The sequence below is a fragment of the Spinacia oleracea genome, chromosome 2, assembly GCF_020520425.1.
Source record: "Spinacia oleracea cultivar Varoflay chromosome 2, BTI_SOV_V1, whole genome shotgun sequence".
Taxonomy (NCBI): Eukaryota; Viridiplantae; Streptophyta; class Magnoliopsida; order Caryophyllales; family Amaranthaceae; genus Spinacia; species Spinacia oleracea.
This window is the reverse complement of record NC_079488.1, coordinates 21,345,169-21,417,257: the sequence shown is the minus strand read 5'-3', so window position 1 is coordinate 21,417,257 and position 72,089 is coordinate 21,345,169. Positions and strand designations below refer to the sequence as shown.

The 72,089-nt window shown below is 37.7% G+C and overlaps 3 protein-coding genes, 1 long non-coding RNA gene and 1 other non-coding gene across 15 annotated transcripts; 3 read left to right on the top strand and 2 right to left on the bottom strand.

Moving 5' to 3' along the window:
- The first annotated feature begins 5,054 nt into the window (after window positions 1–5,054).
- LOC110800438 (protein FAR1-RELATED SEQUENCE 5-like) lies at window positions 5,055–10,518 on the top strand. The gene is made up of 7 exons (XM_056835735.1): window positions 5,055–5,082; window positions 6,121–6,141; window positions 6,247–6,393; window positions 7,045–7,963; window positions 8,835–9,130; window positions 9,238–9,947; window positions 10,405–10,518. Exons 1-7 carry the CDS (start codon window positions 5,055–5,057, stop codon window positions 10,516–10,518), a joined length of 2,235 nt encoding a protein of 744 aa, XP_056691713.1.
- Window positions 10,519–16,852: 6,334 nt separating this feature from the next.
- On the bottom strand, window positions 16,853–19,004 carry LOC110778756 (uncharacterized). Of its 2 annotated transcripts, XR_008927528.1 has the most exons (3): window positions 17,869–19,004; window positions 17,716–17,736; window positions 16,853–17,168 (listed from the first exon to the last, which is right to left on the bottom strand). It is a non-coding gene; the product is annotated as an uncharacterized lncRNA (long non-coding RNA). The 2 variants fall into 2 exon arrangements; XR_008927529.1 differs by lacking the exon at window positions 17,869–19,004 and having other exon boundaries at window positions 17,716–17,862.
- An 8,848-nt stretch (window positions 19,005–27,852) lies between these two features.
- Window positions 27,853–38,643, top strand: LOC110779827 (F-box protein SKIP23). 10 transcript variants are annotated; one of them, XM_056836552.1, is made up of 8 exons: window positions 27,853–28,255; window positions 29,689–30,839; window positions 31,805–32,332; window positions 32,493–32,591; window positions 36,156–36,259; window positions 36,355–36,419; window positions 36,513–37,285; window positions 37,488–38,643. In XM_056836552.1, the coding sequence occupies exons 1-3, from the start codon at window positions 28,101–28,103 to the stop codon at window positions 31,939–31,941; spliced, it is 1,443 nt and encodes a 480-aa protein (XP_056692530.1). In that variant the 5' UTR covers window positions 27,853–28,100; the 3' UTR covers window positions 31,942–32,332; window positions 32,493–32,591; window positions 36,156–36,259; window positions 36,355–36,419; window positions 36,513–37,285; window positions 37,488–38,643. The 10 variants fall into 10 exon arrangements, 9 of the variants coding, with proteins under 9 accessions (XP_056692530.1, XP_056692531.1, XP_056692529.1 ...); XM_056836553.1 differs by lacking the exon at window positions 36,156–36,259; XM_056836551.1 differs by having other exon boundaries at window positions 36,156–36,419.
- A 24,793-nt stretch (window positions 38,644–63,436) lies between these two features.
- On the top strand, window positions 63,437–64,039 carry LOC130467267 (uncharacterized). Its single transcript, XM_056835734.1, has one exon. The coding sequence runs from the start codon at window positions 63,437–63,439 to the stop codon at window positions 64,037–64,039; it is 603 nt and encodes a 200-aa protein (XP_056691712.1).
- Window positions 64,040–71,315: 7,276 nt separating this feature from the next.
- On the bottom strand, window positions 71,316–71,422 carry LOC130468245 (small nucleolar RNA R71). The gene has a single exon (XR_008928664.1). It is a non-coding gene; the product is annotated as a small nucleolar RNA R71 (small nucleolar RNA).
- Window positions 71,423–72,089: the final 667 nt, after the last annotated feature.

Sequence of the window (72,089 nt, the reverse complement as noted above, 5' to 3'; positions counted from 1 at the left end):
AAGAGAAACAGATGTTTTATATTCGGTGTACAATATGTTCTATATAAATATTCTGCAATATGTTCTAAACAATGTATTCAATGTTCTGAACTGTGTTAGCATATGTTCTGAGTTACTTATATTTTGTTATGTAGTAATTTAAACTATGTTCTGTATTTTTTTTGTTAGTGGAGGTGCAGTCGCCGTGTCATCTGCTACTGCTGGTGGTGTAGGTGCTGCTGTCGCTGAGGCTCCAAAGGAGGAGAATAAGGTTGAAGAGAAAGAAGATTTGGATGACGTAAGACAACTCTTCCATGCATCCTATAAATTGTGTTTGAGTTCTAAACTAGTGATGCATGTATTCTAAATTAGTGTTTTTATGTTCTAAGCTATTGTGTGTTCAAAATTTGGAAGCTGGAAATTTGAAACTGGTATTTCCTTAATAGTACAATTTAGTGATAATAACACTCAACTAGTGTCAATGCATAATGATGATGACAAACCTTATGAATAGGTTATATTCTGAATAATTATCCTTATTAGGAGGTTTTGCTTAAGTCTAACTTCTTGTTAGATTGCAATCTTGCATAATAATATCTTGAATTTCTGCTAATTTGATTGGTTTGATGAATGAATGATGTTACAATATCTCGTTTCCTGTTGTTTGATTAGTGAGAGAATGAATGATGATACATTGATATCTCGTTCGATCTGGTGGTGATTTTACCTTTGTAGTAACTGTGATTGATCGTGTACCATCATGTGTAGGTTCAGCTCATGGAGCAATTTCTTTTCTTGTTAATATTATTGGTTCCGAAGTAATTGTTGTTAGTCTAGTACCATCACGTGCCTTCATGTGCAACAATAATGGTTCGATTTTTGCTTGTGTATGTATATATTTCGGCAGAGTGATTATACATGAAAGGGGTACATTAACCGTGTGCACCAATTAGTGTTGATACCGTACTACTCTGTATATTTTTTTTCTTGATGAGTTAGGCTAATATTTCTTAGTGGCATCAGATCAAAACTCACATTGTCTTGCCCTTTTCTTATGTTCTAAACTAGCGTTGCATATGTTCTGAATTAATGGTGCTTATGTTCTAAAGGTTTATATGTGTTTTTGGCTTTCATTTCTGTTTCGTTACATAATTAGTTGTCAACAATGAACACTTGTTTGAATATATTTTTTAAACCTATTAGCTCAAGTGGTAGAGCAATGCGCAATGACATTGCACATGGATGTAGGTTCAAATCCTACATAGGTTGTTGGGAGCACATAACTTAGCTCCGATGTATTTATAGGGATAAGTCCTACAAGAGAGTTACCCTCCTTCGCCATGAAATATTCAACCAGTGCCCCCCCAGTCTGTCAGCCAAGAAAAACTAGTCAATTTTTTTTGTTTTTTCCACAGAAGGTTCACTTAATTATATTATTAAATGGGGCATACATGACCAAAATTAAATAGCAGATGCTCAAATTCACCTGTTACAACTCTAGCAAGAAAAGGGGGTTCCTGTTTCTGATTATTGTTTTGATTATCTAGTTCACAACTATCAATATCATCGTCCTCATCATCAAACTCATCAAATCCCATATTGTGTTTTTCTTGCATAGGCATTGGAGATTCTGTCTCCTGAAACCTCGGGGTTCTGCTGCATGAATTAAACCAGGCCTAGAAGATGAACCCCAAAATGATAACTTAAGTTTCACGCCTCCTTCAGTTCAAGTGTTAGATTTCATGTTCTAAAAATCAAGGCTAGTGTTCTAAACATGTATACATATGTTCTTAAGTAAATAGAACATATTAAAAAGTAAATAGAAGTGATTCAAAAGTAAAGAATCATCAAATATGAGAATTTATTAATATCATAAACCAAATACAAAGAGTTGCCTATGTAGGATTCGAACCTACATCATTGTGCAATCGCAAAAAGCTCTACCGATTGAGCTAATAGGCATTGTCCCAAACATCAAGCATTGACAACCAATACTTACAACAACACCACACACACAAAACTGCTAGGAACATCCAAACAGAGAAAAACATCCGCCCAGCAAAAAACTGCTAAAATAGTTCGAAAAATTGAATAAATATGCAAAAACACACAGCAAATGTTCTAAAAACCCATAATAAATGTTCTAAAAATCCATAGCATATGTTCTAAAAATCCATAGCATATGTTCTAAAAAGCCTATTTTAAGGCAATATATCCTTCTCTAGGAAATACCTCAAACCCTAGTGAAGTCATCATAAAAGTCATGAAGAGAGTTATTGAGATATGAACGCAAGTCATTGTGTAAAACATGACAAAAAAAACATATTTCCAGAGGTGTTTTGGAAAATTACCAGAAGTTTGGGTATGATCAGGTACCCGAAATCGTGTTTTGGAATATCGAGGGCTTTAATTGCGGTCCACCCACAACCAAGGGGACTTTCTATAATAGGTTGTTGACAATCAATGGTTTCTCCAGATGCTTGTTTTCCTTCTGATAACTTTAAAACATCATGTTATATAATTTAGAACATGAAGTTATATAATTTAGAACATGAAGTTATATAATTTAGAACATCTAGTTATATAACTTAGAACATCAAGTTATATAATTTAGAACATGAAGCTATATAATTTAGAACATCATGTTATATAATTTAGAACATCAAGTTATATAATTTAAATTTGGTCTAGTCAGCAGAAGAGAATTTTCTGGAACAGTAATACCAGTTTGAGGGAGAAACATCTTCATCAGGAACAAAAAAAAGCCTTTTCAGTGGGAATTAGGAACATTATTAAGAATTGTTAGATCTTCTTTCTGAAAAAAAGAAGTATAATGAGTTGAAGATTGTGAAAATGGAAAGTACTTTAATTGATGTTATATCTCTGGTAACAAAAGTCCTTAGATTTTGAAGATCATCAACTTCTTAACCTATGAAAATCCACCTGATAGCTCTAAGGCTGAACTTGTCTCTACATGTATCTGTGTTATAAGCAAGACATTCACAAACAAAACGCCTAAGTTGTCCATAAGAAGAAGATTTGTGAAGTAAATTTTAGGAGTAGTTTTCTAGTCTCTCTTAAGTAATAGCCAGGATACGATCCCCCCATAACTTTCTAGGAAGATTAGCATAAATCTTGAAAGCTCTAACTACCTTAAGAAGATACCTATTTTTTCAGAACATTGTACACATATATTCAGAACATGGACAATTATGGTTTAGAACATGTACATAATTTCTAGTCAAAGATCAATTTGCAGGATCTCAATCTCTACTTCCCACCCCAACTACCGCCTGCTCTCTTTCTTTAGCACTTTGTTGGTGGAGTTTAGCCTATGGTAGCAAATATTCGATATTGGAATCTATTATATATATAATCATTTAATTTCAAGAATCTATTCACCAAATAGAATTTTTAGGCTTTTGGATGTTTCTTGACTGAAGATCAGAAGCAATGTATGATGATAGAAAATATATGCATTTCCCACATAACTCTAACTTTAGCTAAGCCCAACAAATACACCAAACATATAACATCAACAAAGCATACCAGAAAGCAGAACAAAATCATAAGAAACTTGTCACTGCTGAACAAAATAAGCATAATCTTAGCAGATGCAAACAGAAAGACCTGATCAATATTAGCATACACAACTATATTGATGAAAGGATAGCAATTTGAGACCTTGATAAACTCAAGCATTGAAAATAGAATCAAAATTTGAATTCGTACCTTGAATAAGCTATATGTTCTAACAAGATAAGATTTATGTTCTAACAATTGAAGTAATATGTTCTAACAAGTGAAGCTATACGTTCTGTACATTATTGCTATATGTTCTAATCAGTTAATTGCTACATGTTCTAAGTAGTTAAGCTATATGTTCTAACAATTGAATTTATATGTTCTAAGCAGTTAAGCTATATGTTCTAACAATTGAATTTATATGTTCTAAACCTTAGTTAATAGAAGATCAGATATGCTTAGCTGAACAACTTGAATCTAGACTTTAGTATTTTCAATAAAAGATCATTACATTCACAACATATTACTAGGAGAGGCAGAAATATGTTCACAAGAGAGCCTACAAGCAGTCTTACATAAGGTCAATATGCCATGCTTCAAATAAGGGCAAAAAATTCTAAAAAGTAACTTCCATGTTCTAAACATTAAACAATTTTGATGTTCTAAAAAGTAACTTCCATGTTCTAAACATTAAACAATTTTGTTCTAAACAGTGAACCTTCATGGTCTAAATGTTGAACCTTCATGTTCTAAAGAATTGAGATTATAAAATATTACCCAATATTTTCAAGGATGTCCTTCAGAAGTGCTTGTTCGACAGTAGGGCTATTAGTGCATTGTGGCTCTGATGGTTTGACTCGTTTAATCTCATTTTTGTCATATGAATTTTCTCTGTTTAAACATTCAGAACATACAACTATAGGTTATAGAACATCATGAATTAATTCATAAAATAAATAAATCAGGAAATATAAAAAATTCACAAATTAATTCAAAAAATCAGAAATTAATGACCTAAAAGTTCAGAAATTCAGAAGCTAATCACAAAATTTAGAAATATGAACAATTAATTGCAAAAACTAAGAAAAAATTGATTATGAATTTAGAAAATAATAACAAAACTTTCATAAAATAATCACAAAAAAATTCAGAAAAATTATATCATGGAATAGAACATATTCTTCTCGATCTCCTGAATCTGAATTTTGTTTTTCGTCGATTTTCTTTTATGAAATTTCATCTCCACTTTTCATATTTTTCCTTAAAATCAAAAGTAAACACAAATTAACTTAAATTAAATTCTAAAACAAGCAAATAGTTAGAAATTTCCGTATTGTTGTTTACCTTCTCCGTTCCTAGGTTTTCGACCTGATTTTTGTGAATTTTCTGCTTCTTCATCTTCAATTGTATCCGAACTCAAAAAAAATAGGTTAAAACTGACGAAAATTGTAGAAGAAATGAAGAAATATACAAGAATTCGACGATAAACTACTTGAAATCAACGAATAATCGAGTGAATAGAAGCTTCATCGGCGTTTTTTTAAGCTTTAATGGCAATTTTTGAGGAGAGAGAAAATGGTGAGAGAGAGAGGAAGAAGGTTGAATTTTAGAGAGAGGGAAAGAGTGAACGCTTGATATTAGTTTTAGAGAGAGAAACGTCTTCCTTTTATTACTTGGTAGGTGGTAAGTTAATCTTAGCCCTTGAATTTCATCTAATCCTACGGATTAGATTCATTCTCATATATACTAGTATACTCACATAGGGACCTATTTTCACCGGATCCCTCCCCTATATATATATATATATATGAGACTATTTTATACAATTTCTAAACTATTTAGGCATTGTCCTCCATATTTATAAGGTAGTAACGATGTCCCTACCTTATTTGCTTGATTATTCAACTCCTCAAACTCCAAACAATAGCTATGGTTCTATGAGTCTTCATCACCTAATACAATGGGATTAGCTCATTGAAGATAACATCAACAAAGAAAAAGAAACATCTTATTTTTCTTGTTTTTATACTTCAGGACGTTTGAGTATACTGATACTTTTACATGATTACTTCAGGACATTTTGTGTTGGTGTTTCGTTTGTGTAAATTCTCTTCCTATTCTTTGATAATAAAATTTTCTTAAATTGCCAAAATAAAAAAGACCAAACTCCATCGGCCTAGTAATGATATAAGTAGGGTAATAAAATAGCGCAAATTCGATTATACAGGCGTGTGTATGGTGCAATTGGTGCACCTATCCCAAAACGACACGCGTTAAAATATAAAACGTGGTTACGCGGGTTTCTGGAGAAGGAAAAGAACAAACGTTGTTTTTTGTTAATGAAAAGAACAAACGTTGTTTTTTTGTTAAAGAAAAGAACAATGAGTGCTCTGTTTTATTTTGATTTTTTTTTCGTTTTTTTTTCGCTCCATTTTTCTGGTATATATATCTTCCTTTTTATAATTTCGAATCAGAAACTATGAAGAGGATAGAGAAACTATAAAGAGGAGAGAGAAACTGTGAAGAGGAGAGAGAAAGTAATGTAAAATTTAGTTGATCTTTGTACTTCAATTTCAAATTATATTGATTCTTCTTCTTCAAATTTGAATTCCTCAGCTGATAATCTGATTTGTGAAGGTAATTTTTCAATTTTTTAAAAACGAATTACTTGTTTGTGATGATTTTGATTTCGATTTTCGTTATTTGATCATTTGAATTCATTTTGATTTTGTTGATCATTAGATTTCTGCATATCTGAAATTACTCTGATTAATGTATTTGATTATAGATTTTCTTATACATTTTCAGAAATTTTGAATAATGCATTGGATCAATCGAAAGAAAATGATGTTGATGATGATCCAGAATCTTATGTGGTTGTTGGTCAAGGTATTAGTCCTGTTCTTTTTTCGATTTTATATGTTCTTTTAGTCTAACGTTTTGTTCTTTTATATATTGGTTCTGTAATAAGTGATTGTAAGTGATGTAATAATAATAATTGATTGTAATAATTCAGAAAATAATCATTGAACATGTTGTTCTTTTTTGCTTTAGCTTGTTGTTCTTTTGATATTACACACATCAGTTCAAGTTGTTCTTTTATCATTTTTGTTGTTCTTTTATTTTTTCTTGTTCTTTTCACATTGTTAATAGGTGTTCTACATGATATGTTCTTTTCTGTTGTTTATAATGTTCTTTTTCTTTATTTTATTATGTTCTTTTATTTTTTATCTTGTTGTTCTTTTTTGCTTTAGCTTGTTGTTCTTTTGATATTACACACATCAGATCAAATTTTTCTTTTGTCATTTTTGTTGTTCTTTTATTTTTTTTCTTGTTCTTTTCACATTGTTAATATAAGTGTTCTATATGATATGTTCATTTTCTATTATTTATAATGTTCTTTTCATTTACTTTATTATGTTCGTTTATTTATAATGTTCTTTTCTGTTATTTATAATGTTCTTTCTCTGTACTTTATTATTTTCTTTTATGCTCTATTGTTGTTCTTTTTGTGTTGGTAATGTTCTATTATTTTTGCAGATTTTGAAGAACCAGTTTCACTTGAGGGTAGTGTAGTTAAGGATGATGATGAAGCGTATGAGTTATACAATAGTCATGCTTTTAGGAATGGTTTTGGTACTAGGAAGGGTAAAAAGGAGTATAGGAATGGTACCAAAATAGTTCGGCAGAGGTTCTTTGTTTGTGCATATGAGGGTTTTAAAAAAGCTGATGGTGTTGTGCCTAAATGTTACAAAAAAATTGATAGGAGAACTGGATGCAAGGCATCAGTTCAGTTTGATGTTGATAAGAAAACTGGAGTGTATGTTCTTTCTAAACACTCTCGTGTTCATAACCATTCAATGGTTCCTGCCAATAAGAGATATCTTATTAGGTCACATAGGAACATATCAAAAGAACGGTTGGCCTTCCTTACTACGTTTAGTTGTAGTGGTACTAAGCTTGCTGATGTTCTTCGAGCAATGAGGAAAGAAGTAGGTGGTGAAGCTAATTTAGGATTTACTATTCCTGATGCATATGATGCTGTCAATGCGGAGAAAAAGAATAAGTTGGATGGTTGTGATTCAAATCAATTGATTAGGTGGTTTGCAATGAGACAAGCTAATGAACACGACTTTTATTATGATTTTCAACTTAATGAATTTAATCAATTGACCAACGTTTTTTGGAGAGACGGGAGAATGCGGTCTGATTATGAAGCATTTGGGGATTTATTGATTCATGATACAACATATCGTACTAATAAATACGATATGATTTGTGGTCCTTTTGTTGGAATGAATCTCCACACTCAAAATATCATGTTTGGAGTTGGGTTTCTTTTGAATGAGAAGGCAGGTTCTTTTGAGTGGCTTTTTAATTCTTTTTTGGTATCTATGGGTGGGAAGCAACCGGTTACCATCATGACGGATCAGTGTTCTGCCATGGACAAGGCTATAAGGTATTGTTCGTTTATGATCCTATTATGTTCTTTATTGTACATTCATTATGTTCTTTTTATTACTTTTAATGTTCTTTTTATTAATATGTTCTTTTTATTACTTTTAATGTTCTTTTTATTAATATATATATATATATATATATATATTGCTTTTTTGATGTGTTTTAGGGAAGTGTTTCCTAAATCAAGGCATCGGTTATGTACGTGGCATATAGGAGAAAATGCTATTGTAAACATCAAAGGTGTTATGGCTAAGGATGGTTTCAAACGTAGATTTGATTATGTTTTGAAATATACTGACACAATTGCCGAGTTTCAACATTATTGGAATAGGTAATATATATTTTCCTAAATACACTTTATAATTCTGATAATGTGTTTTTTGTTCTTTTGTTTTCTTTATGTGTTCTTTTATTTTTCTTCTGATGTTCTTTTTATTTTCGTTGTTCTTTTCTATATATTGTTATTTTTATTTTCGTTGTTCTTTTTTTTATATATTGTTCTTTTTTATATGTTACGCGTTTTTTGTGTGTACTTTTTGTGTGACTTATTGTTCTTTTTTTTTCCTAAATACACTTTATAATTCTGATAGTGTTTTTTGTTCTTTTGTTTTCTTTATGTGTTCTTTTATTTTTCTTCTGATTTTCTTTTTATTTTCGTTGTTCTTTTCTATATATTGTACTTTTTATTTTCGTTGTTCTTTGCTATATATTGTTCTTTTTATTTTCGTTGTTCTTTTCTATATAATGTTCTTTTTATTTTCGTTGTTCTTTTTTTTTATATATTGTTCTTTTCTATATTTTACGCGTTTTTTGTGTGTACTTTTTGTGTGACTTATTGTTCTTTTTTTTTGTTATTTGTTCTTTTGTAGTCTTATGACTGATTACAATTGCAAGACACACAAATGGATAGAGAGATTATATGATTTGAAAGAGAAATGGTGTCCTGCATATAACAAAGAGTGGTTTTTTTGGGGTATTTTATCTTCTCAAAGGAGTGAGACGACAAATCATTCTATTTCTAGGAGGTTGCATAAAACGAACGGTTTATGTGATTTTTATAAGTGTTTTTTGGATGTAATTGATGAATGGAGAAGTAAGGAGAACAAGGGAGATTATAATTCTTCTACTGGAAATAGATATTACGCATGTGCGGATAACATGTTATGTTTGCATGCGCGGGATGTGTATACCATTGCAATATATTTGATATTTGAGCAACGATTCATCAAAGCAATTGGTTTGAGTGTCAACGCATTTCCTATGAGTTTCCAGTCTCTAAGTACATTGTTGGGCATCCTACAAAGGATTTCATTAGACATGTTGTGAAGTTTAATGAGCAAGAGATGGTTGTTGATTGTACTTGCAAGTCATATGGAGAAATAGGAATTCTTTGTTCTCATATTCTTCGAGTTTTCATTGTCCATAATGTTGAAGATATTCCCAAACAATACATTATGAAGAGATGGACCAAAGAGGCTATGAACACGATTGTTGAAGAAGGAGAAGATAGAGATAATAAAGTAAGTGTTGCTTCTGCTTCAGTTTGGAGGATGCAAAGCATAAGAAATTGCATTAAAGTTATAAATGAAGCTCAACATTGTCCGGCTGCAAGGAAGCTTATTGATTTGGGTGTGTTGGATATGTCATGCAAAGTAAAGGAGTATATTGGTGGTGTTGAAGGGGATGGTAATGTATCAAACAAGTATGTGCGTGATGAAACTTTACTTGATGTCGTTGAGCCTTCAACAGACACAGTTTTGCCGGATGTTGTGAAACCGATTGCTGAAAAATTCATTCCAACAATGATTCAAAATCCACCAAAGCGAAAGAGGGAGATTAAGAACGGGACTGAAAAGGCTAATGAGAGGAATGTGAGACCTAAAGGAATTGTTGAGAAGAAACGCAATAAACTGAAAGGTTGGAACAAGAGAAGAGAAAGACATGTTGATAATTTGAGGGAGGAAACTCAGTCTACTGATCAGGTAAACTGTTCTTTTTAAACATTTATTTGTTCTTTTATTACTTTAGAATGTTCTTTTTGTTTATCATTGTTCTTTTTTCCATTTATATGTTCTATTTATTCTTTTTGTTAATGATCTTTTAGTTTACTTTATTATGTTCTGTTGGCAAATTGTTCTTTTTAATAATCTATTTGTTCTTTTATTCCTTTAGTTTGTTCCTTTTGTTTATCATTGTTCGTTTTTCTTCCTATATGTTCTTTTTGTCTTTTTGTTTATGTTCTTTTGCTAAACAGTTCATTTTTTAAAAGAACATCTATTTGTTCTTTTAATGTTTATTATGTTCTTTTTTTGAACTGTTCTTTTTTAATATCTATTTTGTTCTTTTATTCCTTTATTATGTTCTTTTTTGTTTTTCATTGTTCTTTTTTCTTCCTAATCATGTTCTTTTTTTCCTTACTGTTTCTTTGTTCTTTTTCAGTGTATCATAAATTTACCTGTTGGTGGGGTTTTGGTTCATCCAACATCTTCAAATTCCCAATTGGAAACATATGTTCCAGATGATTATTTTGGAGTACACATACATCCTTTGTAGATTCTTTTCGCGGTTGGTAATTTGTTCATTTTTTAAAAGAACATATTAGTTGATTGCAAGCTACTGTTGTTTGTGGAATCAACAAACTAAAATGTAGTTTTTAATATGAAGTTTTAAATGGGTATGTTTTTTGATTGAATCTCAAAGAGTATATAATATGTACATATTTTTCATTTAAATGCTTATGAAAGAACTATATATAGTTACCAAAAGAACTTATTCATAAGTGAAAAGAACAACTTCAAAATCATTAGTTAATTTAGACATTAAATTAGTAGATGTCAAAAGTTATATATATAATTTGAATTCACAACATAATACCTTAAGTATCTTCATCCTGATATTCACAGGAATTCAAAAGATTTTCAAACATTTTGAAAAGAACAATCAGTCAAAAGAACATTTACAAATAACCAGTTCAAAAGAACAATTGTTTCTAAACCAATTCACAAACTACTAGTTCAAAAGAACAATCAGCAACATTAAAAGAACACATATACTATCAAACCATTGTTTCTAAGGAACACTATCAAACCATTGTTTCAAAAGAACAATATCAAACCATTGTTTTTAAACCAAACAACAACCAACTCATGCTTGTTTTTAAACAACAACCAACAACCAATATCAAACCATTGTTTCAAAAGTAATGTCTATTCTACTTGATTTGCTTGTTTCAGTGCCAGATATCTCAACTCATGCTTCTCGTTCTGAGCGCTTGATAAGATTTGTGTTGCATAATGTATCCTTAGCTGCCGAATATAGTTTTTCTGAAAATAAAATAATAATGTGTTATTTAAATAACATATTTACAAGTTTCGAAAAAATAATAAGATTTAGGAACTACTTACATCATCTTCATAGTTTGTAAATCCACAATCCCAATTCGGGTTGCCTTTATATGTCTCCATATGCCGCATTGCATACACCCCACAGTCGACTTTGTTTTCTCGATTTTTCCATGGCATCGGAGGTAATGTGATTTCATATTGCTTGATTTGTGTGTTTTTTAATGGATACCCTTCCAGATCACAAAACTTCAACCATGCTTCAAACTGCATGGATTATAAAGAACAAAGATCAAAATATAAAACGACACGAAAATAAAAAAGAACAAAAATACTTAAATATTATTTTGAGATGAAATTGACTCAATAGACTTACAGTCTTTCGGGGATTCTGTTCATATTTGTTCAAAAAAGGTATTCCCTCCGGTAGATCGATATTGTCAAGAATTTCAACTTTCTTTGATTTATTGTTTATCACAATGAGGAAGAAATGTGCACCAGAACAGACAGGAAAGAACAACTACAAAAACAGAAAAGAACATTAGGCAAAGAAAAAAGAATATCAACGAAGAACAACTACAAAAACAGAAAAGAACATTAGGCAAAGAAAAAAGAACATCAACTTAGCCAAAAAAAAAACAGGAAAGAACAACTACAAAAACAGAAAAGAACATTACGCAAAGAAAAAAGAACATCACCTTAGCCAAAAAAAAGGAAAAGAACATTTAGCAAAGGAAAAGAACATTTTTACCAGATGGTATCCCTTTAGAGATGAAACATTGGCAACTGACATTTCATGCTTAATGGAATCCACAAAATTCTGAAACCTCTTCTGCTCAGTTCCTTGGCTATCTTGTGTCCCACCATATGCGTCGTTTTGTAACAGCATATTCTTCATATAGAAAATAATTTGAAGTATATACTAGTATAAAATAATAAACAAATAAAATAATGAAGTTTTGGATGTTCTAAATCTTACATAAGGAATTGTCGAAAAGTAGAATTTCATGTTTGTCTTTACGCACTGGTCTCGATCATCATTCAACAGTTTTGCAAATGTGTCAATGATATTATTTTCCACCCAAACATCCCCACCTATTGTAAAAAAAAGAAAAGAACAAACTTTAGTACAAAAGGAACACCTATGTGTTGAAAAAGAACAACTGAAATTAATTTTACCTAGGGTTTTCATATTAGCTCTTGCAATTAAGTTCCATTTGTCATAGTACACCAACTCACTGTTTTAAACACTTATATTTAATTTCCATTTTTAAAACAATTTTAAATACTTTATATTATGTTTACTACCAGTACTTATACTTATTAAGTATTAATTAATTATACATGTATGTGTGGCAAGCTTTGTAGGAACTTTGTTCATTATGTGCCACTGCCACTGACACTGACGATGCCAAGCTTCCGACATTTCTTCTGCCAAGGACCGTCTCATAACCTATGCCTGGTCAGTTAGTATGGCATCATATCGGGCTAATGGAGTAGTATTCCAATGGCTAGTGGACCTAATTTCGACGAATAACGAAAGAGATATGGCATTTTGAAGATAGGGGATCGTACAGTTTGATGAGCCGATCGCCCGACCAGGGGGGCCCTTTGCTCGATCGGGCGACGACAACCCGGACGCACGTTTTAGTTTTAATGATTCCGTTTTTATTTGATTTCTTAGGCAAGACTATAAATACTAACTTAGTAAGCCCTAAGTTATTTGTAAACATCTTATTTTTTCAGCACTTGAACTTTTACTTAGTTTTATTTTTTATCTCAACTTTTGTCAAACACTTAGTTTAATTATTTTCAATTCAAGTTCTAATCTTTCGACTATCTCTTTTGTTATCCAATTAGGTATTAATTCATTTCTTATCCTTATTTTTCAATTTCAATTCGTCCTTTATTTTATTATTCGTTTTTAATCATGCTTTCATTAATCATGTTTGTTTTGTTTGAATTAAATAGGTGTGAGTAGTTTATTTTCTAGGACTTAGGGGATCCATGAATGTATGATTGGATTGGATTGTATTTAATGTTTAATTATTAATTATAATTTCTAAAGCCTGTTTTAACTGTTCGTCAATTCTGTTCGGTCGGACTGTTTTGATTGAGTTTGATGAATATTAGGTTATGCGCCGAGAGGTATAAATCTGATGTTCATGAGCTGTGTGTCACGGTCCGAGTGTTTTGACACCGTATCGTGCGGCGCGCTCTTGCCTATGGGGCGGCAAGGGCGCTATCCTTGTGCGGAAAGTGAATCTCAAGCTCGGGGAACGAGCGGGTGTCTGCTTTAGAATGGGTACTCTTGAATCCCCTAAGTCTACTAATGTTTCCCGAGGGCGTGCTGATCTACTAATGTTTCCCGAGGGCTTGCTGATCTTGGATTCCTTTGTGGATAGGGAAGGTGATGACCATGACTTCTGCGAGTCTCCTCCCCAGTTTCCTTTCTTGAATCCCCCGACTGAGCTGGACGACACCCTTGAGTCACTTTTGGCACTCTTAGGTGAGCTTGCAGTCAGGCCCTCCAAACTTGTAGGCGTCTCCCTTGTTCCTTCTCCCGAGCGATGGCCCCTCCCTTCGGAGTAGTCCATTAATCGCTCTGCGGCAGTAATAGCGGCCGAAAGCGTGTCAACTTTCGCCATCAATACTTCACGCTGCGCCCATTCTTGTAGCCCGTGAACAAAGTTGAACAACCGATCCTTCTCATTCATGTCTCGGATGTCCAACATGCAAGCCGAGTATTCCTTCACATAATCGCGTATAGAGCCCTTGTGGCGGATCTCCTGTAGCTTCATTCTTGCAACAAACTCGGTGTTCTCGGGATAGAACTGATCTTTGAGTTCCTTCTTGAACTCTTCCCAGGTGTCTAGCTTTACTTTTCCCTCTTTGATATTGGCGTGCTTTGTGCGCCACCACAGCTTCGCATCATTCGACAAATGCATGGTCGCGGTATATTTATTACCTAAATTAATGAAAATATGATACGCGTTTTAAAATCTCTCAAGCTGTTGGGTCGACCCGAACCCAAAAGTTCTGGGTCTTGAACAAACATTTGTAAACCCGAACCCGAAAGTGACCGACACCTGATTTAACCCGTGCACGAAAATGTGCCCGAAAATGATTTTTTACAACCCGACTTGACCGACCCATTTGACAGGTTTATTGACGGGGGTTAATTACTTCCTCCGTTGTTACTTATTACATGATACAATTGGGTTTTTGTCACTATTCACACAAGCTCATTTGACTTCCTTTTGTGATTTATACTTAAGAAAAAACATAGTCGTGATAGTCGTGTGGGGTATTATTAGATTCATCTCATTATATATTTTTTAAATATCAACTATTTATAATGATTTCTTATCCATAATGGAAGATATTAGTGTTTGAGATCGTGCATCGACAAACATGTCTAAATAATTGTGTCATTTAAAAAAGAACAAAAGAGCTATAATACTTCATGATTAGACCTGTCAAACGGGTCGGTCGGGTCGGGTTGTAAATATTTATTTTTGGGTTCGGGTTGAGACGGGTCGGTCACTTTCGGGTTCGGGTTTACAAATGCTTGTTCAAGACCCAGAACTTTCGGGTTCGAGTCGACCCAACGGGTTGAGAGATTTTAAAACGCGCATTATATTTTTATTAATTTAGGTGATAAATATACAAAATATGGGCACAAATTAACAAATTTTTACACAAGTTTATATTTAGTCAAATTCAACCATAAAATGACGTATAATTCAAATTAAAATCATATGACACACAAAAATAGTAAAAACAACGTGTTTATTATGCTTAAAGTTTCTCATAATCCCATTTATTACTATAAATACAATGATTTTCAATCGGTCGGGTCCTAAACGGGTTCGGTCGGGTTTTGACCCATTACTTTTCGGGTTGCCCGGGTTCGGATAAAATCGGGTTACGGGTCACAAAATCTTGTTCAGGACCCAATATTTTCGGGTCGGGTTCGGGTCGGTTTTTGGGTCGGGTCAATTATTTTTTCGATCTTGAACGAGAGTTATGCACGAGCTCGTAAAAGAGTAATTAACGAGATATAAGCGAGTGCTCGTGAACATTAATGAGTTGAATGTGATTTTGTTCGAGCTTGACTCGTTTACTTATCGAGCCTACGAATCTACGATTACTTAATAAACGAGTTTCATGGGGACCGAACTTGTTTGCGAGTCGTTCGCGAATGCATCGGCTCATGACTTATGAAATATAAAAAGATTAAATCGTGTAGTATTTATAATTTTAAAATTTAGATAATTTCTATTTTACAGAACATGCGTATATTCTAACAAATATATATTACTAAAGTAGGTCCCGTGCACCGACATTCGAAAATATTTGACAAATTTTTTATAATCCATACGTAATATATTCAAATGAAATATTTCTACACATAAACGGTTCATAAAAAAAAAGAATAGTAAATAAAAATAAATAAAGATTGTTTAGGAAAATAGTTTTGGCTGGAATATTTTGTATCAGGAAGTGACACGTGTCATTCCTGATGTCTATTTTAGTATTTCCATGTTCTTTGAACTGATTCAGTTTATCTAATTTAAATTTTAAATATAAAAAATATAAATCTACATATTCAGTACGGTCTAACATTTATATTCGATTTAATATATTTGTTATTTTATAGTACAATCGTAGACATATACATTCCCATCTAACAATTATATTCGATTTTATATATTTTATATTCTACATTACAATCGTAGACATATACATTCACGACTAACAATTATATTCGATTATATATATTTTATATTTTACAGTACAATCATAGACATACATTTAGGGATGTCAATGGGGCGGGGCGGATGCGGATGTAGGTCCCTCCATCCCCATCCCCACCTAAAATTTTCATCCCCATCCCCGCCCCATCACCTATGGCGGGTACAAAAGCCATCCCCATCCCTGCCCCAACGGGTATAAACTAAAATCCATCCCCGCCCCACCACCCAGCTGGGTATCCATCCCCTTCTTATCCCCGCCCCATACCCGCGCCAATACCCGCCTAATTTTTCTTATTTAGTAAATTTGTCATATATATGAAGTAATGAAAGTTAACGTTAGGAAGAAAAAAAAAACCTTATGACTAAAGTAACATATATAGTAAAAAAAGAATACCCGTCATAACAAAAATATCAAAACAAAAAACTTAAAAATCTCACCTAAATTCATATTATCTCTTAGACATGCAAATAAACTCACACTTACGCCATCACTCATGGCGAGTATGAAGCGGGGAGAGTGGGGATGGGGCGGGGCGGGGCGGATGGGGATGGGGCGGAGCGGGCGAGGATGGGGCGGGTTCAACACAAAATCCACACCCGCCCCATCACCCATGGCGGGTACGATTTTTATACCCATCCCCGCCCCATCACCCACCAAACCTACCTCCATCCCCGCCTACTTGGGGCGGCCCCATTGACATCCCTACATACATTCCAGTGTAACAACTATATTCGATTTTATATATTTTATAATCTACCTTACGATAGTAGACATATACATTCCCGTCTAACAATTATATTCGATTTTATATATTTTATATTTTACAGTACAATCATAGACATATACATTCTAGTCTAACAATTATATTCGATTTATATATTTTATATTTTACATCTTTTCCGCCATTTCCTTCATCTTTCTCTGAACTACGGCATCATCATCATTATCTCCCAGGTGCTTCATAACTTCAAATTCATTCTCCTTTTAACTTCTCTATCTCCAACTCCAACTTATGCCTAGCTAGCATCCAACTCCTTTTATCTCTACACATTCAGAATATTATCAGCTTCAAGAATCTTCTTGAAGGCCTCTTCCTTCTATCTACACACATTCAGAACATAAATCAGTGAGGGAAAGAAAGAATTAAAGAGGTAGTAAAAGAGTATGACATGAGGTTAGACCCTAAATTATTGCCTTCAGGTTAAGTTTCCCAAATCAGCAAATCACCCAGTATATCCTTCTAAAATGCAATACAACATATCCTCTCAACATTTGTGGTTGAGTTAAAGACACAATGCCAAAACCAGTAAGCAAGCATGTTATTTGAACTTGGAGCAAAAACAGATGCTAAATAGACAGAATAAGGGTATGTGGCATCTAAGGCAGCTAAGTGATGAAAGAGGTTAAAACTTAAAAGTGAAAAGGGGAAAACATTCAGTCATTCTGTCGTTAAAAGGGACTGATGCATACAGAGACGGATAAGAAAAATGCTTAACTAAATACCAGAACACAAGATCCAGCAGAGATTAGTTTTATTGCCCAATCTGATATTAAATGTTAAATTTTTGACCGCTATAAACCCCCCACGCACACCCAAAAAACAGCTTCATATAGCAAGAGAATGGGCTAGGAGCCATAACAACTATACCTCTTCATTGCCGTTGTCCACCTGCTTAACAACCAATAATAAAAGAATCAACATCAAATCTAGTAGATAAAGGACACACAAATTTGTATATCAAATTAAAGCACCATATTACAACCATACAGGGCCAAATACACCAACAATTTCTCTTTTTACCTGCATACTCTTAGTCATTTTACTTGGATCCCTCGTGTATGTTGCCACTTGATCACTTATAATCAACAATCATAAAACGAAAGATATACGCGAGAAGTGCTCTTATCGTGAGAAGCGTGAGAAGCATCGATAGCCCTTGATCAAATTAATCGAACGACCTAAAATATACGCGTGTCATTAATTTGGTACTGTTCAAAATTTTGTTCCCATTGTCACGTTGTCGTCCCCAGAAACGACCACTGCATCCTTTTTTATCTCTCCATCTCTCTCCTGTAAACTGAAAGCAATATCTCGAGTGCGAAAATGGCTTAACGCGCCCATCATCCCAATTCTCCTCTTTAATCATCTTCTTCCCCAAGCCATTGACAAATTTTAATTCTTTGTCTCTGCTTTATACATCAATGGCACTAAATACATTTCCAACTGAGTATCTAGAATTTTTATGTATCTATAATGTACTTCATGTGTATCTTCTATATTTCCAATGTACCTGTGGTATATAGTTGATGTATCTCTATTTTTCGAGATGGATGATGAATATGATGGAGAAAGCAACAGGAGGTGGGGGTTTGGCCATAGAAAAACTCACTTCCTGTCTCCTCTGTAACAGTGAAAATCCTATGGCGGAAACTACATCGACGCCATTGATAATGCACCTCAAAATGGTTATTACTCAATGTACCTCCAACTGTTATTCAATGTATCTCCAATGGCTACCTAATGTACCTCCAATGCTTACTCAATGTATATAAAATTTCTGATTTCCTTTTGAAAGTGACTCCATTGTTAAGAGATGCTGTTGTTTGGAAAAATTAAATTCTATTAAAGGGATAGATCAGGTGGAAGAATATGAACGACATATCAATGTGTGTCATGGAAAGCATATAAATTAGGAAATACGGAGTAGAAGGAAATGGAAAAAGGTAGAGGATAGAGATGAGCACAGTATCAACACACGGACAACACTTACGGAATTGCGGACAACCCATTGTGTGGGCCTCATTGTTAAGAGGGAAAAGTTGTCCATTTTACAAATTGTCGTTAGATTTAGTAATACAGACGCAATTCGCGCCGTTGGATTTGGTTAATCGGATGGGTGAGATCACTTCTCACGCTTCTCACCCTAAGACCCCTTCTCACCGGATCATATATATATATATATATATATATATATATATATATATATATATATATAATACTACAATCATTCAAATAAAGAAATTAGTCTACTTACAATCATTCAAATAAAGAAATTAGTCTACATATTATATTCGTATAAAATGAAGGAATTATGTCCTTAGACATTTCCGGCAATTACTAAATACAAATAGGAATTAATTATGAAGATAATAAGTTAATTATTTTAGTAATCATATTTGCTTGCTAGAGAATAAATGTGATTAGTAGGACAATATTGATTGGACCTACAACTAAAATAATTTAATCCTATAAGGTCACACATATAAGCACTAATTGGAACGGGCCCAAAAGGCCCGATGGCAACCGGTCTATTAAGGGAAAGAATGTTGGGCTTTGGTTTTGTGTTAACCTAAAACTCTCACATTATAATAGTTATAATGTCAGGGATTTAGAAATCACGTTCATTCAATATCTGACAAAAGGAAAACACAAAAACCCTAATTCTAATTCTCTAAACGCCGTACATCCCAAACAAAGCAAGAGACAGATTGTGATCGTTCTCTTCCGTACTAGCATACGTGGGATTCAATTCGTGCTTGTGGACTGAGTAGAGGAGCAACAAGTGGGGCTCTAAGATCTTCGAAGCTTGCATACGAACGGGAGAACACGCTTCAAAGGTGATTATTCTTTCGACTTAATCTGATCTATACTATTGTTATGCATGAGATCCTGTGATAGATGTTAGGAAATTGTTTCCTGAAATTCCGCTTTATGCATCTATATGTTCCTACAGTGGTATCAGTTTTAGCCTCTTGCATAATATTTTATGATCATGATTGTATGCAACATTATTATTTTGATTCAATTAAGGGAAGATTTATTTATGGCTTGAATTTGCAAAATTAATATATGATATTAATTGATTGGAATCATTAAATCGTGATTTAATTAATTTTTGCTCAAAATAAATTTATAAAATTCCGAAATTTTTATCACAGGGTCGAAATTAACAGTTAATATCACATAAAAATTTTCGGATTTTTTAAAATTAAATTCGTCAGATTTTAAATTATTTAATGGTTAATAAGATTAATCATGGAAATAATTTGTTAACAATTAAAGATTTGATTTTTAATTTGTTAAATAAATCTACTGATTATCCCCTAATTTTTATACAATAGCCGAAATTTTTTGGTAATTTTTTAACTAATTTTCGGAATTTTTGTATATTAATTATTGAATTTGGTTAATTTTTATGTTTAATTCGATTAATCATAAAATTTAAGGATAACAATTAAAATTTTTGATTTTATTTGTTAAGAAAATTCAATAGATCTTCCTGGTAATTTAATTCGAATTTTTCAGATTATAATTGTTATTTTCTTGAATTATTTGAATAAAATGAGATAATTATGCCTTAAATTTTGAATTCTTGTTAGATTTAATTTTAATAAAGAGTTTAAATTGAAATCTAACTTCTAACAACCCTAAAATTCAGTTTAAGGATTGTTAATTTATTCAAATTTTTTTGCCATTATTTTCGGATAATTAAACCCTAATTAAATTGTTAATCTTTAACAAAAGTTGAATAAAGATTAATTTAATTTAGGTAATTGTTACCCAAATTAAAATAACAACCTCCATGGCTGGGTGGCCACCACCCGCGACGGTGGAGCCACGGTGGAGGGATAATTAGGGCGGCGTTCCGGCAAGGCAGGGGCGGGTCTCATGCCTGCCTGCTGTTCTCTTGCTTTAAAACAATAAAAAAAATAAAAAATAAAAAAAAAAAATAAGGGAAAAGAAGAAAGGGGATTTTTCATACAATTAATTTCCAAAAAGTTTGAGTAATTTGATTTTTTTTTTTTTTTAAATTGGAAAATCAGATCTTCGTTTTGAGCATAATTCGTAATTTTCAATGAATGCAAATTCTAGATTAATGAGATTATTCTAGCCATATTTAAATAGTAATTGAATTAAAATAATGTTAAACTTAAATTGTTTAAGTTTTTAGTATTATTTTGGAAATGTTATTTGCTTATTAATAGTTAATAAGTAAATAATTTTTGTCTAATATATTTTAATATTATATGCGTGTATGGAATATTATGATATTTTGTTACAGGCAAGTGACTAGTATGGCCCAAAATAGGATAGAAAATACGATCTGCGTATCGTTTTGTATTCTTGTAAATTTTGAAATACGATCTGCGCATCGTTCTGTATTGTTGTAATTTAATTTAAAAGTTTAAATTAGATTATAAAGTTCGTATTATGAGTTCGATGAAGTAAGAAGGTTCAATCAAAAATTCAAGGATGGAGATCCAAGAAAGATGAACAGGAACCCAAGAAGATTTGAGCTTATTTTTTAGGGGCCATACTAGGATCACATTTATTTTTATGCATTTTATATTGCCTTAAAATGCTTATTGAGTTTATGTATGTGGTTATTTAAAGCAATGTGTTCACTTTTAATTAACCAACATAGTAAACTTAGGTCCCAAAATAATATTGAGTTTAAGTGCTTTTCCATACAACACCTATAAAGCCTTAGATCATGAGTAATAGGTTCTGCCAAAGCAGGGTGTTGCTTATAATTCCGGGGATAGTAGGGTAGGTTTTTTGAAACTTACATGTTAATGTTTGGTTTAACTCAACAAAACTATCAAAAGACAAAGTTTTGGGTTTTGAAGCTAAGAGATAGGAAAATACAAAGAGTTGTTAACCTGTCCACCAAGAGTTATAATCAGTTATAATTAGTAAAATGTTTACTTACCTCGAATACTATAAATTAAAGTAGCAGGGCCAAAGTCCGTTTGATTGTAGTGGGAGGGGATCTTGGTTAATTCTTTATTCAATGGGGACTTCTAATTTTGAATAAAGGCTAGTAGTGAATTGAATTTGTTTAATTGCTACTTTGGATAAACATTATATTGAATCTTGCTTTGCTTTTTATTGTAGTTATCATGTCTGGTGCAAACAACTCTACTTTTAACTTGCGCCCTCTAATTGAAAAAGACAAACTGAATGCTACCAACTTCCTACAATGGCAAATGACTGTGAGAATTGTTCTCAGAGCGGAAGGAAAAGAAAGTGTTCTTGACAATCCTCTACCTGAACCCTTGCCAGAAAATGCTACTGCAGCTCAAAAGCGAGCTAGACAAACTCTAGAGGATAACTCCTTGCAAGTAACATGCTTGATGCTTGCTTGCATGGAACCAGAGTATCAAAAACGTTTTGATGGTCTGATGCCTACAGCATAATCCAGCAACTGAAAACTTTGTTTCAGAAAAATGCTAGATTGGAGAGATTTGAAGCAAACTGCAAACTTCTGGATTCCAAGTTGGAAGAGGGGAAGCCCGTTGGTCCGCATGTGTTCGATTTGATTGGACATTTTCAGACCATGGAGAAATTGGGTTTCCCTTATCCTAAGGACCTGGCAACTGACATAGTCATCAGATCCTTGCCTGAAGATTTTCATAACTTTAAGTTGAACTTCTACATGCAAGGAGGGGAGGCTACCCTGCAAGAGTTGCATGGTTCACTAATTCAGGCTGAGAGAAACTTACCAAGTAAACCTAAACATAAGGATGTTCTAATGGTTAGTAAAGGTAAGCAGTTCAAGAAGAAAGGGGCTCCCATGAAGAAGAACAAGGGCAAGGTAGTTGCCAATGAGAACTCTTCAACCAAGCCAAAGGCCACTCCCAAGGCTAAGGTAGCTGCTCAACATGAGTGCTACCACTGCCACAAGATTGGTCATTGGAAGAGGAACTGCCCCAAATATCTAGAGGATAAGAAGACTGGTGCTTTAACTTCAGGTATCTATGTCATAGAAGTTAATTTAGCTACAACTGCTTCTTGGGTATTTGATACCGCTTGTGGATCTCACATTATTGGTAATGTGCAGGGACTAAAAAGAAGTAGGAGCTTGAGCAAAGGCGAAGTGGATCTCCGAGTAGGCAATGGAGCAAGAGTTGCTGCTTTAGCTGTAGGAGATTATAGTTTACGCTTGCCTTCTGGTTTAATATTAGAACTTTATAATTGTTATTACGTTCCAGTTATTACCAAGAACATAATTTCTATTCCGATTTTGGATTCGGAAGGTTTTTCATTTCAAATTATGAATAATTGTTGTTCAGCATATTTGAATGGTATGTTCTATGTCTCTGCTAAATTATCAAATGGTTTGTATGTACTAGACTTACAAAACCATATCTATCACATAGAAAACAAGAAACACAAACCAAATGATTTGAACCCTACTTACCTATGGCATTGACGATTAGGCCACATAAGCTCAAAGCGCATAGAGAAACTTCAATAAGGATGGAATTCTCAAATCATTTGATTTTGAATCATTTGAAGTATGTGAGTTTTGCTTAATGGGGAAAATGACAAAATCTCCTTTCACAGGCTCAAGTGAAAGGGCCAATGATCTTTTAGCCCTCATACATACTGATGTGTGCGGACCTATGAGTACTTTGACTAGGGGAGGGTACGGGTATTTCATTACTTTTACTGATGATGTGAGCAGATTTGGATATGTTTACCTCATGCGACATAAGTCGGAATCCTTTGAAAAGTTCAAGGAATTCCAAAATGAAGTACAAAACCAACTTGGAAAGAAAATTAAAGCATTGCGATCCGATCGTGGTGGTGAATATTTATCTCAAGAGTTTGGTGATCATTTGAAAGATTGTGGAATACTTTCGCAATTGACTCCACCAGGGACACCACAATTGAATGGGGTTTCCGAAAGAAGGAACCGAACTCTATTAGATATGGTTCGGTCCATGATGAGTCTTGCTAACCTTCCTGCCTCATTTTGGGGATTTGCGCTTGAAACAGCGGCATTCACACTCAACAGAGCTCCGTCCACAGCAGTAGAAAAGACGCCATATGAGATGTGGACTGGAAAAGTTCCAAAATTGTCTTTTCTAAGGACATGGGGTTGTGAAGTTTATGTAAAACGTTTACTTTCTGATAAGCTTTCACCCAAGTCCGATAAGTGTCTTTTTGTGGGTTACCCAAAACAGACTAAGGGATACTACTTCTACAACCAAAGCGAAAACAAAGTGTTTGTTGCTCGCGATGGTGTCTTTCTGGAAAAGGAGTTTATTTCCAGAAAAACAAGTGGGAGTAATGTATATCTCGAAGAAATTCGAGATGAGCAACAAATGGATGAGGTTCACACCTCGTCAGAGACGACCCAACATGAAAATTCTCAGGAGGCGGTGCATTCCATTCATGCGCCTTCTACCGTCCCACTTGGAGATAATCCATGCGAAGTCCCTCAACCTAATGAGGTGGAAACTTCTCCTGTTGTTCCCCAACGTAGGTCTAGTAGGACTGTCATTCCGTCAAAGAGATATATTGATTTCCTTTTGACTGAAAGTTCTGAAATAGAGATTTTAGAACATGAGGAACCTATTAGCTACACAAATGCTTTGACGAGTCAAGACTCCGAGAAATGGCTTGAAGCCATGAGATCCGAAATGGATTCGATGTTTGAAAATCAAGTATGGGACTTGGTTGCTTTGCCTGATGGGGTTAAACCCATAGGTTGCAAATGGATTTTCAAACTGAAAAAGGACAAAGATGGAAACATTGATGTTTTTAAGGCAAGACTAGTGGCAAAAGGTTTTAGACAAATTCATGGTATTGACTATGATGAAACCTTCTCACCAGTAGCCATGCTGAAATCCATTAGGATAATTCTTGCGATTGCTGCCTTTCATGACTATGAGATCTGGCAGATGGACGTCAAAACCGCTTTCTTGAATGGGTTCTTGAAAGAGGATGTGTACATGACACAACCACAAGGTTTTGAAGATCCAAACAGTCCAAGAAAAGTTTGCAAGCTTAAGAAGTCCATTTATGGGCTTAAGCAAGCATCCCGGAGTTGGAACCTCAGATTTGATGAGGCAGTCAAATCTTTTGGCTTCCTCAGAAATGAAGAGGAATCTTGTATATACAAGAAGTTGAGTGGGAGTAGTATTGCTTTCCTAGTCTTGTATGTGGATGACATACTTCTCATAGGAAACGACAAGACCATGCTTGAGTCAGTCAAGGAATGGCTTAAAAGTTGTTTTTCCATGAAAGACCTAGGAGAAGCTGAATACATCTTGGGAATAAGGATCCATAGAGATAGATCCAAAAGGCTGATTGGACTTAGCCAAGAGACTTATATTGATAAGGTTCTTGCAAGGTTCAAGCTGGAAAACTCCAAAAGAGGTTTCATTCCCATGCAACATGGCATTTCACTTGGCAAGACTCAGTGTCCTTCGACACCTGATGAGGTCAAGCGCATGAGTAATGTTCCTTATGCCTCTGCAGTAGGGTCCATTATGTATGCCATGGTATGCACTCGACCGGATGTTGCATATGCTTTGAGTATGTGCAGCAGATACCAGTCAAACCCAGGAGAGGCGCACTGGATGGCAGCAAAGAATATCCTTAAGTACTTAAGAAGGACTAAGGATGATTTCTTGGTCTATGGTGGAGATAATGAGTTGGTTGCCACTGGATACACCGATGCAAGCTTCCAAAGTGACAAAGATGATTTCCGATCACAATCTGGTTTCATATTTTGTCTCAATGGAGGGGCTGTGAGCTGGAAGAGTTCTAAGCAGAGTACCATCGCAGATTCTACAACAGAGGCTGAGTATATTGCAGCAAGTGATGCAGCAAAAGAAGCTGTTTGGATCAAAAAGTTCATTAGTGAACTTGGTGTAGTTCCTAGCATTGAAAATGGCATTGAGTTGTATTGTGACAACAATGGTGCCATTTCCCAGTCCAAGGAACCCAGATCGCACCAAAAATCCAAACATGTGCTAAGGAGATTCCATCTTATTCGAGAGATCGTTGAAAGAGGGGACGTGAAAGTAAGCAAGGTTCATACTGAGGATAACGTGGCTGATCCTCTGACTAAACCGCTTGCTCAACCTAAGCATGAGAGTCATACTAGGTCTATGGGGCTTAGGCATATGGGAGAATGGCTTTAGTTTGTTTACTTTATGTTTACAATTGTAAAGACATTTATTATGTTTTGAATGTTTATCAATAAAAGTTCATTCTTATTTAATTGTTTGGTTTAGTATTAAATAAAATGTCCAAATAACTTGTGTTTTCAAATAGGATTATCGAAAACGTTTTGATAATGGAACCCTATAAAGTGAACTGAAATCACAACTTATTAAGTCCCTAGTCTAAATCACTAAATTGGACATAAGTGATTTATGTGAAGACTAGCATGTAATTAATTGATAGTGCAGTTCCATGGGCTATGCAGACATAGGGATGTCTAATTGATTATATGGATGTATACTTGATGCATTGTGACTTGACCTAACTAGATTCTAAAAGTAGAATCAAACTTCTATATTTAGTGGATTCCTTAGACATGAGTATGTCTTAATAACCACGAGACAATTAGTTTAACTTTGACGCTGTTAAACGCCGCGCCGTAAAAGGAGGTTATAAAGGCAGTGATCATGTGGGCTAAGAATTGAGTGGGAGTTATGGTCATACAAGAGTGAATAAGTCCTCCTATTTGATAGGAATGGTGTCTGGGCCTCTTGATGAGCGAGAACTGAAAAATTGCATGGCCATGCGGAATGGGATTAAAATGTTAATCTTTATTTGAACAGTTCGAACTCGGCGATCAAGAAACTAGAATTTGAGAATAACAGTGTGTTATCAAATTTTGGCATTAAGAAACTTAAGGAATTTAGCATTGCTTTCTTGTCTTCGGACAAGTGGGAGATTGAAGGAATTATGTCCTTAGACATTTCCGGCAATTACTAAATACAAATAGGAATTAATTATGAAGATAATAAGTTAATTATTTTAGTAATCATATTTGCTTGCTAGAGAATAAATGTGATTAGTAGGACAATATTGATTGGACCTACAACTAAAATAATTTAATCCTATAAGGTCACACATATAAGCACTAATTGGAACGGGCCCAAAAGGCCCGATGGCAACCGGTCTATTAAGGGAAAGAATGTTGGGCTTTGGTTTTGTGTTAACCTAAAACTCTCACATTATAATAGTTATAATGTCAGGGATTTAGAAATCACGTTCATTCAATATCTGACAAAATGAAAACACAAAAACCCTAATTCTAATTCTCTAAATGCCGTACATCCCAAACAAAGCAAGAGACAGATTGTGATCGTTCTCTTCCGTACGAGCATACGTGGGATTCAATTCGTGCTTGTGGACTGAGTAGAGGAGCAACAAGTGGGGCTCTAAGATCTTCGAAGCTTGCATACGAACGGGAGAACACGCTTCAAAGGTGATTATTCTTTCGACTTAATCTGATCTATACTATTGTTATGCATGAGATCCTGTGATAGATGTTAGGAAATTGTTTCCTGAAATTCCGCTTTATGCATCTATATGTTCCTACATAAAATTCTCTAATATTTACTACAATATGAGTATGCACATTCAACTCATACTTTTTACAATACACTGTTTTGCAATTCATTTCATCGGGCCTAAACATTTTCAATTAACACTCCAACAATTTGTTTTTCCCATTTTCAAAAACGAAATTCCACTATTACCATACCATTTTGAAAAACGAAATTCCACTATTACCATAAGCAATTTACCAATTCTAATTCAATATTTGTTGTCCTAAGGGGAAGGGAAGAAACAACAATAATACTGAAACAATAAAAAAAATTATTTAGATCAATTACCTTATTGCAAACCAATAACTGGAATCCGAACGCCAGTACTGAGCTTGAGGAGAGAGAAAGGAGCCATGTCCGATCTTACGAGTCATGTGGTCGAAAATGTCGTCAAAAAGAGGGTTGGTGTTGACGAAGAGGAAGCGCGCCTTGCCGCGAACAAGATGGGAGATGAAATCGATGATGGAGGTGATGTTGCGGCTTTCATAGATGAAGACGGTGATGCAGCGGCCTAAGAGCAGAGAGCAAATTGGGAAGGTTTCGTATTTTTCTTAATTTTGAAATTAAACAACCCACTTTGTGAGAACTGTTGGCTGTTGCTCTCTTTTTAGAAGACGGCGTTAATTCTTAACGGTTAACTAGTTATCACCAATTTACTTATATACCCTTATGTCTCCTTCAAATTATCACCGTGATTGTTTAGGACTCATCTTCCCTCTCTTCCCTCTTTTCTCAGTTTGCAATTGCGGCATATTTGGGCAAAACTACCACAAAATAGCTGTCGATTCGATTCGATCTGATCTCAATTTTCTCTCCTCTGCCTGGTATTTCTCTCTTCTCATAAGTCGATTGATTAATTGGTTGATAGATTGATTGGTGCTTAATTAATTGATTGATTGGTGCTTAATTAATTGATTGATTGGTCATAGATTTATAGCTTAATTAATTGATTTTTTAGATTAAAAGAGTGTTGGTTGGAAAAACGGTGTTCCCTTTGAAGTGTAACATAGATTTGTATTCGTGATTTAGTGGTTAGAGAAAGATGAATAATTAAACATATTTGTATCCATGATTTAAAATAGGTTGACAGAATTTAGTTGCTCATTAATTGAATTTTGTTGTTTGCTTCCAGAGCAGAGGCACGAATATATGGTAGGTATTAGGTATATCATCAAGAGATGCAAATAAATTTTTGATCTTTTAAATTTTTAAGACTAATTGATTAACTGATTGTTTGATTGATTTTCATTGTAATTATCGGCTTATCGCATTAGTGTTTGCACTCTCTGTTCTTTACAACACAGAGGGATTTGGATTTGATTGGAATTGAACCCGTTCTATCTACCAAGAACGCCATATTATTCCACAATTAACTGGAGCTTGATTGTATTGCAATTTTGCAGAACCTCATTATTGAAATAATTAATACGAAGTAAAAACAACAATATCCTTGAAATTTATCAACCTTTTTTCTAGAAAGGGTGCACAATTTTAAAATGAAAATAGCAATAGTTTGAATTATATAAATAAAGATCTTAAATCGAGTGAAAATAAAATTGTAGAAGGGAAAGATTATGGGAAAGATAGAAATTTCTGGGAAAAAATTGATGTCTAACAATGAAAACCGAGGGAAGAGAGAAAGTTTATGGAGGAAGGTTAAAAAAAGAAAGACATAGGAGAGAGAGTGTTGATTAATTTTTGATCTTTTAAATTTTTAAGACTAATTGATTAACTGATTGTTTGATTGATTTTCATTGTAATTATCTGCTTATCGCATTAGTGTTTGCACTCTCTGTTCTTTACAACACAGAGGTATTTGGATTTGGATTTGATTTGGATTTGATTGGAATTGAACCCGTTCTATCTACCAAGAACGCCATATTGCAATGTTGTATTTGGGAAGTTTGAATTTTTATTTTAACTTTTAAGGAATGGAGTATTATTGTTTGGCTAGATAAGACTTCCTGTGATGCTTACTTAATCCACTGAATATTCAATTCTTTAAAAGCTAAATTATGAAAAACTTTAATATTAACTTAGAAAATCCAACACCATCAACATTTTTTCATGCACATATTATTTAAACTGTACATGTATATTTTTTGACCTGTGTATGCATATTTGACTGGTATATAATGTGTATATTTATTGAATCCGGCGGAAATTAAACTGGTCATGAATTTTGATTTTTGATTGTTTGGTCATAGGTCTAACACACTTTTTTTTTTATTTTTTTTTATTGCAATTGTGATTGAAGTGCAGGACACATGGATAATTGTGATTGGTCTGCGCTACCCGTTGATATCCTTGGAGAAATAGTGTTGAAGCTAGAGTCTCCTCAAGACATTATCTATTTTTCTGCGGTATGTAGTTCATGGCATTACGCGTATTTTTACTATAAAAAGAAGTGGAACAAGAGTATGCCATTGTTAATGCTGCCAGAGAACACGACAGATAACCCTAACTTCTTTAGGAATATATTTTGTCCAAATAACCAAAGATGTTACCAATTAAAACTCCCTCAAACTTTTGGGGCTAGATGTTGGGGTTCCTCTTGTGGTTGGATTGTGACTTTTGATGTTAACCAAAACTTGCATATGTTTAACCCCCTAACCACAACTCGTATTCCTCTACCTCATCTATCAACCATGCCCGGTCATGATTTTTATGATGAGTTTTTTGACAAAGATGATATGAGTTTTTATGAATTAAAAGGCCTTTTCTTGGAAAAGGTGCTTGTTATTCAAGCTGATGATAGAGGAGTAGGAGGAGATGATTATATTCTTATAACAGTTCCTGGCCAAACTAGTGGAATCGTAAATTATGCAAAGCCTGGGGATCTAGTATGGACTTCGGTTATAACTAAGGAGATAAATATTAAAGCATGTGTTAAGGATGTTGTGCGTTGGGGTTCACAAATCATATTCTTGTATGCGGATGGAAACTCTGGATATTGCGACATCAATGCACTTAATCATTCAAATTTAGAGCCAGCGACGTTAATGAAATATCTACCTCCACCCGAAAGATTTATACCACCATACAAAGTGTACTTGTTGGTGTCTTTTGGTGATCTTCTAATGGTCTGTCGACACAAACGGTGTATTAATTATGAAATTGAGGATGATCCGGATGATTTTTCTTATCAAACAATAGACTTTGAGGTATACAAACTCAATTTAGGCACTAAAAATTGGAAGCGTGTTAACGAGTTAGATGATGTTGCATTATTTGTGGGGGACAATACTTCTATGTCTGTTCGTGCATCAAACTTTAGTAATTGCAAGAGCAATTGTATTTACTTCACCGATGATGAGTGGCAATTTTGGGATGCGTCGGAGGTTAAGGGGGGGCATGATATGGGACTTTTCAACATGACAAAAAAGAAGATCGAAACTATTTATGAAGGTGATGACATACGTTCTGTTTTCTGCACTGCTTTTTGGTTTATGCCTATGTTTTAGTGGGTTATTATTTTCATTTTTTTATTAAGTATTGTATCATCAAACCTTTTAAGTTTTTATGTAACTTTAATAATTTGCTTAATGTTGATGGGCTAAGTTTGTTTTTTCGGCGTTTATCATTAATACTTTTGTGCCCCTTCAATAATTCACTTTATAATTTTTTTTTTAGTTTGAAGCAATGTATGTGTGGAGTATGATTAAGACTTTTTGTGTAACTCATTCAAATAAGATCCATTTTTCTTTTATTTAAATTGTACTTGATGTATGACTATTGAATTCTATTAAGTATTAACATGCCTTATCTTGTTAGAGCATCCTTAAATCATGTTTATGTATATACAAATATGTACGAACACGATACAATTTAATATAATGGCGAGTGACCAAAACATGTCAAAAAAGAAAAATATATCGTTTTTTAAAATAGGGCCGTTTAAGAAAAATATAAGTCTTTTAAAAATACGGATAATATCAAAGTATCCTTGTCGCTAAAAGTTGTATCCATTAATCTATAACCCTTATAAAAACCACAACCCCAAATTTGGAACAGTAAAATAATATAGAATATGATCTTCCTCCTCTCCCTCAAACTCACCATTCGCCCGTTTTTTTACCTTCTCCTCCTCTCACTAACTAGCCATGGCGCCTGCTTTGTTCTCTCACCAGCCCAGAAAAACTCACCATTCGCCTGTCTTTTTACCTTCTCCTCCTCTCACTAACCAGCCATGGGATTCGAACTCAAAGTAAGAACGAACGAAACCAACATTTTGATGGGAGGGGTGGGCGATCTTTTGATGAATGGTGGATCTTTCTTTTTCTTTTGAACTGCCAAAATTGAGGTTTGATTTGATGCGTCGTAATTTTGGGGTTTGTTTTGACAGGTTTTCAGTTTTGGTTTTGGGATTGTAGGTTTCCAGTTTGGTTCGTCGTTTTTTGGGGGGTTTGGTTTGCCAGATTGTCGATTTTGGTGTTACAGGAAATTCTATCCCATTTTCTCGATTTCCATCTGCTCCTTTCTCACACATTCAACAGAGAAAGAAATTTAGAAGGAGAAGGAGCCCTAAATCTGGTGAAAAGGTTTGATTGACTTCTGTGAACACTCCTTTGATTTACTTCTCTCTCAACATCACCCAAAAGCTCTAAAATTTATTTTTTGTCGTATTCAATTTGACGACGAATTTGGGCGTTCGTACCTCCCTCGAGAACGCCAGCTTTCTGAGCGGCTCCATCGACGTTGGGTTTCGGTACTCCATCATCCCCTTTTCTCGGATCTTCTATCTTCAATACTCCCTCTTCTTTCGCTCAGAATGTTCAGCAGCAGCAGCAAACGACGCCCTTTTGGTAGCAGTTGAGTACCAGATTCGTCTTCAATTCGACGTTCATTCTCTTGAGCACGATGAAGAGAATAGTCACAGTTGAAGAAAATAACGATTCAAGGTAATCTCACCAATTATTTTATGAAAATTGATGAATTATTTTGATATTTGATTTGATTTGATTTGTGAATTGGATTTGATTTTCTATGTTCTGCTTTTATTTTGTGAATTGGATTTGATTTTCTATATTCTGATTTGATTTGATTTGTGAATTGGATTAGATTGAAGGTTCAGTCTCCCGAACATTGAATCAGGTTCTGTGAATTCAGTATTTAACGCTACATTTGAAATTGAAGCAGAAAGGGGAAGCACTTGCTAAGGTTTGTTTACTCAATTTCCCCCTTTTTAAATTTGATTTGTGCTATTTTTTTTGTTGTTGTAAGTTCTGAATTTATTTTGCGTTGCTCTTTTAAGGTGCCGGGTCTTTTTAGATTATCAGTTTCTGGATTATATTTGATTTATTGTTCATGAATTTCTGTAAATTTTATGGATATTTATGAGTTTCTTCTGGTTTATTTGTGGTTCTGTTGTTACATTATTGCTTGGATCTAATCATCTTCGCCAAATCAGTTTTCTAAGTTCCACCGAGCCTGATTTCTATTGCATTCTTATGGATCTTAATAAATCGTTAGAATATTTACTTTAGTTTTTAATGGCTTTTGGCTATTGAATTATTTATCTGGAGATTGGTTATTCTGTTTCCCAGTTCTTTTAGCGTTTTGCTGTTTGATTTTGGATGTGGGTGTCATGATAATGCTTGTGAGCATTATCTTGTTTTTATGTGGTAAATCTGTATTCAGCTGGTAATTAGAGGCCAATTTCCTTATGCTATGTATTTCCATGAGCATATTTCAGACCCTGAAGCCAAAGTTTCTATAATTGTATGGCTAAACAAGGGACTTCCCAACTGTCACAATCTGTATATACCCAGAAATGCCCCTGTATTATTTCACTATGCCCTCATAATACCTCCTATGTGTTCCTGTAACACCAAAATTACCCCCATAATGAACAGAAGGCACTCCCAACTGGGAAAAGCTCATGATTAGACTCTATGTTTAATTTTACGGACTTGAAAACTCCAAGATAATATTCCATTTCAGTTTCTTGTATGTTGTCAGGCCCTAGAATGGCAGTAGTGAACTGGTGAAAGTTGTGGGAAGTTTTTAGCAAGATCAATATGGATTTAGCCTTTTCCGGGGGTTTCATTAGTATATATTGCCTCTAAGCATAAATTTTGTTGACTTTGTGGATATGTGGTTCATTGAAGTCATTGTATGGTTTTGTTACAGACCTGTCTGGGAAGCGAGTGAGGAGTGGAGCTTAATAAGTTTGATTTTATTTATAGCTTATAATTCATTGTAAAAGCTTTTTCAATTCGTTTCCTAACATCTGACATTGATTTTGATTATATTAAATATGGACTAAGAGATTTTAGTTATACTGATTTTAATATAATAAAATGGTTAATTAAGTTTTTTTCATAGTAACCATTTTACGTGTTTTGGGGGTCTCATTAATTGTGGCTTGATCTGATCATTTTCATGGAATCCCATATTAGGTGTAAAGAATATTACAGATTTACAATACTGTAAAGAAAATCAAATTCATTGTAAAGAATAGAATACTTAGCATCATGTGAGAAAATGTAAGAGCATAAGATAGATAGTGGCTATGCGCTTTATAATTTTCTGTTTTGTTAATAGTTCTTGTTGCTTTTGGCCTATGCTGCCTCGGGATATCAGAATGTTCTTCAAGAGAACCGCAAAATGTTCAACATAATGCAAGACCTGAAGGTGGACATGGGAAGAACTCTACCTTGAATCTTCTTCCTACTGATTATTTATGATTAAGAACTTGTTATTTTCTGCTCTCTGGCACCTCTCTTATAGGTCTATGATTAAGAACATGGGAAAATGTACATCTTCTTATGAAGACACCTCTCTTATAGGTCTATTTTTTCTGACCCTGTGATGTGTGTTCTAGCTTTGGATCTGGTTCAAGGTCCTCTTCTTAAAGGTGTATGTTTTCAGACCCAGGCCTTACCCAGATCTGACCCACATACATTATATTTTTCATTTTTATATTACAAGATGAAAATCTGAAACACCTAACAAGTTAACTGGTTTTCCCTAATCTGACTCTGAATTGTGATGGAACTCGGGTGATTTGTGTGACCGCTTGCCTTGACAATGTTGGTGAAGGTTTCACCTTTTGTTTCTTACATTAGCTTAACCAACTTTAAACTATCATACTTCCTCCGTTTTTTTTTAAATGACACAATTATTTAGGCATGTTTGCCAATACACAATTTCAAATATTAATATCTCTAATTGTGGATCGGAAAAAATTATAAAAAGTTGATAGTTAAATAATATTTACTGATACGAATCTAATAAGACCCCCACACGATTATGTTTTTTTTTTATTTATAAACCACAAAAAGAAATCAAAAGTATTTGTGTGAATAGTATATTAAGCTATGAATATGAAAAGTAGCAAGTTCAACACCCATTTTGGACATTAGACCCAATAGACTCTATGAATCTTTCAGAGTAGGATATGGATCTACAAAAAAAATTAAAAAATATATTACTACAGAAAGGGTACGGCTCGAGGTTTTACTAGACCCTATCAATTTTCATTCCTACAGCAGCCGTGAACCATGCCTTCATGTCACATATTAACCATGCCTCTCTGGAAATCTGTATTCAGATTTACTTCTCTGTTTGTGTTTGTCGTTTGTTTCTCTGTAAATATTTTGTAAAATAAGAACGCAGTTTTAATAGTCATTTTGCCCTATGATAACTAGGTGAGGATACACCAGAGGTTTGTGGAAAATGTTTCTATGCGACAAAGTGCTATTATCAGTAATGCAACCTCAAATATACAAAAGGATCTTCTTAGTATTATCAGTAATGCAACCTACAGCTGCTTAATATGAAGCACGGGTACGCCTCTAAGGCGCCGTTTCCCGTACCGGGTACGGGTACGGGACGGATTCGCCTGTGATTCGTACCCAGAACGATTCCAAAGGGCCGGGTACGCGGGTAACTTTTGGGGACGGCTAAGGTGAAGTCGGGGACGGGTTGGGTACGTTTTTCAGGGGAAAGGCACGTACCCAAACAACCCAGATTCACATTTTAGGGTATTACTTTTCGAAATTGGACAACCTATTAATGAGAAGCAGGGAGTAAAGATCTGGGATTTTGGTCGCACATGTGAGGCGACTTCCATGGAAGTCTTCTCGTCCTTGGTGGTCGGAAAGTGCTAGAGAACCAGAAAAAATGAAAGGGGCGAACTTAGACTTGAAGAAGTTAAGAACTGAGGAACAGAGACTTGAAGAAGTTAAGAACAGAGGAAGGCGAAGAAAGCGGACGAAGAAGTGTAGAAGATGCTTTTATTTATTTATTTTCTTTATATATTATATTTACAGCTGTTTTTATCCCTTTATACTTCTATGACTTACAGCTGTCTCTGTTGATGTGTTTTACATGTGAGGAAGCCAGAAACATTCAATATTCAGTGGGCCCATCTCTTTACATATTTATTTGTTTAAAATTCATTATATCTGTTTTTAAGGGGTTGTAAGACTGGTAACTTGTAATACGCCATTTGACTAGGATATAAAAAAGGTACAGTAGATTTTTTTTATCTCTCTATTCATTTTTCTTTATTATTTTATTTTTTTGTTTTCTTATTTACTTATTATAAAATTTAGTTAAATTCTTATTTTTTTTCCCGAATTCACCCCGTACCCGTTTTTTGCAATTTTGATTTTGCCGTTTTCCGTCCCCGTACCCGTCCCGGTATCCGTCCCCGTACCCATTTCCGTGCAACCTGATGTATTAGCCTCGAAACTCACATTTTAATTTAAACTTCAGATTAGTCCTGCTGTTAGTCATCAACTTTGCTTGATCTTGTACGATGCATGTCCTAAGAGTAAATGTCTTTCATTTTATCTTCGGATGGTTTTCCATAGCAACAGGTCTGGTTCTTCCATTCTGTCCTTAATTTTGATTTGAATCAATTTAAAAGTCTTATATAAGTTGTTAATTTATTGTCTAATTTCATGATGATTAGAGGGCTTGGTTTCTTCACCCGGAAGATGGATGTTGGATTTTGCTATGATCATTGCAGACTATGCCGTAAGCATATACTTCTTCATTTCATCTCAACTTTGAGCATAATTTAAACTTGGTAAATTTAGTGACATGTTAATCATATTTTTTATGTCTCAGATTCCGGCATATATAGCAGAATTTACTGCAAAACATATTCGAGCAGGGTTTTGTAATTCTACATGTGGTAACTGATCTATACCCAAATTATTAAGAACAAGTACAACTCTTGTATAAACTTAAATTTATAAGAACTTATGGTTGGTAACATTGACTTAATTGTCATCCTTTCTTAGTTAATGATAACAGTCGGAGCATCTGTAGCAATTCTCATAGTCTATTTGGCATACTTCAGCTATAATTGGAATATGTTCTATTAGAAGAAAAATGTTGTAAATGAAGATAATTTCATATCAATTGTCAATGAAAATAAAAAAGAGTGTTCCACAATGAAGATAATACTCAAATGTTTAATCTTCCATTACAGCTAAACAGTGAGACACAGTTCTCAATCATGTTGTTCCATCATCTCTTCTAATTATTTTCAGGTGGGTAATGTTTTACTTTGTAATTTTTCTGGTGTTACATTCGATTAGACTCTTGTTTTTTTTAAAAAAACTTTCTAATACTACTTCCCAACTTCATAAACATCTTGAAATTAGATCACTTTCTTTAATGGTAATGGAGATTAGGATGAGTGCAATATGGTGTTGGATTATCATGCTGCGACTAAAAGTCAGAGGAGGCCCCTTGCTATTTCAGAGAATCGAATTCACATACTGATGGGGTGCTAGCAGGTATTGGACTTCCCATTAGCCTGCCCCATGGCACTACATTCTTCTAGGGGGGCACTGGCCGATTAGACGTTGGTCGTTTTATCATGGACTTCTTCTGTAAGTAAGCATTATATATATATATATATATATATATATATATATATGCAGTTTTGGGTGCAACCCTTCTGCTTCCTTTTGCATTGCGTCCAAGTTCGTCAGTTCATTCACTTTAAAAATCAGTCACTTGAGCTCGTTGTCTTATTAATACTTCCTTAGACATATATAACAAGTCCATACTAATGACCTGCATTCTCTACAGGATCAAAGAACTTGATCAATGAAAAAGGGTTCATCCTTGTACTCTATATGATGTGTGGCCCAAGCAAAAAGGAGCTGATGTGAACTTTTAAGCCTTATCTTGTTAGTTTTATGTTATTTATAGATTATAAGTGGGAGACTGAAGTTTTTTTTTGGATGATTGCATGAATTATTTTGGAATTATGCAATTGGTTAATGCTGATTTTTTTGCACCGAAATATAGCTTGTTTATGCTGTTTTTTTTATATATAAAAAAAAGGACTCCTGTTAGGTATTAAAAAAAAGGCTCTCTCCAGGTTGCGTGCACCAAGTTCAACTCGAATACGAGTCTCCATCAACTTTACCGAATGGCTCTGTGTATTGTGGTATATTGTATTTGGAGGGAGAGGAACTACAGAAGATTTCAACAGAAACAACAGAGTAGCAGCTCCCTATTAAAAGAAATGCAGGTTATGATGTGCCTTTGATGTCTACAGTTCAAGAATGTGCAAGGTTATATGCCTTAGTTTTTTTATCCGGCTTGTGTCTTGGTTTCGTCTATTGGCTTCTTTGCACTTCTGTTCTGCTACCTTTTGTTCTGGTACAATGTTGTGGTTGTTCCTGCTGCTGCAGATCTTATGGGCAGACTTCAGAAGCTGCTGACTGCAGTTCAGTTTCCAGGCTCGTTATTTTCTTTGTGTGGTCCAGTGGCGGCTGCTGTGTAGGCTGGTCCTTTTTCCTGCTCTTATTTTTGTGCTTCCTCCTGCTGGTGCAATATAATCTTGCTGTTGGTGCTTGTCTTCACGGGTGCAGGTGTTGTTCTGTTGCTGTTTGGGCTGCATCAGTTCTTTCCTATGCATTTGTGTTGGCTTGCTGATTGGGTTGCTGCTGTCCTGCTATTGCTGCTGGTCTTTGCTGGTGCTCGACTGCCGTTGGGCTTTTGTTTGTTTGTTTGTACGGGTTGCGGGTGTGCAACCCATTCTTTTTTTTTTTTTCCGTTTGTATTTGTTTAGGACTTTCATTTTTCTACCTGTTGGTCATAAAATATTCGATTTACCGGAAAAAAAAAAAAAAAAACCTCTCTCAGACATAGTGAAAAAAATATAAAATTAGATATCACGGATTTTATTAAATTGTTAACTTAAATAAAACTCTTATATCAACGGCTATATTTTATATATTAAATTGGATTAGTTTTTGATTTAACTTAAATAAAACTCTTATATCAACGGCTATATTTTATATATTAAATTGGATTAGTTTTTGATTTACGATTGATTTTTTTTTTTTTTAAATTATTAGAATTTTTGATTTTTTGGATGGAGTTGTACATAATAATAATTAATTAATAAAAAACAATCTACGGTGACACCTAATTATATATATATATATATATATATATATATATATATATATATATATATATAGAGAGAGAGAGAGAGAGAGAGAGGAAGGCTCATGTGAGAACACCTCTTCTATGTGAGAACACAATCTTATGTGAGAATTAATCTGAGCCTTTGGATCTTTTCTAATCTAACAGCTCAAAATCAAGGGATTAGTAATGGCATATTTGTAAATTTATTAAACTATTACCCAGCCATTCTCCTCCCTTTTCACGCTCACTGCTTCTCTAAAAAACTATAAACCTCTATTTTCTCTCTCTTCATTGTGCCACCATTAGAGCTTCAATCAAGGTCGAATTTCACTTCACTTTCGGCCTAATAGCTGCGATTTCACTCCAGATTCTCAAATATATTCACCAAATTTCCAGATTTCATGAGTTTAAAGGTACAAAAGGTCTTGCGCGCACAAGGTGCACAATAAATTTATTGTACACCAAGATAACTTTAACTATTTTTTTTGTAACTTTAACTTAGTTTTGATTAACTTTTATATTAGTAAAAAAAATTGATAGATAAATATTTTAAAGGGTTAAATTATTAATTTTATACATTATTAGTGATTTTGAAGAAATAAGTTTTACTAAAATGAAAAAATTTATCACTTAAAAATAGATAACTTTTACATATATAGGTTTAACTTTTAAGCATTTTGAGTTAACTTTTACTCCGGTGTACAATATTTATTGTACACCCATTATAAATAAGAATTTGTGTTAAAGGTATTATTTCATTTTCTTGTTTAATTTTTCAAATTTTATTTTCATGATTATCTGTGATTAATTTTATGATTTTAGAACGATTTTTTTGAATTGGATTGTGTTTTGGAAAGATTATTTGTTCTCTGATTCAATTTCCTTCTTAATTTTTTGTTTTTTATTTGAATTCGATCATATTTTGCGAAATCGTATTGTTTGAATTTCAAACATGGATTTGTGAATTCATGTAATTGTGCAATATTCGAAATCATGTTGTTCTTTGATTCGATTATGTATATTGTCTGATCATTGTTGTGTTTTTCATGCTTTTTAATTTCACATTAATCCTTATGCTATCTATCTGTGCTATGTAATTAGAAGTTTTCATAGTCCGTAATCGTCAATCACTGAATCTGGTGCGTTTTCTTATTAATATTTCTCCAGTTTAATGTTCTGAATAATTGTTCATTTTGTTCTGGATGATTGTTTTAAATGTTTTGAATAACCGATGTTTTTGTTCTGAACTACAATGCAACTGACAATGTTGATGTTCTGAATAATTGCTCTTTTTGTTCTGCACTTTTATTCATATGTTCTATGTTATTATTATATATGTTATGAACTGTTTTCTCACATTCTTGTATAGATTCGGTTATATAGAGGATGTGAGGATCTTGGTTACCATGATATTCGAAATTTCCTGGAAAAAGTGAAGTGAACTTTATAACTTTTTTATAATATGATTTGAATATTTAGATAACTGTTTTTATTTCTTTCATGATCGAAATAAATGTACATCGTGTTCTAAAAAATATACATGTTCTAAACAATATACAACATGTTCTAAACTTTACACAACATGTTCTAGGAAACTTTTCATTGTATTCTACACAACATGCTTACTGTTCTAAACAATATACATCATGTTCTAAAAAATATACATATATAATGTTCTAATTTGTATAGTAGCTTTATTATTTTTGTTTAGTTGTCTTGACACTAATCCTTTTTGTTATTTTCAGGACTTTGTCATTGATTCGTTTTCTTCAAACAAAACTCGATTTCAATATTTGTCGTGCAGTTAGAGTAGATGATTTTATTTGTTACATGTTTTGTATTTTTAATTTTGAAAAATTATGTACGTTGTACTCTTTTTTACATTATTTTTTTATATCTTATTTTTAGTGTTACATTTTAATTATCATTCTGGATGGACATAGTGTTACGGTTCAAATTGTTGTATAAATTTTATATATTTTATTATAAGCGTATTTTGGTTTTGTTGACCATGTTCTAAAATTAAACACCTTTTTTTTCTACGTGTTGTTGATCATGTTCTAAATTTTCACATCTTTTGTTCTACATAGAAAAATAGAATATATTTTTTACCGATCTTTTGAACATGGTTTAGCTAGTAGACTTGTGAAGTAATTGACTTCTTTTTTAATAGATTCATTAGCATATCACATTACAAGTCTATTAGTCAAATTAAACTTCAAGAAAATGAATCTATTACAAGTTGATCAAAACCATCCAATATAAATTGATGGTTTACTAATTTTACGAATTCAACATAAAGTATTTACAAGAAATTCAACATTTGATGTTACAAAGACATTATGATCCCGTTAAATTTGATTCTTTGTTTCCCATTTCCTTAACTCGGAACCATAACATGATGTTCATCATTTTTCTTGTGTGCCAATATCTCGCCACAATACTCAAGCCTCAATCTCTTCATTTGCTCAAACTGCAGTGAATTAAATTTTGAATATTAGAAACAATAAAATATCATATGTTCTACATTTACAAAGTAGATGTTCTGAATTCACAAATTAGATGTTCTGAATTCCCAACGTAAATGTTCTGACTTCCTAAACTAGATGTTATGAGTTCCCAAACTAAATGTTATGCATTCCTAAGCTAAACTTTATGAATTCGGAAACTAAATGTTATGAATTGACGCAGATACACATGAAAGACCGAGCACAGACACATGCAAGTAACAAACACAATATACATAACTACACCCAACACATAACTGAAGACATCACAATCTCGTATGTGTTCATGGATAAATACCGTGATTTGAAACGAGTTGCCTATGTAGGATTTGAACCTACATCATTGTGAAACTGCACAAAGCTCTACGAATTGAGCTAATAGGCATTGTCCCAAAACATCAAGCATTGACGACCATTACTTACAACAGCACCACACACACAAAGCTTATAGAAACAACCAAACAGAGCAGAACCACTTCCCACCCTAGACTGACCTGCAACAACCCTCCCTGCAAAACAAATAGCCTACACCAGCAACTATACAACAACTTAAGACCAACACCAATCTTTGAAACAAATATACTAGCCCATAATGTCGCACATGAAAACACAACATAGCTAACCTGGCCAAAATTGTCATAAAAATAGGCATAAAATCAGACCCAAAGCAACTTCATGAACATATTAGATACAAGAAAATAATATTGGAACATATCCTTCTAGTTTCAGAACATCTTGTTATGAAATTTAGAACAGAAATATTCTTAAATAATGCATATAATGTTCTAACAATTAAATTTATATGTTCTAACAAGTTGATCAATATGTTCTACTAGTTAAGGAACATGTTCTGCATTAACAAAGTATATATGTTCTAAGTTACTTATCTTTTGTTCTGCAGTAATTAAAATTATATTCTGAACTCATTTAATATAAGTACCAAGGACCAATACCATGTGTTCTATGCATTTCATCTAATTGTTCTAATAATTAAACCTACATGTTTTAACAACTAAAGTATATGTTCTAACAATTAAACTTATATGTTCTAACAAGTTGAGCAATATGTTCTAACTAGTTAAGGGACATGTTCTGCATTAACAAAGTACATGTTCTGTTACGTTGTTGAACATCCATTACACTCATCTGGGAACTAGCCCATTAGAATACAGAAAAACAGACCACTGCACTTGTCCTGCAAGATTTTTGTACCTTTATCTACACTGATACACTTATTTTTCTTCCCAAATTGGTTACTAACATGAGCAATAAATGGATAATGGTCTTATGAACCTGGTTTTGTTATCCAAATGGAATGTTCAGGTGGTTCTTTTTGTCATCATGCAATAAACTCACTCATTCAAACTCATATTTAAATGAAAGATTGTAATTTGTATTGATAAATGCTTAAAGCTTATAAACATGTATTGCTTGAGAACGTTCAAGAGGTTCTCTACTCTCCCACTTTCACCTAATACAATCAACATGCCTGCATACTCACTCCCCCCCCCCCCCCCCCTTAATTACAAATCCCTTACAAAAGACACACAACATAAAGGAAAACTGGAAAAAATACAATAGGCTTAATGTTCCTTAATGGCTTCTCTCGCCTTTCTTTGGATTGTTACCATTGTACATTATTCCTATATGTTCTAATCATTTAAGCTACATTTTCTAAGCAGTTAAGCTATATGTTCTAACACAGTGAGAGATGATGTTTCATTGTTATTTAGTTTACTTTTAGAGAGATTTTGTTTACTATTTGAGAGATTTAATTTACTTTCGGACTAACTGCTAGCCAAACCTAAAGCTCAATTGCACAGATCACAGCAGCTAACAACCATAACCAAATATCAACATAGAAGGTAATTCCTTTAAACCAAACGCAACCAAAATTTAGTTATGTTTATAATATGGATATTATATCAAAAACAACATATGTTACATGTTCTAACCAACGAAACTATATGTTCTAACTAGTGAACCAACATGTTCTAACAAGATAAGTTATATGTTCTAACAATTGAATTTATATGTTCCAACCTATGAAGCTATATGTTCTAATTGGTTAAGTTACATGTTCTTACCAGTTCAACTATATGTTCTAACAAAAAATATAACCACTGATAATAACAAATGCATTAGAAGCATCAAACATGAGCTTACATCTTTGCAAACAAAACAAGTTGCATAAGATGACCATTTCAATTGTTGTAGGCAATTCCTTCGGAAAACCAAATAAATAAGTTTAGACTTGAGAACTTTAATGACGGTTGTTCCGGTGTTGTAAAGATGGAAACAATGGGCTTCGAATGAAGGCCCTTTTGTATGTGTTGAAGATCTTGCTTGTTTGAATGAGTGGAGTCCGAATTCACCTGCACAAGAGCAAAGTCACTAGCCTCGGGGGTGTTTCCGAGGAAAGCCCCTCCGATGCCTAAGTAAGAACGATGCTCGGATTCTAGAGAGAAGTTCTCTAGAAGAGTAGTCTTAAGGCGGTAAATTGGACGTACCTTGAGGTGTGAGCCTTGGCGGCCTATTTATAGTGTTTGCATAATAAATGCCCATAGGTCATTTATTGCTATTGGGCCTTGGGCCTTAATGGATGGCTGAATAGCCACTGGTAGGTTCGATGTTGTTGTTTAGAGCCATTGGGCTTTGGACTTAGTGGCCCAATTGAGAGTCAATTGGGAGCCCAAACAACATGCCCCCCAGACCCGGTCCATTTAGAATTAAATGGGTGGGTTTCCAGCTGTCAGAAGTCCGAAAGTTCCCTCTCTTTTTTGAAAAGGGATGATTTGCATTGATGACAAGTGTTGGGAGTTGTATTGTGTCGTGGAGATCGTGGGTTGAGGAAGTTGATGCGCCCCTTTTCTTTTCTATAAATACGGGGTGCATTGCTCTTTTCGAACTTTTTACTCCTTCTTTCAAACCCATTCTCTCTCTAAATTCCGGCGATCGCAGTGCAATTTGTTTCTTCAGATCTACGAAATTCGGCCAACTTTAGACTTCGGGAACTTGTGTTGTTCGTTTTATCGGCGAATTCCGCTTCGGAAAAAGGTAATTTGTTTCTGAATTCTCCTTTTTTCTTCGTTTTTCCTTCTACCCCTCAATCTCAACCCTAGACCGAGAATTCGCGGCCATGGCAAAGAATAGGGGCAAGAGCAAGTTCGTCGTTGGCTCCTCTAGTGAGAGGGAGAACGTGCCTTCGGGAAGGTTACCGAAAACTTCGAGGGGTCGGCCTTCGGAGAGGCCAGTGGAGAGGCGTTCGACTGGTTGGGATGCTTCAAAAGATGATGTTGTTGGCGGGTCTAGCGTGTTTGAACGCGCAACTTCTGGTAAGAAAGCTGGCTCTTCGGGTGTGCGCCGCTCTTACCCTGAGTTTCCAGTTCATTGGACTGAAGCTGATCCGCAGGGCAAGTATGCCCCGATTCTGCATGAGACCACTAAGATCGATGGTCCCTTGGAAAAATCGGTCAGTGGTGACTGGTTGGTGGAGGCGAAGCTGGGGCATTACCATCGGAGGGCCGAAGAGTTATACGGAATCCAGCACGCCTTGGGGTACTGGTGCGAGCTTCCCGACCAGGAGCGTCCTCGGGTGACTCATCCGCCGAGGGGGTTCATCTCTGTGTATACTCATCATTTGGAGAACGGTCTCCGCTTTCCTTTGGATCCCTTCGTTTCCGAGCTCCTGGTGTCGTACAACATCAGTTTGGCCCAGCTTACCCCCAAATCTATGAGGCACATCATCGGATTTAGATGGGTGTGCGATTTTATTAACTTTCCATGTTCTGTTGCCGTGTTTCGGGATCTGCACGATCTGTCTTTCAACCACGCTTCCAAGGGGGATGGGTATGGTTGGTGGACCATCATCAACAAAAGATCCCGAAGGAAGGGGGAGCCGAACTACATTACGGCCTACCCTTACCTCAGCTCTGATCATAATTGGAAGACGGAGTGGTTGTTCGTTCGTGTGCCGACAGATCCGAAGCATCCACATTTTTACCGCCCTCCGAAGTGGTTTGTGACTCCTGATCCTGATATGCGAAGCGTGGCTGCTCCGGATCGGAACCATCACCACTACGTGGATCTCCTCCAGTGGTTTTTGGCTCGGGAGGACAACTACAAACTGCCGTCCAACTGGCTCCCGAACCTCAACTATATCTTGCGGGAGGACATTCTTGCTGTTGCCGGTCTCAGCAGGATTTTTGACAGGGGTAGGTGTCTTTCGGCTGGGACCGTGCTTTAGTAAGTTTGTCCTCCTCCTTTTTGTCTCGTTTTATTGACTTTGTTTTGTGCTTTGTTTCTGCAGAGTACGGCTTTAGCTGCGTTGATCCTGTGGTCTTGGGTATTTCTTTGGATCTGAAGACCATTCACGACTCGGCCCCTGATTACAAGTTCGGGAAGGATAATCCTCGTAATCCTCGCTTGAAGGATTACGTGCTGTCTCCGTCGGGTGTCGCTCGGATATCTGAAGTTCGAGCTGATCCGTGGGATTCTGCCTCTTCTCCCGAAGCTGTTCCAGTGAAAGTCGTACTCCCTGATTTGAGGACAACCTCGGATCCGGTGAGTGTTTCTATATCTCTAAGTCTTTTGTTTGTCTTTCTTTCTGGTTGGCCGTCGGCTAACGTCTTGGTCCTGGACCATCTTTTTAGGGTCCTGGGACTGACGCTGTGCCGCGTGCCGTTCCTTCGGTTTCATCTCCGGCTCGGATAGATATCTCTTTATCTAGGAACCGGGTACTTCGCGATTTTTCTTTATTCCTTCCTTTGTCTTCTTTTACATTTATTGACCCTTGGTTTCCTCTGTTTAGGATCAGCGCAAAAGGAAGGGCAGCACTCTTTTGAGGCCTTCTGCGCATCCGAAGAAGGCGAAAGCTTCTCAGTCTTCGGAGAAGGTATTTGTTCTGACTTAGAGCTTTTTGTGGTCCGTTCTCTCTTTTTCTGAAACTGACCTTTGAGCGTTTGCCCTGTAGGAAGCGGTTTCGGAAGTCATGCCTCCTCCCAAAAATCTCCTTCACTTCATGCCCTTGCCAGGGCAGAAGTTGAAGAGTGTGGTGGTTGCGGAACCGCCTCCCGTGGACCAACCGTTGGCTGAGGAAGATACCATCCCCTCTCCGCTGAAGCCGTCTGCTGCTTTAGGGATCGAGATCCAGGATATAACCAAGGTGATGGAGGCAATTGAAGCCGACCTTGTTCCTGGCTCGGATGTCCCTATTGTGGCCGAGCAGAAGGAAGAATTTGCTGACGTTTCTCTCGAAAGGGAGAAAAGTCCAGATAAGGAGATGGTGGATCTCACCGAAGCTCACATAGAGGTTCCCGAAGCTGAGAAGGAGGTCCCTTCTGCTGAGGAGGAGCAACCCGAGCAGGGTCTGACGAGGAAGAGGCGCCACTCGACCTTGGGCTCTACTTCGACCTCGGCCCTGGATAGACTGATCCACGCTGACCCTTGCTCGGATGTTCCGCTGAAACGGATCCCCGAGGAGGTAAGGGAGGCGATGGCTCGCTATGCTAGAGCTCCGGTTTTGGGGGAGAACCCCATGGCTCACGTGGGATCTTTGGTGGGTCCCGAAGCTGCACGGGAGAATCTTCTTCGGGCCAACCCGCAGTGGAGGGTTCCTGGAGCTGAGGAGAGGAACCCAGCTATGATGGCCCAATATTATCTGAATGAGGTAAGTGTTGGAAATTTTGTTTTGAGTTCCGTTTTTGGTTTGTTGTTTTCTTCTTTCCTCATCTTTTCTCGTCTTTTCTTCTTTCCCAGGCTGTTTTCTGGTCCTCGTTCGCTTCCGAGTGTAGCTCGGTTGAGGAGAGGCAACTGAGGAGGTATCAGGAGGCTTATGCTCGTGATATCCCTGTCTTGGACCAGAAGGCTGGGCAGCTCATGGCCGAGATGGTGGAGATCAAGCAACTGTACCTTCAGTACAGTCGTGAGGCTAGGGAAGCGGCGGAACAGATCGGGGCCGAAGTTGGGAAGCTCACTTTCCAGGTTGAAGAGGATGCTGAAAAGATAGCTTCCTTCGACAGGGAGAGGAGAGAAATGGCTGCCAAGTTTGCGAGCGAACTTGAAGAAAAAGACAGTCTTCTCAAGGAGATGACGTCTAAATTTGAGGCGGCCATTAAGCAGAGCCAGGAAGCGGAGGCGAGGCTTCAGCAGTTTATCAAGCACCGGGAGATTGTTCAGAATCAAGCTGACAAGGTGCCCGTTCTCCAGCTGAAGATCCGAGAGAAGGATGCTGCCATTCGGAAGTTGGAGCAAGAGAGAGTTGACCTCTACACTGCTGATCAGTGTAGGGAGCAATACTGGAATGGCATCCTGGGTGCTCGGCGGATGTTCGCGAAGAATATGCCTCATTTCCCTTGGAATGAGAAGGTTCCGCTCTGGATGAGGTCCCAGGATCACTTGGTGGAGTGCCAGGCCGATCGAGACGAAGCTGAAGCTGAACGCCAAGCTGCTCTTGCAGAGGCTCGGGCCCAGAAGGCGGCTTCCGAAGGTGATACTACTGCTGGGGGTTCTTCGAAGGATGCTCCTCTGGGGGATGCTCCTGAGACTCCCAAGAGTTAGGGATTCGGGCAGTTGTCTTCTTCAGAGTCGGTCGGTTCCAGTTGAGGACTTCCGAACATGTGCTTGCCTTTCCCCCTTTTGCCTCGGCGCTGCGTTGTACTCATTTCTTTTTGTTTTCTTTAGTACTTCGGTAGGCCGGTATTGTCTGTTGATGGCTGCCGATTTTAACTGTTTCATTTTGTTTTCAATTTTTGAGGTTTTCAATGTATTTGTACTCCCCCCAAATATTGAATAAAAAATGAATGTTTGTTACTTGGCTGCTTCTTTTCAACTTGTTCTTTCGCAATTTTAGGTCTTTAAATCCGTAGATTTCTCGAGCTCCTCTTTCTGTAGACTTGCTAAAAACCTTTTGATCTTGCGAGCTCTTTAAATCCGTAGATCTGTTAAGAGACTTTTTAACTTTTGCGAGTTCTTCAAATCCGTAGATCTGCTAAGAGACTCTTTGATTTTGTGAGTTCTTCAAATCCGTAGATCTGCTAAGAGACTCTTTAGTTTTGCGAGTTCTTCAAATCCGTAGATCTGCTAAGAGACTCTTTAGTTTTGCGAGTTCTTCAAATCCGTAGATCTGCTAAGAGACTCTTTAGTTTTGCGAGTTCTTCAAATCCGTAGATCTGCTAAGAGACTCTTTAGTTTCCAGACTCTTCAAATCCGTCGATCTGCTCAGAGGTTTGGATTGTTCTTCCGATCTCTTGTGGTTCGGAAACCTGGGCAAGAGATCGCTAGTCTGCCTCTTAGTTATGCCTTCGGCGATCCGTGGATCTGAGCCGGAGTTTTATAACTTGATTCGAGCGACTGTTTGTTGCGAACAAATTTTATTAGGGTACCGCGAATCCGAGGATTCTGGACGATTCCCTGAAGTGTATGATTTGGTCATTTCTTGCATTTTATCAAGGAATGGGCAAAGTCAATCCTGTTTTTAGTCTCGGATTGATCAGATCCGAGGCTGCATGTATATATAAAGGGACAATAAATATAGAGATAAGTTTAATGAAACTCATGGTGCCAATGGCTTTCCTCTTCTCATTAAACAACTTACTTGGTTTACAGACAGAGATCATACAAAATATTTCTTGAGAACATCGGTATTCCAATGGTTCTTCAAAATTGTTCCATCTAACTGTTTCAGCATAAACGTGCCTGGCCTTTTTTCGGAATGGATGATGTATGGTCCTTCCCAAGTGGCTGAGAGTTTGCCATGGATCCGTCCTTTCTGAACCGAGGCGGCGTTTCTGAGTACTAGATCACCGACTTTTAGGGGTCTGGCGTTGACTCTTCGGTTGTAATGCTTGTTGACCCTCTGCAAATAGGCTGCGTTGAGTGTCCTTGCATCGTTCCGAGCTTCGTCCAGTAGATCGAGAGCTTCGGATAGAAGTTGGTTGTTGCTTTCTCCTTGGAGCCCATCATACCTGTTGTATGCCTGGATCCTCAGGCTTTCTGTTCCGATTTCCACAGGAATTACAGCTTCGGATCCGTATACAAGGTGGAACGGTGTTTGCCCGGTAGCTTCTTTCTCAGTGGTCCGAAGGGACCATAGCGTTCCGGGTAGCTCTTCTAACCATTTGTTTTTGTCATCCTCGACTCTTTTCTTGAGTGCATTGAGGATGAGTTTGTTAGCAGCTTCGGCTTGCCCGTTGCTTTGTGGGTGACAGACTGCCGAGTACGCTAGGTGTATGCCGAACTGTTTGCACCACTTTTGCAACGGGGTGTTGTCGAACTGTTTCCCGTGGTCGAAGACCATCAGTCTTGGTATACCGAACCTTGTGATGATGTTCTGCCATATGAACTTGCGGACCTGAGGTTCGGTGATGGAGGAGACAGCTTCGGCTTCGATCCATTTGCTAAAATAGTCGACTCCTACAATCAACCACTTCTTCTGGTTCGTCGCTGAGGGGAAGGGACCAATGATGTCTAACCCCCACTGTGCGAATGGTAATGGATACAGTGTTGATTGTAGGGTTTGAGCTGGTTGATGGATGGCTGGTGCGAACTTTTGGCATTTCTCGCATTTCCTTGCCATCTGCTTTGCCTCGGAAACCATAGTGGGCCACCAGTACCCAGCCCGAAGGGCTTTATGTGCCAATGTCCTGCCTCCGATGTGGTTTCCGCATATCCCGAGGTGGATTTCCCTTAAGATGTAGTCAGCGTCTGTTGGACCCACACATTTTAGCAGCGGAGCGGAGAATGATTTCCTCATGAGCTCTCCTTCGGCGCTGATGATGAACCACTTGTTGAATCTTTTCAGTTTTCTTGCCTGCAGCCTATCCTCGGGAAGTTCTCCCCTTTCTTTGTATGCAACTACTGCGTCCATCCAGCTGGGTTCGGTACGTAAGCTGCATACTGTGGTGGGTAGCAAGTCAATGCTTCTCTCTTGGTGAACTTCCACGTGGACCGACCTGTTTAGGTCGATGAGTGTTGAGCTTGCGAGTTTTGACAGTGCATCTGCTTGCGTGTTTTGTCCTCGGGGAATGAGAATGACTTCAAAGGATCTTAACTTTGACGTTAAGGACTTGATTTTTGCTAAGTAAGCTGTCATGCTGGGCCATTTGGCCTCATACTCCCCTCGGATCTGGTTGGCTACAAGCTGGGAATCAGTTTTGAGGCAAACATGCTCGGCCTCCAGGGATAAACAAAGCTCTATCCCTGCGATTGCGGCCTCATATTCGGCCTCGTTGTTAGTTGCTTTGAAGCCGAACTTCAATGCATACTCTATGCTTTTCCCCGTCGGGGGGATTAGTACAACTCCTGCTCCTGAGCCGTTTATTGTGGAAGATCCGTCAGTGAAGACCTCCCAAGTGCTTTTCGTATCATTCAGCATTTCCTGGTATGAGCACTCGGCCAAGAAGTCTGCCAATGCTTGTGCTTTGATTGCTGTCCTCGGCTGATATTTGATGCCGAACTCTGATAGTTCGAAGGCCCAGGCAGCCAATCTTCCTGACCTCTCTATTTTGTCGAGTACTTTTTCGAGCGGTTGGTCAGTTAGCACTGTGATCTGGTGGGAGTCGAAGTATGGCCTCAGTTTTCGTGCAGCTACCACTACTGCATATGCGACTTTCTCGATGAGTGGGTACCGGGTTTCGGCCCCTGTAAGTGTTCGGCTGGTGAAGTAGATTGGCCGTTGCTTCTTTTCTTCTTCCCGAAGAAGCACTGCGCTGACGGTTCCAGGGCTAACTGCGACATATAGGTACAGGGTTTCCCCCTCCTTTGGTCTGGCCAGTGTCGGCAGTTGAGCTAGGTGGGCTCTGAGTTGCTGAAAAGCTTCTTTTTGCTCCTGTTCCCATATCAGTTCGGGATCCACTTTCCTCGGGACCCCCTTTTTCTTGACTGGTTCTGCTTCTCCTCCGGGGAGGTTCTTTGGTTTCAGTGCTTTGAAGAAGGGGGCTCCCTTGTCGGAGGCTTTTGATATGAACCTTGTTAGTGCGGCTAACCTGCCGGTTAGCCTCTGCACATCTCTCTTGGTCTTCGGCTCGGGTAAATCCAATGCCGCTTGGACTTTGTCCGGGTTCGCATCAATTCCTCTTTCGCTCACCATGAATCCGAGGAATTTCCCTGACTTCACCCCGAAGACGCATTTTTTTGGGTTCAGCTTCATGCTGTATTTCCTCAGATTTCCGAAGGTCTCTGCCAAGTCTTTGACGTGGTCTTCCTCCTTGATGCTTTTTACGATGGAGTCATCCACATAGACCTCCACATTCCTCCCTTTCTGGTCGGCGAAGACGTGATCAACTAGCCTCTGGTAGGTGGCTCCGGCATTTTTCAAGCCGAAAGGCATCATTTTGTAGTTGAACACTCCTGCGCTTGTGATGAACGCTGTCTTTGCTCTGTCATCGGGGTGCATGAATACTTGGTGGTAGCCTGAAAAGGCATCCATGAAGCTGAGCAGTGCATGGCCGCTGGTGGAGTCAACCAATTGATCTATCCTTGGCAGGGGATAGCAGTCTTTGGGGCAGGCTCGGTTCAGGTCTGTGAAATCCACGCACATTCGCCAGGAGCCGTTCGCTTTTTTGACCATCACCACGTTGGCCAGCCATTTCGGATACATGCATGGTTCAATGAATCCGGCCTCCTGCAACTTTTTCACCTCCTCGGCGATGGCTTTGTTTTTCTCCGAGGAGTAGTTCCTCTTTTTTTGCTTGACTGGCCGAGCTTCAGCGTTGACGTCCAGCTTGTGACAAATCAGCTTCGGATTTATCCCTGGCATATCTGCTGCTGACCATGCAAAGATGTCTTTATGATCCCTGAGTAATCGGATCAAATCGATTCGGAGCCCCGAGCTTAGGCCCTTGCCTATTCGGACGCTCCTGTCTGAATCCTCTTCGAGGAAGATATCCTCCATTTCTTGATCTGGTTCGGGAGATAGGGTTTCGGGGCGGGCATCAACTTCTGCGGGAGACAAGCTGCTCGTGCTTGCTCTTCTCCTTTTTGCCTCGCTTTCCTCTCCCGTAGCTCCCTTTTCTTCTTCGGGGTCGTCCCCTAGTTTGGGCTTTCGGACAGCAGTGTGGCAGGTTCTTCTCGCCACTTCTTGATCACCTCTGATTCGTTCGGCGAATCCTGCATCCGAGACGTATATCATCAGCTGGTGGTATGTGGAGGGGACTGCTTGCATCTTGTGAATCATGGTTCTCCCCATGATTACGTTGTATACGGAGTCGCAGTCCATCACCAAAAATTCGTCTCGAAGGGTTTTTGCTGCCTGGCCTTCACCCACTGTGACTGGCAGGGTGATCTTTCCTCGAGGGATAGCTGCGGATCCGTTGAATCCGATCAGAGGATAACTGACTTTCGTCAGTGCTTCCTCTGGCTCTTCGAGGATCAGCTGCTCGAAGCAGTTTCTGAAGATGATATTGACGGCACTTCCTCCGTCGACTAACACTCGATGTACGTTGTGGTTATTGAGGTCCATGGAAATGACCAGAGGATCGTCATGTTTGTACTGGACTCCGAAGCAATCATCAGCAGTGAAGGTCATGTTCGGGGGGTGTGGCTGGTTGTCTCCCACCGCGCTGAAGTTGACCCGATGGGAGAGGGCTCTTAGGTGTTTTTTGCTGGCCTGGCCAGACTTCTGTCCCCCGAACACCACTAGGATGTCATTCTTCTTGTGCCCTGTTGCTTCGTAGATCCTTTTCTGGGGTTGCTCGTGTTGTTTGCCGCTTGCGGCCTTTTCTTTTTCCTCCCTTCGGTCTAACAAGTACTGTTTCAGGTAGCCTCGGCGAACGAGGTCCTCAATGTTGTCTTTCAGCGAGTTGCATTCTTCGGTGTGGTGACCGAAGTCATCATGAAACTCGCACCATTTGTTCTTGTTTCTCCGAGCTGGGTTGGACTTGAGCTTCCCAGGTAGTTTCCACTTTTCGTCATTTCTGTTGAGGCTAAATATCTCTTTTCGGGGCAGAGCTAGTGGAGTGTAGTTGGTGTACTTGGGTTGAAGTTCACCCCTTCTCCCGTCTTTCTTCGGGCTCATCTCTCTAGCTCCTACTTTCTCTTTCCCCTTCCTTGAGCTGCCCTCGGGCTTGCTCTGGGTATTCTTTGTGTCTCTCGGATCCGACGATCCTTTCAATCTTGCAGCGGCCTTGTTGAACTCTTCGGTTCTGATGAACGCATCAGCCATTTGGAGCACGTCAGCTATTCTGGAGGGGTTCTTCATTGAGAGTTCGTCACGGAACTTCCCTTCCTGGAGCGCGTGCTTCAAGGCGAAGATGGCCACGTCTGGCTGCAAGTTTGGTATGTTTGTTGATTCCTTCATGAATCTGGCCATGAATTCTCTCAGACTTTCGTCTCTTTCTTGTTGGATTGAGGTCAGTTCTGCTGTGGTTCGCTCGGGGCGATTGTTGCTCACGAACTGTGTGCAGAATCTCTTTTTCAGCTTTTTCCAGCTCTTGATCGATCCCTTCGGCAGCGATCTAAACCACTCTCCCGCCACTCCGGTTAGCGTGGTTGGGAAATATTTACACCAACATGCTTCGGAGTAGGGACTCAAGAACATTTGCTGCTCGTAGGAGATGACATGATCCCTCGGATCTGTGATTCCGCTGTAGGTCAGGTGCGCTGGCAGTCTTACCTTCGGTATTTCTTCCATGATCAGCTCGTCCGAGAAAGGGGATGACGTGGGAGTCATGATTCTTTTCCCGAGTCTAGCCCTGATGCCTTCGTTTGCCGAGGTTCTGTGATTAGAACGTTCGGGCGTACGATGGGGGCTAGGGGTTCGATCATGCCTCCTGTCTCTTCTTCTCTCTCGGCTACTGACCTCGGGTCGTTCGCCAGATCTGCTTGGCTCGCCCACCCCGAGTCTCGTATGGATCGAGGGTCTTAACCTTGAGTGGACCGAGGGCCTCAACCTGCTGAGCACCGAGCTTCGGACCCGAGTGTTACGAGTAGTCGATTCGCTTTGGAGAGCTGTTGGAGTAGGCGATGGTCTCGCAAACCAATCTGGTTGCTGTTGTGCCCTTTTTTGGGTGTCCCACGTGCTTTCCATCCACCTCGACGTCAAGTGTGTACCTGTCAAGGGAAGGAGTTCTCGTTCGGGTCTGGACACTTCCGCACTGGGTGGCTCGTTCAGCCTTCGCCTGGTCCTCCTCTCTTCTCTGCGGTCATTTGCCAGTCCTTGCTGCTTCTCATTGAAGAGGAAGTTTTGCATGATGGTCATGGCCGCAGTGAGCTCTTCCCTAGTTGGAATCGGAGGTCCTGCATTTGTGGCGGTCGTAGCTCTGCTTGGCTGTGACCTCGCCATCGATTGAGGGTGCCCCTCTTGGTCAGATTCTGAATCTGACCGCACCATCATATCGTCGTCATTGTTGTTAACAACATCATTCACCATTTTCGCGGAAAGAGGTGATTGATGTCTTTCAAAGGCTTTGAAGTGTTCTTCCCCACAGACGGCGCCAAATTGTTCCGGTGTTGTAAAGATGGAAACAATGGGCTTCGAATGAAGGCCCTTTTGTATGTGTTGAAGATCTTGCTTGTTTGAATGAGTGGAGTCCGAATTCACCTGCACAAGAGCAAAGTCACTAGCCTCGGGGGTGTTTCCGAGGAAAGCCCCTCCGATGCCTAAGTAAGAACGATGCTCGGATTCTAGAGAGAAGTTCTCTAGAAGAGTAGTCTTAAGGCGGTAAATTGGACGTACCTTGAGGTGTGAGCCTTGGCGGCCTATTTACAGTGTTTGCATAATAAATGCCCATAGGTCATTTATTGCTATTGGGCCTTGGGCCTTAATGGATGGCTGAATAGCCACTGGTAGGTTCGATGTTGTTGTTTAGAGCCATTGGGCTTTGGACTTAGTGGCCCAATTGAGAGTCAATTGGGAGCCCAAACAACGGTAATAACTAATTGCATAATCACTTCAAAAAAGAACCACAAAGTTTGTACATCAGAAGGCTTGAGCAATGAACAATTGTCCTTTCCAGTGAACTATGAGTATTATCTTCTGTTAATCTCACCTTTCATAAATTGGTAAAAGATAAAATTGAAGCAGATAAAGGAATTAATTGTTTCCTAAGAACAAAGAACATGAAAGTATGACCTAATTTTCTTTGTGGCAGTTCTTTACTTTCTAATTCTCTAATAGTTGATATACGTACAACAATCAGTTAACCCACGTAACCTCAATTGTTATTGTCATGAAAAGTAAGAGATTGTACATGAAAGAAACACCTTAACTTCTAAGAAAGCATGTGACTAACATATGTTGAGAATCTACACAAAATTCTCTACTTTCTATGACTAATAGTTTCAATGCAGATCATGCAGAAATTTCACAAGAAAGTGCATCTAGAATTCTTAACATCCAAAGAAAAGTCAGAAAAAATGCATAAGAATGGGATCAAGGATTTGATGCCTGGCAATGCGAGGTACTATTCATCAATAACCTAACAATCCTAAGCAAACACAAACAAATTTAAAGTATTTAGCCTAATTCGAGAAAAAAATCACCATTTGTCAACAACTTCTCCCAGTAATCAACAAACTATAAGCCTATCCAAAGCATACCTCATCAACTAAACATTTACTTTTTGAATTCAAGGCATACCTCATCAACAGCTTCTCACTCACATACTTTTTTAATTCAGAATTTTGTCTTTTTGAATTCATACAACTACATGCTTTGGGTTCATGGTCCTAATAGAGAGAGTAGAATGAAGAAATGTAATCCTAAATACATGATAGATTTGAACAATTTTAAGCAGTAATCCTCCATGCTAGGAGTGTTAGACTACTAGTCCTAGGGAATGCAGTAGCTACTCAAGAACGAAACTCAAGTTTGACATAGAGGCAAGAAGACTATATGAAAATCCTTTGATCAAAAGTTAATATGTTTGGGAGAAATATTATTCTCATCAAATTCAGAACATGTGCACTTATAATTAGAGCATATGAAATTATGATGTTCTACACAGTGAGCTATGATGTTCTACATTCTTAACCTTCTTGTTCTAAAGTATTGAGAGTATAAAATATTACTCTAAATTGTTCATGATGTCGTTCAGAAGTGATGGAGGGACAATAGGCTCCGTAGATTTGGCGCGTTTATTATTAGACACAAAAGCCAAAAATAGTTAGTTTGATGACATAGTCATGCACAAGGTTCAAATATGGTAAATGTAGTCAAATAAGATCTAATTCTTTCAAATATCTTTCATTTCTCAATAATTGAACCATCACTATACCTAAATTTTGGTGTTCTAAAAGGTAACTTTCATGTTCTAAACATTAAACATTTTTGTTCTAAGTAGAGAACCTTTATGTTCTAAATGTTGAACCTTCATGTTCTAAAGAATTGAGATTATAAAATATTACCCAACATTTACAAGGACGTCATTCACAAGTGCTTGTTCGGCAATAGAACTACAAGTGCGATATAACTCTGTTGTTTGGGCGCGTTTGATCTCATTTCCGACATTTGAATTTTCTCTGTTCAAACATTCAGAACATATAACTATAAGTTATAGAACATCATGAATTAATTCATAAAATCAGTAAATCCAAAAATATAGAAAAATTTCACAAATTAATTAAAAAAGTCAGATATTAATCACCTAAACATTCAGAAATTCAAAACTAATCACAAAATAATTTAGAAACATGAATAATTAATTCAAAAATAATCACAAATATTAAGAATAAACTGATTATGATTTCAAAAAATAATAACAAAAATTTCAGAAAAATCAAATCATGAAATAGAACATCCAATCAATTACTTACATAAGATTCTTCGCGATCTTCTGAATGTGATATGTGTTTTTCTTCCGTTTTTACACAATTTCATCTTCTTTTTCATAATTTTCCTTACAATATAAAATAAACACAAATTAACCTAAATCAAGATCTAAAAGCAAGAAAATAGTGTGAAATTCGTGTATTGTATTACCTTCTTCGTTCCTAGCTTTTTCGGCTTGTTTTTTTGGATTTTTCTGCTTCCTTCATCTCCAATCTTAAACGAATACAAAAAATTAGGTTAAAATAGACGAAACTGTTGAAGAAGAGAAGAGATATAGAAGAATTCACCAAGAACTATTTGAAATCAACGATTAAATCGAGTGAATTGAAGCTTCATCGACAATTTTTGAAGCTTTAATGACAGTTTTTAGAGGAGAGAGAAAAGTCTGAGAGAGAGGAAGGGGGTTGAATTTGGGAGAGGCTGTACAATATTTTTAGAGAGAGAAACGTCTGTTTTTTTATTTTTTATTATTTGGTGTGTGGGAGGTTATTTAAATTATTTCCATTACTTGCTTTTAATCCTAGCCGTTGATTTTCATCTAATCCTACGGATTAGATTCATTCTCATATATACTAGTATACTCACATAGGGACCTATTTTCACCGGATCCCTTCCCTATATATATATATATATATATATATATATATATATATATATATATATATATATATATATATACTTTTTTAATCCAAAACATAATTTAGTAATCTTATTTTTCATTGTCCGAAACAATAATATTTCCTACATGGCGCTTTAATATTGGATTCAATTTTATTTTAGATTTGTATTTAATTTTGGATTGAATTTTATTTTGGATTTATTTTTAATTTTTACAGTATTTGATTTTTTTTTTACGGATTATAGTGTTTGATTTTTAGAATAGTGTTTGATTTTAGATTCAAAGAAACCCCATATCTTATATATATGTGGTCTCAATTATTTAATAAACATACCTTACATCTCTAATAACGTATCTCTTCCCCTTCTAAACTATTTTTTTTTGTAAGATTTACATAATAGACCCCCTTCTTACCTAAAGGATCTCTTATTTTTGACAAACAGACCCCCTCTACATGAGGGGGTCTCTTTATCAAAAAGACCTCTGAGATAGAGACCCCCTTAAAGGATGTCTCTTAGACCATTTTGGGCAGGTCTCTTTGCCAATTTTTATAGTAGTGCATGTTTGAATGTTCTATTAGTTATTGATTTTCAGTTATATCCTGTGTTTCTTGTTTAGGAGCTTTGCTGTTGTTGGTGTGGATCCTACTGTTATAGGGATTGGCCCAACTTTTTCCATTCCTGTTGCTGTGAAATTTGTTGGGCTGAAGTTAGACGATATTGATCTGTTTGAAATAAATGAAGTTACTGCCCTAAACATGCTGATTTTACTAGCCAACCTCATGTAAATGGAACAGAATCACCCAACATATCAGATTAAGGGATTTTTGAAGACTAATTGGCAAAGAGTCCGACAACTTTCAGTTATGTGTTTTTATACAGTAAATTATGAAGTACTTGTTATTAGATTAGCAAGTAGGAAAATTAATTCACACTTCCAGTTGTATGAGAGAGATTTATAGTTGAGGATATTGAGTATTTTTATGTTCATGTGTTCTGAACTACTCACGAGATGTTTATCTAAAATCTAAGGCATGGTGACTTTGGTACAAATCGACTGGAAATAATAAAAAAATCATCGTTTTTTTCGGTAGGCATCGCGCGCGGTCTGATCCTAGTATACTAAAAGTTGTATCCATTAATATACTAAAAGCAGTAATTAAGCACCAAATTAAGCATGATTGATGACTCAAGCATACTAACCCAGGCCATGGGTGGTTAATCTCTAAATCACAGCACACATATCACCGCCTAGATTTATTAAGCCCTTCAATTTTATACCAGCAAATATTAGTATTAACGTCTGCTTCCACGTATTATACTCCTTTCCCAATTTCCCCTTTTCCAATTCTGAATTTACCATCTATATGCGTTAAGAACAAAGAATTTGAGCAGTGAAACATTTATTTTTTTGGCAAAAAATTGTATGCATATATATTGGAAAAGGGGAAATTGAGAAGGGAGTAGGTATGAAATATTGAACCCATAACATAATTTTGATGGTGGTGAAGGAACTGAAACATAAATTTGTGAAAAAATAAGAAACTAGAATTTTGTATTGTCATTACCTATCTAAAAAAGCCGAAGGAGTTGCAATAATTTGCGTAACTATTATTCCCATTTCCCCCCTTCATTCTTTTGTTTATTACAATCACTTTTTTTTTTTTGGAAAACAATCTCTTTTAGCCGATTTCATTTTTAATTTTATGACTATCAAATGTTGATCATAGATCAAATTTAATATGATAGATTCGTAGACATCGTGAATCGTGATAGTGTACTCCGTATTAGATAAGAGTTCATCTAAAAAAGTTCATGATGTTGTAATTAATTAAGTATCAGGGTAATGTAGGAAGTTCTTAAGATAATTTTGAACCATTATTTCAAGCATCAATCAATCAATACTATACTAAAACTAGTTCAATCTCGTATAATTCTTTATCAACGAACCGATTTCACGACGATACTCCACCAAAACTATACTAATACTAAAACCCAAATACTCAACTAATCCCACCATAGGGGAACTTACTACACTCACTAATCTCACCATAGGGGAACTTACTACACTCAAACGATGTAGTTTTATTGAATCTGAAGACAAGAAATTTGACTATTTCCGGCCTAAAAACCCTTTGAAATTTGTAAACCCTAGAGAGAAAAAAAAAGGGAGGAGGACGGCTAGTTGGGACCAACGAACAACTGTATAGAGTTGCTAAATGATCTTTTAAAGTGCTAATTTTATTGAAGGCTTAATATTATAGTAGGAATATATGATTTAATTATATAGAGGTGAAATTTGAAATTTGAAAGTTGAAAAATATATAAATTAGATGGTGGATTAATATCGAGTGTTAAAGCGGGGGATGGCCGGGTGGAAAAGGTTATACGAATTAAATGATAAATTGATGTGGAATGAAGAAGATGAAATGGAAGAGGTGTTGAAACTGCAAAATATTTCGTATAACAAACAACAAAAGGAAAAAAAAGAAAAAAAATACAAATTAATGGATGAAAGATGAGGATGTCACGTGTCATCTAATAATCTTTGGTATTCCTTTTAAAATACTAGATATAGACTAGGTATAGACTAGTTAGAGATATCTACTTCACTAAAAAATCTTTTAAAAACTATATATTTTCTAATTTGTTTCCTTCCATATTAATCCGTATATGACAAAAAATTATGAGTTCATTTTTTATTGCAAGAATCGATTATAGTATGTTGATATTGATATATAAAAAATATTAATCACTTAACATAGAAAAAATTACAAATTATACTAAGCGCTATTACTATTGATTTTCTAATATTGCATTATATGTTACTAATAACTATAATAAAAATATCTGATTTTTTACATTCTTAATAAATAAATTTCTACTGCAATATTCTTATCCTATTTTTTTCACACTCTTAACATAATTAATTAATGACTTTGAAAAATCACTACAATAATAAAAGAAAAACATATTTATGTGTTATTAATTATATTGCATGTTCATAATATAGTTTGTGTTAAAAGACTATCAACTAATAAAAATTCGAATATACTAATACAAGTAATTTCCTCTCCCCTCCCATATTATTGAAATAAATTTATGAGGGTGGGTATCGTCGGATTTAACAAAAACTTATGTGAATATTTTTGTTTTGTTTTGCTGGGCTTGTGCTAGGTGTTTTTGGTATGGTCTTTAGAGTTCATTTCTGGTTCTAGTCTTAGTTTAATTTGAACTTAGTCTTTGCTCTGTTGGTTATCTCAGTTCAATGGTGACTTATGGGTTATGTTTTTGTGGTTATGTTGGTCTAGTCTGGTCTGATAGGTTCTTTCATGGGCAGAAGTCATTGGTTGGGTAAGGGTGATGCTGCAATGGTTGGCTACACAGCCTTGTAACTTCCCTAGAGATAGTTGAGAAAACCAACCATTTAGGTCTTTTATCTATCTTATGAAGTTATGTGTAGTCAAATAAATGCCCTTGATGCAGGTGAAAGACAAACAGGGAGAATTCAGTAATTGTAGGATTTCAACATTCAGACGTACTCCTGTAACTGATGTTGTAAGACAAAGGAACTATGGCCAGTTTAATGGTTCATTACAGTATTACATACATGAAAGTGCTTAAGAATCCAACAAGATATAACTATTAGCTCCTGTCACTTTGTCCATTTTCTAATTAATTACCGATCTTTAATCCTAAGTCTCGTATTGCCTGGTTTAGTCATTATGACTATAATAAAGTTATTTTATGTCCTGCAACTGTAGTGTCTGATTATGCTTGTGTACTAGAACGACATCAGATCGTGTGTAGCCAAATCAACAAACATATCCTAGAATGATGACCATTCTTGTATCTCTAGGCCCTAGGGTCTGACCGTATGACCATAAAACCCTACGCGTAACTAATATGGTGTACAATCAGTACACTAGTACACCTTTACTGTTAACTGATGCATGATTTTTCAGCCTTGGTAATCAGTACACTAGGAAACCACCATCTTTAATTTTTGATTGTAATTATCGGCTTATCGCATTAGTGTTTGCACTCTCTGTTCTTTACAACACAGATGGATTTGGATTTGATTGGAATTGAACCCGTTCTATCTACCAAGAACGCCATATTGCAATGTTGTATTTGAAGGAAATAATGCCCTTGGTCCAAGTATGCATTCAATGTTAAGTCTAATAAATGCGGTTCAGTATTAATTAACAAGTTAATAATTCAGTGAGATCAAGTGAGCTGAATGCCTAGCTAGAGGCCGCTTCAGTTCAAGTGGAATTAATGATATTAATCCACAGCTTACTCTTGACTGAACCCGTAGGGTCACACAAATAGTACGTAAACGGATCAAGTATTTAATGGCATTAAAAACTCTATCTATGGATATTCGGAATCGACGGATCTTGGTTTCAGTGGGAGCTGAGATCGTCACAAGTAAGAAATGAATACTCCGGAAACGATGATATTGCCGGAAACGGAAATATGGATCGTATCGGAAATATAAATATTATCCAAGTCGTAGATGTTGCCGGAAACGGAAACATGGTACGTATCGGAAAATATTATCGGAAATGGAAATATTGCCGGAATCGGAAATATTGCCGGAAACGGAAATATTGTCAGAATCGGAAATATTATCGGAATCGGAAAATAATTCCGGAAACGAAAATATTAAATATTTGTTCGAAACGAAAATTAATTTCGGAATCGGAAATATTAAATATTGTTCGTATCGGAAATGAATTCCAGAACCGGGAATTTAATCGGAAGCGTATCGTACGAATAAGCATCGGACGAGGCCTGCCGGACGAAGGCCCAGCACGAAGCCAGGCCATCGCCCAGCAAGCAAGGACGCGCGCCAACGCCCAGCCCAAGGCAGCGCCAGGCCCACCGCAAGGCAGGCCCAGCGCGCCAAGGCAAGGCTGCCCAGCGTGGGCCGAGCGCACGCGTGCGGGCGCCCTCGTGGCTCCGTGCGTGTGTGTGTTTGTGTCCATGCACAATTCCTAAATCTATTAGGATTTGGTGTGTGATTAAATTCCTATTCCTATTAGGATTATTTAATTAATTAGAGTCCTTGTAGGATTCTAAGTTTAATTAAATCGTATCCTACTAGGATTCCAATTCCCTTTCCAAACCTCTATAAATAAGGGCCTAGGGTCATAATTTAAAGAGACGATTGAAGTATTCAAAAGGGTAAGTTTTGAAAGAAAAATTCAGCCACTCTCTTGCACAATAATAGCCGAAATTCCTGAGCACCTTAAGGGCGATTCTAGTTGGTCAATCTTGAGGCGGATCCGGACGTACTGTGGACTATCTACGGAGGGACGACACTTGGAGTCCTAAAGACTTGTTCTTGTTCGGTTCGGGCGCAGCTAGGGAAGGCACGCTACAAAGTGTATGCATCTATACTATGCTAAATGATTATGTGTAAATAATATGCTTTCCTGGCTTTATGGTTTTTCTGCATGATTTATGTATTGTCATATGTATCATAACCTAACAGTATTTCCCATGAATTTTTATAAACATGTTTTTATAATTGCAGTGCAGGATACATGGGTGATTGTGATTGTGATTGTGATTGGTCCGCGCTACCCGTTGATATCCTTTGAGAAATAGTGTTGAAGCTAGAGTCTCCTTAAGACATTATTTATTTTTCTGCGGTATGTAGTTCATGGCATTACGCGTATTCTTACTATAAAAAGATGTGGAACAAGAGTATGCCATTGTTAATGCTGCCAGAGAACACCAAAGATAACCCTAACTTCTCTAGGAATATATTTTGTCCAAATAACCAAAGATGTTACCAATTAAAACTCCCTCAAACTTTTGGGGCTAGATGTTGGGGTTCCTCTTGTGGTTGGATTGTGACTCTTGATCTTAACCAAGACTTGTATATGTTTAACCCACTAACCAAAACTCGTATTCCCCTACCTCATCTATCGACCATGCCCGGGTATGAGGATTTTCCTGAGAAAGATGATATGGATTTTTATGAATTAAGAGGTGTTTTCTTGGAAAGGGTGCTTGTCATTCAAGTCGACGATAGAGGAGGTGATTATATTCTTATAACAATTCCTGGCCAACCTAATGGAATCATAACGTATGCAAAGCCAGGTGATCTAGTATGGACTTCGGTTATAACTAGGGAGATACATATAGAAGCATGTGTTAAGGATGTTGTGCGTTGGGGTTCACAAATCATATTCTTGTATGCGGACGGAGTAACTGGATATTGCGACATCAATGCATGTAATCATTCAAATTTAGAGGCAACGACGTTAATGAAATATCTACCTCCACCCTGATATGTGTGTTTTATATAGTGTTTCACCCCCGTCCCTTAGTACTTTTTTGTGTCAAATGAGCTCTTAGGAGCCATTTTTAGTACTAATATGTGTTATTTAGTGTGCCTTGAGTTTCAGGTTCAATTATGAGAAATTGGTCTTTTTAGACCCGTTTCGTGTTGATTTAGGCCACTACACGAGCCCGAGGAAGTTTGGGACCTTTATCGTCGACTTTCGGGAGCCTTAGATGCTTATGGTTGAGCCCCGAGAATTAGACTCGGTAATATGGGCGAAGGATATTGAGGATTGCAAATCGCCCTGTGAGCTGAGGGCGAAATGCGACCATCGGGCGGAATTAAAAGAGAAGTGAAGCCATCTACACGCGCCCGATCGGGCGCGGTTCGCCCGGTCCGGATCTGGCGCCCATTAGAATCTGATTTCAACCTTTTGCAAACCGCCCGATCGGGCCGACTGTCGAGCAATTCGCCCGATAGGGCAAAGCGTCGGCCAACCTCCAACAGTATTTCGCGTGGTTTATTTCCGTTTTTTATGTTATTTTTGGGCAAACTATATAAGCTAGCCTTGATTATTTTGTAGGACACCTTTTAATTTAGTTTTTGAATAACTTAGTTTTATTATTGAGTTCTCTATTTTTTCTCCAAACACTTAGTTTTAATTTTAATCAAAGATTCAAGCTTTATTATTTCATCGTTCTTCAAGTTGGTATTGTTTCTTGCTTTAATTTATCTTATTGCTTTGATCATGTTTTCTATTATGTCAATTGCTTTGTTATTTATTATCATGAGTGAGTAGTTTAATTTCTAGGGTTTAGGGGATCCATGAATGCATGATTGGGATTATATGTGGACTTGACTATTGATTGATTGATTATAATTTCTATAGCTTATTATTATTGCTCGTGAATTTTGTTCGGCCGGACTATTTTGATTTGAGTTTGATTAACCTTAGATTATGCGCCGAGAGGTATAAATCTGATGTTTTTGGTCTGTGGCTATTAGATAGGAATTATTTCTAGTACATAGCGAGAGCCCGCTAGTTGTTCTATCCTAATGAATTCATAAGATTCGAGAGATGCATGTTTTCCTAGTTATGATTGTTAATTGATTGTTATTGTCCGTTGTCCAATCCCGGTCTGCATTTATGGTGAACCGCTGCCCTAGATTCCTTTAATATTGTTATTTTCCGATTTGATTACTTGTTACCAGTAGTCTAGATTAGTAATTTAATAGTAGAAAGAACGCCTGTTTCCCTGTGGATACGATCCCTGCTTCCCTTGCTATATTTTTAGTTGGTGAACGTTAGGTTTATCTTTGATAGGAGTGCGATTTAGCCTGTCAAATTTTGGCGCCGTTGCCGGGGAAACGGTTTTATTTTCTGTTATTAATTGTTATTTCTAGATTATTGTTTGTTACTTTACCTCTCAAGGAACCCCCGTTCCTTGAGATCGGATCTCACGACTGTTTTCTAGTTTTTGCTTGTTTATGCCCAGGACTGTCCATACCAGCGATCTGACTTCGTTCGATCCTGAACCTGAACGGACCTTTCGTAGACGGCGTAGATTCGTTGAACAGTTAAGAGACTATTCTGACTCTGAATCCGACTATCTGATTAGCAATCTATTCCATACAGATTCAGAGATGGGTGACCAAGCACCACCACCGCCACCCCCACTTGTGCCAAGGCTTACAGACTATTCTAAACCAAGTCTGTCTATGCTTCCCAAGGCAATCATGCCTTCCATTGCGGTCGAGAATTTTAAGATCGAACCCCGGCTGTTGTGGGATCTTTTACGGTGCTGACGTGGCACGCGTTCCTCGGAGGTATCAAGTATGACCTGGCTCGAATTTCTGGCAACCTGCAAAACAAGAATATTCCCGTAGGAATATTCCCTCCGATGCTTAAGTAAGTATAAGCTAGAGAGATAAGTAATTTGTAGAGAGAAGGCAGAGCAAAGATAGTTTTAGGTTGGTGGGAATGAATTCATTGCCCCTTTTACCTTGGGAATTGGACTATATATAGGGCTAGGGTTTTTGGGAAGTGTCCAAAAACCCTAGTTATATGACTGGCTAATCTTTAGAGATGAAGACATGTGTCCTTATCTGGTGCGTTTTGAAATAAAGGGCTTTAAGGTGCCTTTTTAGGATTGGGCCTGTCAAACAAGTTGGGCCTTCGTGCCATTTATGGAGGACATGTGTCAAGCTATCATTGGAACACGATGTCCAATTATTTTTTGCCACATCATTTGCCCCTCAAAGGGGTCTTATCTTTTTTACAAGGTAAGTCGCCTTTGAAAATTTAATGAGCGACTCAACTAGTACTTTATGGCGGGAGGCAAAATTTTGTCAGTTGCGACTCAACTTGGGCATATTTAGAGAGAAACTTGGGATCTAACATGTGGCTAGTCATGTGTCATGATGGGAGTTTGCAAGTCAATATAGGAGCTTGCAAGTCCTGATTGGGAGGAGGAAGACGTGGAGGAAGAAGAAGTGATTTCCTCCGTCGAGCTGGGCGTCCAGGATGGTAGTTTGACCGCTCCTGGTCCTTAACCTTTTCTTTGACTGTTGGTTTTCGCGGCGCCAGCGCTTTGTATTAACATTGGTGCTTTTTGGCACTCTTTATTTTGGTTTTCGCGCTGTGTGCGCATGTAGGAAATTCCGTGCCTTCTGTGCACTTTTTTATTGTGCCTTCTGTGCACTTTTTATGTATTCATCCATTTTCAGTCATATGCTGGTTTTTTGGAAATGAATTTTGTTGCCCATATGTGGACTGTAACCCTAGTGTTTTAGGTGATCAATCTAATTTGGGGCGCTAATCTAGGCCACTTCTTAGGCCGTCAACCGATTAGTCTTTTCTGACACCATCTATGAGAAGGCGTCGATATTGATTGACTATCTTTATTGAGTCATGACGGGAGCAAGTCCCGATGGGGAGCAAGTCCATGAGGGAGTAAGTCCCGATGGGGAGCTTGCAAGTCTTGAGGGGAGCTTGCAAGTCCTGACAAGGAGTTTGGACGAGGCGGCTTGATGAAGCGCCTTGGTGACAAGCAAGTCCCGATGGGGAGCAAGTCCATGAGGGATTGAAGTCCCGATGGGGAGCTTGCAAGTCTTGATGGGAGCTTGCAAGTCCTGACAAGGAGTTTGGACAAGGCGGCTTGATGAGGCGCCTTGTTGACGAGCAAGTCCCGATGGCGGCTTGATGAGGCGCCTTGGTGACGAGCAAGTCCCGATGGAGGGAGTAAGTCCCGATGGGGAGCTTGCAAGTCTTGACGGGAGCTTGCAAGTCCTGACAAGGAGTTTGGACAAGGCGGGTTGATGAAGCGCCTTGGTGACGAGCAAGTCCCGATGGCGGCTTGATGAGGCGCCTTGGTGACGAGCAAGTCCGGATGGTGGCTTGATGAGGCGCCTTGGTGACGAGTAAGTCCCGATGGGGAGCAAGTCCATGAGGGAGTAAGTCCCGATGGGGAGCTTGCAAGTCTTGACGGGAGCTTGCAAGTCCTGACAAGGAGTTTGGACAAGGCGGCTTGATGAGGCGCCTTGGTGACGAGCAAGTCCCGATGGCGGCTTGATGAGGCGCCTTGATGACGAGCAAGTCCGGATGGCGGCTTGATGAGGCGCCTTGGTGACGAGCAAGTCCCGATGGGGAGCAAGTCCATGAGGGAGTAAGTCCCGATGGGGAGCTTGCAAGTCTTGACGGGAGCTTGCAAGTCCTGACAAGAAGTTTGGACGAGGCGGCTTGATGAGGAGCCTTGGTGACGAGCAAGTCCCGATGGCGGCTTGATGAGGCGCCTTGGTGACGAGCAAGTCCGGATGGCGGGAGTAAGTCCCGATGGGGAGCTTGCAAGTCCTGACGGGAGCTTGCAAGTCCTGACAAGGAGTTTGGACAAGGCGGCTTGATGAGGCGCCTTGGTGACGAGCAAGTCCCGATGGCGGCTTGATGAGGCGCCTTGGTGAGGAGCTAGTCCTGATGGTTCTTTTTGGAGGGTTTGCCCCTATATTTGTAGGCGTTTAGTAAGCCGTTTGGTTTTATAGGTTCTGACAAGGGGTCCTGACGAGGAGTCCCGTCGAGGAGTCTTGATGAGGCGCCTTGACGAGGAGTCTTGATGAGGCGCCTTGATGAGAGGCCTTGATGAGGCGCCTTGACGAGAAGTCTTGATGAGGCGCCTTGATGAGGCGCCTTGAGGAGAGGCCTTGATGAGAGGCCTTGATGAGAGGCCTTGATGAGAGGCCTTTATGAGAGGCCTTGATGAGAGGCCTTGATGAGGCGCCTTGACGAAAAGTCTTGATGAGAGGCCTTGATGAGAAGTCTTGATGAGAGGCCTTGATGAGGAGCAAGTCCTTATTGGGAGCAAGTCCATGAGGGAGTCCGTCCCGATGGGGAGCTTGCAAGTCTTGAGGGGAGCTTGCAAGTCCTGACAAGGAGTTAGGCTTCCTGACTGGGAGCTAAGTAATGTATATTCCACAAAGTATGAACTACTTGGTAATGTAGCCTAGAAAATTCTTGTTTTACTTTGCAATTTTGAGGTACTGGTAAGGCGGCCTCGCACCATGACTTGATTTCTTCAAGCAGGTATCATCAAGGTAATGATGATTGGATAACGGTCGTCATTTAAACGTAACCCACATGTTTGCTTCTTTATTTCATAGTTGTTCATTTTTCCAAGGCAAATAATTTTTAGCTTGCAGCCTAGTATGCCCCAAAATGAACAACTTAAACGACCCGTCAACTAATGTGTGTCGTAATAAGAAGTGGTGATGGACTCTCTCATGGTCTAAGGCCCGTCAAATGAACTCTCCATGATTGAGCGACATGATATATGCCGTGTCTCATGCTTGAGAATCTTAGTGATGAAAGTCTTTGTTATAAAGTTGGACGAGGAAGTGATTAGCTCTCACAACACATGTACCTCATTTCAGAAGTACCAAGCCCGACCGTTTTGGTAACACCAATGGCTTGTGACTCCGTAGCGGTTGAGCCTTGGTCGTTGATGATGAAGCCGTCAACTGAAGTTTCTTCATTTTGGAGATTAAGCTGACATCGGCAGTCGCATTCTAACTTGCCTTCATTAAAAACCTGATGCTTGATGGCTGTGAACCTCCACGGCCTTGACCACCACCACAGCCATCATCGCGTCTTCCGCCGCAACTAAAGATAAGAGGGACGACATGCTTGAGAGTAATAATAGAGAGACGCCGGCAATGTCGCAGGTGTTATAGAACAAAAAACCTTGCTAGTTTCTTGTAGTGGAGTGTCAGCACAAGAGCTTCGTCCTTATTTACTCCTAGACGTCCATACTTATAGCTTAAGTGTTTTCCGTTGATTTTTGACGAGTCGAGATCGAAGCAGTGACATGCTTGCTTGCGGTGTGATTTACAAATTATACCACTTGTTCGGCTTTTCACTTTTTGATCATTACAAGGTAGCTTGTTGTATTTGATGAAGCCCATAAAAAGGTTACAACCTAGGCGATGATTTATACCATGGACGCTGCTATTTCATGGTGGACGAGCTCCATATTTGCTTGGTCTTTGATGGTGATTACTTGGCGGTACATTAGGGGAGCTCCACATTTACTGCCAACCTAATACTGCATGAGCAAATGTCCAGTGGCGCCTTGGTGACGAGCAAGTCCCGACGGGGAGCAAGTCCATGAGGGAGTAAGTCCCGATGGGGAGCTTGCAAGTCTTGACGGGAGCTTGCAAGTCTTGACAAGGAGTTTGGACAAGGCGGCTTGATGAGGCGCCTTGGTGACGAGCAAGTCCCGATGGCGGCTTGATGAGGCGCCTTGGTGACGAGCAAGTCCGGATGGAGGGAGTAAGTCCCGATGGGGAGCTTGCAAGTCTTGACGGGAGCTTGCAAGTCCTGGCAAGGAGTTTGGACAAGGCGGCTTGATGAGGCGCCTTGGTGACGCGCAAGTCCCGATGGCGGCTTGATGAGGCGCCTTGGTGACGAGCAAGTCCGGATGGAGGGAGTAAGTCCCGATGGGGAGCTTGCAAGTCTTGACGGGAGCTTGCAAGTCTTGACAAGGAGTTTGGACAAGGCGGCTTGATGAGGCGCCTTGGTGACGAGCAAGTCCCGATGGCGGCTTGATGAGGCGCCTTGGTGAAGAGCAAGTCCGGATGGAGGGAGTAAGTCCCGATGGGGAGCTTGCAAGTCTTGACGGGAGCTTGCAAGTCCTGACAAGGAGTTTGGACGAGGCGGCTTGATGAGGCGCCTTGGTGACGAGCAAGTCCGGATGGAGGGAGTAAGTCCCGATGGGGAGCTTGCAAGTCTTGACGGGAGCTTGCAAGTCCTGACAAGGAGTTTGGACAAGGCGGCTTGATGAGGCGCCTTGGTGACGAGCAAGTCCCGATGGCGGCTTGATGAGGCGCCTTGGTGACGAGCAAGTCCGGATGGCGGCATGATAAGGCGCCTTGGTGACGAGTGCGTGGACCCCTCCCTCGAGGAGGTCGATCACTTGAGCCAATTTATTGTTCGGCTTCAACGTCAGGTTGTTGATCGACCATGTTACTGTACCTCCCCACAGATGGCGCCAAATGTTGTGGGATCTTTTACGGTGCTGACGTGGCATGCGTTCCTCGGAGGTATCAAGTATGACCTGGCTCGAATTTCTGGCAACCTGCAAAACAAGAATATTCCCGTAGGAATATTCCCTCCGATGCTTAAGTAATTATAAGCTAGAGAGATAAGTAATTTGTAGAGAGAAGGCAGAGCAAAGATAGTTTTAGGTTGGTGGGAATGAATTCATTGCCCCTTTTACCTTGGGAATTGGACTATATATAGGGCTAGGGTTTTTGGGAAGTGTCCAAAAACCCTAGTTATATGACTGGCTGATCTTTAGAGATGAAGACATGTGTCCTTATCTGGTGCGTTTTGAAATAAAGGGCTTTAAGGTGCCTTTTTAGGATTGGGCCTGTCAAACAAGTTGGGCCTTCGTGCCATTTATGGAGGACATGTGTCAAGCTATCATTGGGACACGATGTCCAATTATTTTTTGCCACATCACCAGCTGATAAACATGATTGAGAGACACCAATTCGGTGGGGAAAAGGGTGAAGATCCTAATCTCCATATTCAGTCTTTCATTCAGTATTGTGCCACCATTAAGCAGAAGAATTTAACACCGGAGCAGACTATGGACATACTCTTTCCATTTTCATTGAGTGGGAAGGCAAAGCTATGGATTAACAGTCTCAACCGCGCAGCTATGAAAATCACCGATTGGAATTCCTTAGCCCTTGCGTTCTATGTTAAATATTTCCCACCTGAGAAGATAGCTCGTCTGAGGGGTCAGATATTAGGTATCTCTCAACAAGAAGATGAGAGTTTGTTCGAAGTTTGGGAGAGATTCAAGGACTTGCAAAGAGAGTGCCCGCACCATGGTTTGGATGACTGGTTCCTGGTTCAGCAGTTCTATAATGGTCTAGGTAATGAGTCTAGGTGTCTTTTGGATTCAGCTGCCAGTGGGAGATTTATGCAACTGGAGGTGCCTAGAGCTTTAGAGGTGATTAAGGAGATGGCCATCCATAGTGCCCAATATGGGAATCCTAGAGGTTTTGCCGACCGGGGTGTTAAGCATGAGATGAATTCTATTGAACAACTTACTGCTCAGCTAACTGCCTTACATCACAAGCTAGATAATATACAGATCGCATCCTCCCAATCCACCCAACATGCTAGTGTCGCTGCAATGAGTGCCCAATCTGCCAATGTCTGTAATAGTTGTGGGATGCAAGGCCAATATGCATAGGAATGCCGGAGCTCTATCGAACAATGCAATGCATTCCAGTCCTACAAGCAGAACAATCCGTACTCAAACTCTTACAACGAGGGGTATAAAACCAACCCCCTACTATCATATAGGAGTACTAATGTCCAGAACCCCCATCAGATTCAACACCCTCCACCACCACAACAAAAGTACCAACCGCCACCACAACAGTCATACCAACCGCGGAGTAACTATAACCCGCAACCTAGTGGACCACCTGGTTTTCCTCCACAACCTCAACCCACATAGCCTGATCCCATGCTTGTAGAGATGAGGAATATG

Bases quoted from the DNA above. Each gene is read 5' to 3' on its own strand.
- LOC110779827 (XM_056836553.1), top strand. From the start codon at position 28,101: ATGTCTCCTTCAAATTATCACCGTGATTGTTTAGGACTCATCTTCCCT. The intron at 28,256-29,688 runs GTATTTCTCTCT...TTGTGATTGAAG, and splicing joins AATTTTCTCTCCTCTGCCTG to TGCAGGACACATGGATAATT. The intron at 30,840-31,804 runs GTGATGACATAC...TTGGGATTGTAG, and splicing joins GATCGAAACTATTTATGAAG to GTTTCCAGTTTGGTTCGTCG.
- LOC110800438 (XM_056835735.1), top strand. From the start codon at position 5,055: ATGGCAATTTTTGAGGAGAGAGAAAATG. The intron at 9,131-9,237 runs GTTTGCATGCGC...ATGAGTTTCCAG, and splicing joins ATGTGCGGATAACATGTTAT to TCTCTAAGTACATTGTTGGG. The intron at 9,948-10,404 runs GTAAACTGTTCT...GTTCTTTTTCAG, and splicing joins AAACTCAGTCTACTGATCAG to TGTATCATAAATTTACCTGT.
- LOC130467267 (XM_056835734.1), top strand. From the start codon at position 63,437: ATGTGGAACAAGAGTATGCCATTGTTAATGCTGCCAGAGAACACCAAA.